This window comes from Chaetura pelagica, unplaced genomic scaffold (assembly GCF_000747805.2).
Source record: "Chaetura pelagica isolate M959 unplaced genomic scaffold, ChaPel_1.0 scaffold205, whole genome shotgun sequence".
NCBI classification, from domain to species: domain Eukaryota; kingdom Metazoa; phylum Chordata; class Aves; order Apodiformes; family Apodidae; genus Chaetura; species Chaetura pelagica.
Window position 1 is genome coordinate 408,417 of NW_009953318.1, and position 72,089 is coordinate 480,505.

Genomic DNA, 72,089 nt, shown 5'->3' on the forward strand with positions numbered 1-72,089 from the left:
ATTTGAACATTTTCAATTCTGTCTCTCAACTAAGTCATAAATAAAAAATATAATAAACTGAAATTTAAAAAAAGCAGCAGCTGGTATGGACCTCATTAGCAATTGCTGATAGAAAGTCTGCATTCTATTAAAAAAACAACTAACCAAACAATAATATACACATAAAACCCCAAGCCAACTCAACCAACAACAAAACAAACAAACAAACCAAAACAAAACCACAGACATCATACAGAACCTTGCTCCAAAACAATCTCAGAGTTGTCAGAGTTATGGAGATTGAGAACAGAACTGCCTAGTTAAAAAACAAACAAAAAAACCCCCAACAACCAAAAACTATACTATGACTGTATAACAATATGTATATAATCTTATAAAGAAACTGATGACACAGAGTTAAGAAATATGAGAATTGTCATGTTCCAACCTAGCCAGCAGTCTGTGCAGCCCACTATGCCTTCAGAAATTTCTGTAGAATATCAGAGTAATCTCTAGGCCAGCCATCATCACTAATTTGACTCATTATTTCCATTTTTGCATCATAAGCTTTTTTCTTTTTCTGAACTCTTCTTTTAACTACTCATTTTCTCTTCTGTATACACATTGGCTCTTCTCTTGAAACTGTCTAAATCTTGTTCTTGGTATTTTGTATGACAATGTTCAATGAATGTTCATTGTTAAAGAAAACTCAGACTATTGATTTAAATTTGTATTCTGTCTGATTTCAATTTCTTTTTTTGATGCACTATCCGGAAAAGTGCATTTAAGTTCCTAGACTAGCTTATCAGCACTAGCAAATATCTTACACATCTTCAGAGCAGGCCATATAGTTGTTCTTTTTTTTCACTTTAATTTCTGTTTTCTGTCTTCCTCTGCTATTATTACATTTTGTCTCTTGACTTGTATCTTTTATTTGTATCATATCACAGATCCATGATCATACATACTGCACAAAAGCAGAAAATGTAGGATAACATTAATGCAGACCCATATACTGGTAATAACTGTATATTATTTTTAATTTTGTTGCTTCTTAATTATTTTTTTTTCTGTTCCTAACATATTTTTGTTTTTTCACAGGTACTGCAAATTGAAAATGTTCCACAAAAAGAGAACATTAGTGGTGACTACACTGACCAGTATTCCTTAGTTTGAACGGGAAGGTGTGCAAGGAAAAATCTGATTATGACGTGAAAAATGTAATAGTAAAAAAAGTCCAGTCAGGTGTGATGCATTGTAGACATATCAGGAAACAAACTTACAGTGTGCACAGTAAGACAACGATATGCAACTTTATGTGAAACTTGCTATCACAACATACTACGGTTATTTGTCTCAAGTAATAACCATGTACAGTTCAAGACTTTCTAAATGCTTCACAGTTTTTCTGAATCATGCATGTACCTCTGCTGGAAAACAGGATGCCTGACTACACTGACGATTGCTCTAATCTAACATAATTGTATCATAATTTGTACTTAAGATCTGCTATTACATAATTTTCTCTGTTACAGGGATATTCCATTATAGCCATCCATAGTTATGTATAGATCTTGAACATGATTTGCATCTTATTGCCTAATCTTAACAATATTTTTTTCTTGTAATATGTACATTATATTCTGATCAGTAGTACCTCATGGGGTTTTTGGGCTTTTTCCTTTATTCTTTTAGTCTCAGCTTCTATTTAATTTTCCAGAGTCTTGAATTTTTCAAAGCTGGTTTATCTTTCTCTAGAAACTATAAAAGCTCCACCCTGGAATAGGTGCGTTTTTTTACATTCCCTTTATGTGTCACAGTAGGTTACATCTGTCACAACTCATTAGATTATAAAATTACATGTTTGAAGTAGACACCTGACGACAGGTTACAGATGCCACAAGGCAATTGCCAAAAGTTTACAAAAAGGACAATGCTTTTTAAGAATGACTACCCTTTATTTGCACTATGTCTGAAGCAAGAAACTAAATTAATCAGTTCCCGTTTTTATAAAAATAACCTATGTTCTTCTTGCTTTGCCCTGCAAGGCACCTATCTAGTCCTGAAAGCAGTGAGAGAATTTCTAGAGAGTACTTAAAAATGGCAGCAGATCATTGTACATCTTTGAATATTGCCCTCTAAAATTCCCCTTAGAAAAGAAGTATAAATTTTAAGAACAAGAAAAAACAATCCAAGTTTCCAAATTGCTTTTCTATAATAGATCTTCAATCTATTATTCTCATTACCATTAGATCTCTTAAGGCTTTCAATTATGTTAAAAGATACCAATGCTATTCCAACATGTCTGAAAGGACCTACAGTGTCCAAGGTATCTCCAAAAAGAAATGTTCTCACAAAATTTGTTAAAAAAATAATTTGTATGGACACTGCTTCTCTGAGGTCACACTTTTGCTATTTAAACAGCAGAGAAGCCAGCATATACCACATAGAAATGGAATAACATACTGTCAAGCTAAGTACTATCTCAATACAGCAATAGCAGTGTTATCTTTGTATAATTTGTTGTACCTAATTAGAACAGATTTCAAAACTTAACAGAGGTGGAATTTAAAAGCTTCTATTAGTACTACCATTCAGCTCCCTCTTCAAGTGTGACAGAAAATGTTTGGAGATTAAGTAGAGAGTAGGGAGAGTTCAGTTTAAAAATGTAGGAGCTACTAATGCGCTAAAAGAAATTAGTTCCTGAATATTCCTAAATTTATGCCAGAGGACTCCTTTACAAAGCATGATTCTGCTACTTGAGTATTGAAATTTAATATGCTTTTGTTTGTTCTAACTTCTGAAAATGATACATTAATACAAGTTGCCATGAACATTGAAAACATACAGAAAAATGCATATACACAGTGTGTCACCCTAAAATGTGATTTCAATGAAGCCAAGATCTATGAAAAGACTGAGATGCAGCAGCTGGAAGAAAAGCTGGGGAGGGTAAAGTGTCCTCTCTACCTTTCTGCACCTGTGTCACCTTAAGTCTCTTTTCCAAAACTTCGAGATCCATCTTACCTTCCACGGAGAGACTTTGGAGATAGTGAATGAATGTTATCCCATAGCTTTTGGAATCTTTTAGGTAGCAGACATTCTTTGGTGAGGTGACTCACTGGAAGCTCACAATAAACTCACAGTGGGCTTGAGATTACTCTCAGTTGTCCCTTATAAGCTTAGCACCCCCTGCCCAAGTCCCTAACAGGCCTCAGGTGATGTCTGGTTTAGTGTCTCATAAGCAAAATATATCAGACTCTAAGGACATTAAAAATATTAGAAAATAAAGGACTAATAAAAGGAGTGAGTTGGATCTGTGTCTTTCTCATGGTCATGATGCTAGATGACTTACTTCTTCTAACAAACACAACTGGCTTTGATTAGATTTTTCTTGGAAGTGCTATTTTTCAAAACAAGGCTTAGGCAGCTAGTATTGAACAGGACATTACATATGTAATATTGCAGATTTCTGTGAGTTTTTCTCAGCCTCCATCAAGCACACAGTATGCCAGTTTACAGGAAAAGAAGTTACAATTTTTGCAACTCAAGTAAATTGCATCATGTGACTCAAGCTTCTGAAAGAAGTTCATTTTGTTGCTCATTCTGAAACAAGATCCTGTAGCTATATCATTTGTATGCTTCATTGCAGTCTGCATTGTATGTTTTCAGAAACTCTCCAAATAACTCCTCAAAGACTACAAATCAGCCAGTCTTCGGTACATTAATTTATATTTTTGTATGCATGTTCTGAATGCCATTTCTTGCATATTTGGGAATGGTTTTATAAACAATTATTCATATTTTCCACGTTTTACCTCAACTGAGAGTACTCGTGTGTCACCAATTAGCCAGCCACTTAAAGAAAACTTTTGGTCCACTCACTGGTGGGAAAACAGCTACTCTGAATTACCATAGCAGTTCAAAATAAAAATAGTGTGACATTTTATATCACCAGTCAGACAGTGATTATTATCAACAGCTACCACACTTGCTAAATTAAGTGTACAGGCAATACAAATGAGCACAGCTACAGTTACATGAGACTTGAATAGGTCAGGTTTTGCTACTGGGGAGACCATGTTCATGTGCAGTTGCTTGTTTCCCTGTGTTGCTCCTTGGTGATGTTAGACCAGGAACTTCTTTGCTTTGTTAATGCCAGATGAGTACCTAATTTTTTACTTTCTCTAAACTCCTAGATCTTAAGCAGAACTATTTCCTTTTTTCCAGGTCTCATTACCTTTTCCTCAGACAGACAACGTAACACCTTCCATCCTACTTGCCATGGTCTTCAAATTGCCTTGACTTAGCTTACACTGCACTGACACAGAGCTAGAACGTATCAATCGCATTTGATCTTTGATCTTCAAGGCAAGAATAGAACTAGTGAAATGAACTCTCCTCTCTCTTTCCATGGCCATTGGCAACAGATAGATTGAAAGCTCATCATGTAGTGCCTGAAGCTCTATATTCATGTTTCAATTTTAGATGCAAATCTGAATATATTCATTCTATTCCTTCACTTGCAACTCTAAAGCTGACGATTCCTGTGTCTCACTTCTTTCACAATGTCTCAGTAATTTTTGATCAACTGATACTTTGTTTATTCTTTTTCTAAACGGTAATAGAGATATAACTATTTTTAAAGTTTAAATTTTTAGGAGAGAGTAAATACTTAGCATTTATTGAACAATAGATGTTATTTCCCCTTTTCACTGCCTACAGATAGACAGAAAAACATTAAGACTGACAGATGTGTGGTAAGGAATGAATCATCCTAGCTCATTTACAATCATTTCTCTTCTATTCTACATTTGTGTTTCAACTGTCAGAGCCTCTGTAATGTAAGCATTGCTCATTACCTCAACTGTCTGTAGGTGAAGAATGATGTACTTCAGTTATGTTCCTAATGGGATTTGTTTCTGGTTTCATTCATTTCACTATTAATTGGATGCCATTTTACACATCTTGTCCTATGACCTAGTAGACCAGATTGAAAGAAAAGATCCAAAAGGCTGCATGAATATTTTCTGTTGGTTTTTTTAACCCTCACTTCTACTGCATGCTATCTGACAGCATGACCCAAAGCATACAAGAATCAAGCAAAGAGACAGACATAGCTCAGAAACATGAGCGATTTTTAAATTTCTCCTTCTCTGCAGAAAGTAGTGAATTAGATGGTTAGAATATTTTTTCTCCTTCTGATCTTTTAACTGGATTACCACTGTCCTCCTTTGATTTTCTCAACAGCTTATTTTAAGAGGAAGGGATAATATTAATTCTAATGCATCTGTGTCCTTTGAAACAGAATTTTTTAAGCAGCGATATAAAAGGGTGAAAGGATTCAATTCACTGAAAAAGCAGCCAGAGGAGTGGGTTAGTCTCAAGACAAGCAGCATAGAGAAAATAAAATAGATCTAGACATTCTTAGTTCAACTAATGAGACAAGCAGTTAAAAGATGTTGATTGGGATAGAAAGAGGCTAGCAATTATTTGAAGATCAGAAGAATAAAAGCTAAAAAATGGACAGGAGAAAAGGAATGAGAAAGGAAAGAAATATAAATGTCATGAAACAGGGAAAAAATAAACCATATGACTTTTCAGAGTGTATTTCTATTGTGTATTGTGTATCTGTACAGGAAAAGGCTGCGTCCAGTACTTAAAAACTGTCTAACTCAGCTATATTTGCCACTTCAGGGAGAAATTTTAAGTGTAATTGGGCAAAATTTTCCTCTATTCTAAATAAGATGGAACCAGCCTGACATCATTACAAGGTCAGAAAGGAGACAGATAATTATCCTTCAGAGAATAAGAAAGCGCAAGGTATTCCATCTTTAAGTCACCTAATTAACCACAGGACAGATGTACAGATAGCCTTCATCATTGTCACACTAAGGCATCAAATTTTATTTTAGAGTTGATTTAGTATTTTTCTGGAAAAAAAAAAAAAAAAAAAAAAAGTATTGCAATGTAAAATTCTACCATATATTTTCCATATAGATCTTTTTTACACTAGATTTGTACTAAAATGTTAAATTGCTTGAGTTATGCCAAGTTCTAGAACTCAGTTCTGAAGTACACTTCATTGTTGTGGTTTTGACACTTAGCAGACTAGCATTACTTTTGTTTAATTGTAAAACTTTGGCACATGTCAGATTGCCTGCTTTGTGAACAATGTATATTTATATTGAATTACTTGGTTTCTAATTTGTTGTATGCAGACTGGAATTTTCAACATGTTTTAAGACTGTATTCTAAGTGTTCGAATATTAAGAAAAATGTGTTAAAAACTTAGGATGACTTATATCATAAATTTGCATAGACTTAGGAGAAAAAAGTTACTTACACATGGATAAAACTAGCAAACCACACCTAATAACTCTTGCCTTCTAACTTACTAAGAGTTTGGATCAACAGATACCTTAGTCAGCATATTTTTACTATAGGATATTTTTGTAATAGGTCTTTGTGAAATACTGAATTTTATTTTCAATATAATCTTGTTGCAAGCTTACAGAGCACATTGTACAGATCTCAGAAATGACATGGATCATGTAACAAGGACCTACAGACCCCCAGACAAAATCAAGGTTCAAAATGAAGAAGCCCTGCCTTTAAAGGACATAGATGAGATTTTTAAAACATACTCAAAAGTGGATTTTAATGTTTAAAAGTGAACTATATGTCTGCTAAAATTTTCCATAGCATCATGATGCTAACAAAGAGAGAATTTGATACACACCTAATTCCATAATTACTGGTGTACTTAATGGTTTTAGCAACCCATCTGTAAATTAATTTAGAGCTGCAGTGAGCAAGTGAGACTAAGGTTCTAAGCATGTAAACTATAAATTCATTATGATATTTTGAATATTTTCTTTCTTATGCTTTCTTTCACATTATTATATGAAAATAAAATGCAAGACTGGGTTACCAGCATATGAAAGCATCTGTTTATTTTTAGGCATCTAATCAGCTCCCTTCACATTAACTAATTGGCATTCCTAAAACTAAACATATGTTCAGTCTAGATAAGGGCCCTTATAACAGTCCCCCAAAAGCAAGCTTTTAAATGTAAATTTCTTCTATATAGTGGCACTATGGGCACTTACTTTACAATTAGTTTTAATGATTATTAGTCATCTAGTCTTCTCAACTACGTACACATTGGTTACAACATGCTTCTTAAATTTTTTTTTTGTTTTGTGGTTGAACATGGTCATCTGTACAGATTCTGTACTTATGGTGGTGCTTCATCTACAAGAAATACAAAACTATTTCTGGTTTTGAGCAACATTGTCACAAGTTTTTCACAGTCTTAAAACAGCAAGAATTGCTCAAAGTGCTTGATTCACTACCAGAAAATTGATGAAGTGCTGCCTAGTAGAATTGTTCCAGGAATTTGTAATCTCATGGCAGCATTCAATAGTGGTGCATTCACTGTTTGTTGGTGTGAGTAACCAAAAAAAACAACAGCCTTCATTTACACCCAGAGAATGGTTGGTATTTACTGGACCCGAAAATTTAGACATCCCAAATGATCCAAGACAGTAATTTTCCCTTTCTTCATGTCATAACAGACTGTTAGCTATTACCACTAGCAATTTCTTTACATTAAAGTTCTGCTTTGATGTAGAACAATTAAGATACTGTATTCTACCTTGAAAATACTGTAGTTAGACTAAAAATTATTCTGAAATCTGTCAAGTATCACTTCTTCATCAGTTGAGAATATCCCATAGTTCAAATAAAAGGAAAATAATTTCAAAACTCATAAGAATAGGTCTGTTAGGAGCAGGGCACTTTAATCTTTGTATGCAGATTGTTGACTAGGAATTACAAGGGAATTACAAGGGAGATCATATCACAATATTAGATGTGCCTCTGAAACATGAATATGGAATACAGGGAAGAAACTCAGTCTAGGCACTACGTATCAATTACTGATATGATGCCTGCAGGGAACTGCTTTCCATTAATTACAAGGTATTAGCTCTAATCTATAGTGTGAGAATATTGTTTTACATTGCTAATGGGCCCTAAAGGTATGGTTCATTCTTCCCTTCTCCACTGCTTAGTTTCTTAGCCAAAACACTGTAATTCTACAGAAAATCACCTCATCTAATTCCATGGCTAAATAAAAATCCCACTGAAACCACACATGGTGTTTCTCTAAGGAGAGCTCCAGAAGAAGCTTTACAGAGAAAATAAATAAATTCAAAAGACCCCAAGTATTTTTTTAAAAATTGGTAGTGTGAATCTTCTCTCTAGATGTCAAGTAATAAAATAAAGTTAAATGAGCAGACATAATCATCACTTCACAAATGTTTTCACCCACAGGTATCAAGAGGAATCACTGATAAACACTTTTCTCATTTGATTGCTTCCTGCTCAAATGCTGTTTTAATATAGAGTTTCAGACAAACAGGGGAAAAAAAACCTCTGGCAAAGTCCTGGAGGAATGCATGCCAATAACTTAATAATTAGTGCAAATAGTAAATAAAGGAGCATAGCTCAGACAACATGAAGGCTTCCTACTTATAACAAAGTGCTGTCAAATGTCATCCGCTTGCTTGCAGAGCAACTAAGCAACTATGGGTAAGAGTATTTTGCAAAATGATTGATGCTTTTACTGATGAGAATCGGAAAGCACTAGCTGTTGCTTTCTAGTTTCCATATACTGTCAACAACAAATAAGCAAACTGACAGCAACATTATTTAAAAATACCAATAAAAGAGACATTACACTAAAAAGAAGTTGACCACATGGACCATCACCACCTGGACTAATTGGATTCATATGAGTTCTCCAAGGTGCGTACTACTGTATATTCTCTGTGTCCGTAGAGAAATGGATCAAAGAAAATACAGGGATCCATGGCTCTGAAGTGATTTGCTATTGCCAGGCAACAAATAGACTGAATGCCTTAGGGCTGAGAGAAGAAAAAAGCTTATTTGGATACAGTTCCTTAGCATATACATTATACATTAAGCATAGAATCACAGAATTATAGAATGGATTGGTTTGGAAGAGACCTTAAACATAATCTAATTCCAACCCCCCTGCATGGGCAGGGACCCCTCCCAGCAGACCAGGTTGCCCAAAGCCCCATTCAGCCTGACCTTGAACACTTCCAGGGAGGGAGCAACCACTCATTTCTGAAATTCTGTGCATGGTTGATGAATGATTTAGATTTTGCTTCCATTATTACTTAAAGAACAGCTTAACAGGAGTAAAACCCACCTGAGATACTAATTTAGACTTTGAGCACATGTGTATCTCTATTTACTGTAATGATATTAAGCAGTAACTTATGGGTGCTTGTGCAGAATCCAGTCTGAAGATTCTGCTCTTTATGGAAAAGTTTAAAGAGAAAATATGTTGTTGTGGAGTTGTTTTCTGTCTTAGAATTTTCCAGAAAGAAATAAGTATTTTGACTGTGTTAATATTCAAATGAGAATTACTATGCACATTCTTCCATTTATTGAGATAGTATTTTAATTTTATTTTAATGACTGCAAAGCGCTCCGGGATGTTTGCCGAAATACTACTATATAAACATAAGTAGCTGATTATATTACAAATTTTTAGCATGTCCCTTTTAGCACAGAGGAAAAGAAGTTAGAGAAGTGCAGGTACCAGCAAACTAGAATTCTTTAGCACTACAGTGACCATAAGGCAATGCTAATAATTCTGTGCAACCCTGACTCCATTTTTAAATTCATATTTGCACAATGATGCTACTTTCTTTTGTGTTACATGCCACACCTTGAATGTACACAATGGAGGTACAGATATGTCCCTTAATTCAATTTTTGTTCTTTCCAAAGAAAATATCTAGCAGAAAGTGATGATCTTGAAAGTAAGAGGCTGGAGTATTGGCATCAACTCCACAGGAAGAGTAAAAAATTATCATACAAACTACTACATACAGCTAATGCTCCTCACAGCTGATTCCAAACATTATATAATCTGGATGTGTATTTACCAATTCAAACTATTCAAACTGTGAGATTACTGTTTTCAGTGCACACCATAGTAAATCTCTTCAGTATATGTGAGTTAGCACCTGCATGTATATTTGCACCTGAAGGAAAGAGGGTAGCAGCCTGCTAGACCTTGTCATACTTGAAGTAATAGCATTGCATTTAATAGTCTTTTATGTCACTATTGGAAAATTGCTAAAACAAACAGGCTTTAGAAACTGACTTATTCACTGTATCCTAAAATCCATTTTAATTACAGACATCACCTAAATAATGGAAGTGTGGAAATGGCTGTCACTATGTAGGACTGGTGAAGACTATCACTGTGGCAGCGTAACTTAATAAAATGATTGTAGATTTCCAGCACATCTCCACCTCACGACACCTCTGCCAAACTACTTGCCTATCACTATCCAGTTTTTCCTATGAGACTTCTTCAGGTCATCAATAAAGACAGTAACCTATCCTACATCAGAGTTACACTGATTTGTAACAGATGAGGTTGTTGTTCTTTACATAAACTGTAATCTATTGCATGCAGATTTCACAGACGCAGGAATATAACACCACAACTGGGCAGTTAATATTGAGCCACTGATAACCAGTTTCAAAGTGAAAAATCAAGGAGAGTTTTCTTACATGCTAGTGTATATTCAGTAAATCAAATATGGAGAAGCACATTTTAGATTCTGTCAGTGAAGTTGTTTTTTAAAGAATTATATATATATTTTCTAGCTATCAAAACATAATACATGTATTATCAATTTCATTGTGTCCTGTAGACTTGGAAGTATCATACTTCACATTGTTTTCCTTGCATGGTGTAGTGCAATAAATTGTAACAGCATTTAAGCCCAGTGAGACATAACCTGAAAATGCCTCTCCATCCTTAACTCTGCTGGTAATTACACGCTTGGAAGGATGCCAGGAGACAGTATAATATTTGTTATTTATATTTCCACTCCAAATATAAACTGTTTTCTGGTATTTTACCTGAGTCAAGGCCCATGGTTAACAGGCATTTCCTTCTCTTACATATGACAAAATCTTTGTTACTGGTACATCCAGAGGACAATTCTTACATAAAGTTCAATGACAATTATCACTTTGATTCAATTTTCAGTCTTATATTAACATGCACATGACCTCACATTGCATGATCTGATCATACAGGAGAATGATGTATCATCACAGTGCAGCTGTAACAGGCTCCAAGGTAAGGACATTCTCATCACAATACAATCCAGACTACTATATACTTTCAACTTACTCTGAGTAAGTAATCTGATTTGTATCCTTTTTTTCCTCAAAACAGAAAATAGTATTTTACTTGTTTTACATAGGAAAAATGAGGCAGTGCCTACACATGAGGCAGAATATATTCGAGTTCCTGCTAATTTAGGCCCTGCCCATAGTAATTAAATAACACTGGCTTCTTGTGAAGTGAAACTGGACGGAGTGGTTTATTATTCTGTCTCTTGGAACAGTACATGTACAGCATGAACAGTCCATATTCCTCCTAGCAAAAGAGCTTTTTCTCCTGAAGATGTATTTGGTGGCTTACCTGTGAAATGATTCTTTGTGTATATATGTCACTCATGATTTGACTGACTTGTTAATCTTTTGGAAAAATTTTATCATTTTTATCCCTACTGTTCCCCTTCTTAATAAATCCTATTATACATAAGCAGCCATATGTTCATTGTTCTTTTTGCTTCTTTAAGCAAGGATTAAAACAAAATATACATCCCCTGTTTTCAATTGTTGCTTTCCTGCCTTGTCTGTATATTACAAAGAATCCAAACTGGAGAGAGCTACAAAATACATCATTAGGTAGGGCACATCATACAATCAATCAAGATGTAAGAGTACACACAGAATTAACCTGAATCATCACAGAATCAGTGGCATACAGCATACGATGATACACACTGACTTATATTTCAATATGTGTTTAACTTCATTTAGGATTTGTAGTTTTTCACAGTGAACTTCTAAAAAATTAGTCAAAACTGCCCAATTCAGGCTATATTGCCAAAGCAGTGTGTAAACTATCAGTTAAGTGACTCAGGTTTAGCAGGAATCCTAAACAAAACCCACTTAACACTTCTGAAATACACTTCTGCACAAGAACAACTAGCCTGCCATTTTTGTTTTGTTGTGTTGTTTTTTTCCTTTAAAATTGCTGTATGGAACATAGACAGCTTGGCTAAATTTACATAAAGTTCTTAAGTTTAAAAAAAAGACCCAGCTTTCTGATATTAAATTTGTTTTCAGAAGTTGGTGTGTTCATTTGTTCGTGTAGCCTTTTACATTTTTTTTAGTTTTTTACTCCCTTTCCAGGAAAGAATCACAGGGATTGGGAATTTTGAATGTAGCTCTCACATATTACTCCTGTGCATTTTTGAAATTGTCTCAGACAAAGGGCTGAAACTAGATGCAAAAGAAAGGACTTCCACTTTCACTATTGCATACCACAGCCTGTTCTAGAATAATGACATAAAATAATGAAAGCCAATAACAAAACCAGTTAGTTGAAACAGGCCTGGTTGCCCTTGCAATCCTCTTAAGAGCAAGCAACAGCATCTACCCCACAGTGCCATGACTTACATTGCAGTGATTTAAACAATATTTTTCTGTATTTTTCTGTCTGCTCTCTGCAAGGAGGAGAATTGGCAAAGTGAGAATAAGTCAGAATATAAGCTGAACTGTTTGCTGTTCTTCCACTGCTGTAGAATCTAACAAGCTTTCTGAGGTGAAGAGGAGATGGTCAAACGCCTCATCAATTACTTTTATTAGAAGGTATTTAGTGAAAATTTGGTAATTGTTCTGTATTTCAGTCCTAAATGTTTCTGAACATACACTTAAACTCCAAGTTCTCTGGAGTATCTATGTATTAGGTTTGATACTTTTAGTAGGTTCAGAGTTATGTAAGAGATTCTTCTGCCTTTATAACTAAGCTTTTATTTTTTACTCAGTCATACAAGTTTGGGACTTATCCTGCTTTTCTGTGACCTCTAGTGAGTGTGTTTTCTTATTTCTGAAGAGCTTGTAACTTCCTTCTGAAGTAATCTGGGAGCAAAATGTAAATTTCTAGCCCTTACAACTATGAAAAAAAAGCCTGAAAATGTAAGCAGAATGCAGTATTAAGGATTAAAATATATAGAAAAAAATTTAGAAGCCCAAAGGTGTTATTAATTTTCAATCTCATAATTTTTAAGCCAATCATGATTTTTAGCCTTGAGGTTCACAGCATTATATACTTCATTGTGGTATTTATGTAAACATGTGGGTTTGCCAGTCTTTAACTTGAAACTATATTCTCAAAATTTTACTTTTTTTACGGAGGCTATGAGTTTACTAATGTTTTTAGTTTACAAGCTAAAGTTTAGTTTTCCCTTGGAGACTCCAATAATTTCCTAAGAACAAAGCAAATTGAAATAATTATGTGAAATATAGTTTCTACCTATTCACCATATCCAAAACGTAAATTGGCAGTTACTTGAAGATGTGTACTACCAAGCTAGGGGCACATTAATTCTCAGCATTTGATTTATCTATCGGAGTCAAATATGTCCTCAGACTGAGGGCCAAGAAATTTTTCTTTAATGGTAGACAGGTATAGTTAATCCTTTTCTCTTACACCTATTATTAAGCCACAGGGAAAAAAAAAATAAATAAAAAAATAATTACAAATGTAACTCTGTCATTTGTAAAGCATGTACCCTACTTGGAGAGTAGAGTGCACTTAAAATATTTCAAGGCATTTTTAATGTACAGCTTTAGGTCACATCCAGATTTCTGTGTGTCTTGGTCAGTAATTATAGCTAATGACAGAGACTGATAAAGGGGTAATGTAATAGATTGTCCCAATCCTTCACCCCCTGCACATATATAACTCTCATGCAGTGAGGCAAAATCCGTTTCTGGATTTGGGCTAAATGCCACTTGAACTTACATTGTTAGCTTTCTTTTAAAACTCTGAACTAGCATGATTCTTGCCACTGTAGTGAAGGCAGGAGTTTGCAGTATTGAGGTCCAGGTGAACTGCAAGCAGGTGTATCGTGTTTAATACTACATGCAGCCAGTTGTTTTTTCTAGTCTTTGTTATAATGTAATTTAGGAACAAATTAAAATATTTACCCAGGTAAACTACAAGAGTAAAGTAAAAAGTAAAAACAGAGCAGAAATAAAATGATAGGCTCCATATTTGGTTTATTACCCAAGGTGATAAAATAATAAATGTTTATGCTATTACCTACTTTACATATTTACATCACTTATCTATGTTTTTACAAATAAAAATATACTCTTTTCTAAAGCACACACTATCTGAAAATATTAGAATGTAAAACTTATCCTATGATTTTTGCTAATGACAATAGTCTTACACCATCTTGAGGACTATATATCATCGTCCTTACTACTAATGAGGACTTAGTCTCATGCCCAGACTGATGAGAAAGTGTTTTTTACAGGTGTTCAGGGATACCCAGTGTAATGATTCTCAGAACTGGCTCCAAGAGTAAAGCCTGAGATTGTTCATCTGTAAGGTGTTGTACCTATCCCCGCTACTCCAAGTTATATAAAAAATTGCTGCTGCTATCAGTGCATTTGCTCACATTTATCATTTTTCTAATGCAATAATCCAGACATCCATCTACACATTAACTGAAGATTGGTATATATATCTCTGGAAGTCCTGTAGCACAACATTGCTTCACCTAACAATCACTTGCAAAGTAATGTGTCTGCTGAATTAATTCCTCTGTCTCCTTTATACATGCTTGTACACCACTGAGCAAAGCAGAGTAAATAGCCCTTGGCCAGGACAGACAAAAAGCACAGACATACATCAACATCTGTAAAGTAAGAAGAGTCCGTGATGCCTGTGGCAGGGATGAAATCTGATAACAACCATGCTTCTGTTTCAGGCTTATTCTGTGTTTCCCAGGCCAAAGTACTCTGAGTCACAGAATCACAGAATCCTAGGGGTTGAAAAGGACCTTGAAAGATCATCTAGTCCTAACCCGTGCCAGAGCAGGGTCACCTAGAGTCAATGATTTATATTCCATTATATATGACAGCATGTGGGGAGGACAGTCCCAAAAGGCAGAAACACTACCTCAGGATACATGAATAGCCTTTGCTCCTTATTATAACTACATCCCTTCATTTGTTTCATCCTACAGTTAATTAAATATATGTACTAATGAGGATTCTTCCAGAGAACGTACTGCTTGTCATTTTACTTCCAGTGCTACTACATGACATAGCCAGCTCATGTGTTCTGTGGAACCTTTTAGTAAATTTCCCTAATAGTATTGTGTGGGTGTTCTCTGATAAAAGTAACCTTCATTTTTCTGTATCATATTCATCAGTGCACAGAATATACATCACATAATATTTACACAGGACTGTACCAAATATCAAATGCAAAGAGTCATACGTAAGCAACCTACAGAGAAAATGCAATATTATAGTATTATGTCAAGAAAAAAGTGAACTATTCAATTAAAAACAAAAACATTTAACAGTAATTTGTAAATGGAAAAATAAATTTAATTCAGGTGCTTCCAAACTCACTGTAGTCTCTGCTTTATATCATTCAACTGAGAACAGAATTAAACCTATATACTTGACACTTATCCATACTCCATCTTTACTTACGTGCATGAAAAAAAATAATGGTGAGAAGTCATATGCACTTCAATTTGTTATGTCAATTCTAGGGTGACCATCTTTGTATTTGTTAAAATAAAATGTAAATCTTCTGTTCCTGCAATAAGATCTCAAGATTACTTCCCAAATAAATATATTATGCATACTATTTTTTTGGCATGTATGGCAGCCAGGATCTTTTTTGAGCCTTCTTTCATGTCAGTATCCTGGTCTGTCCTTCATAGCAATGAACAATATTTTTTGCTCTTTATGCAAAAGCAAAGATTAGCTATCAAGCCACTAGACTAGAACTTTGAAAGAAAACTGCTTACCACAGTGACAGTCACTACGAAGTTAAATTTTTAAATGCACTTATTCTAGATAGTCATAACTCTCATGTAAATGAAATAACACAGTACATTTTGTGAATAGCAAATTCTAATAAGATAACCATATTTATCTACCTTATTACTGTTCTCTGCCAGGGTTACTTTTGCTTCATGCTATACCATGAGCCTATCAACTCCCAAAAGCATCGTAAAGGAGCAAAACCAAATTAATACATATAAACTTCTTAAACAGAGTAAAGGTTTGCAGATCCATTATCTTATTCTAGGACTTGGCTCCTATGCTGCCATTGTTTTGTGAATTAATGGGCTTTCCTTGCTGATTTTTACACCGATGGTCTATACCAGCTGTTTCAAGATATATCTCTTTTTCAGACAAAACAGTCAGCATTCTTTCAAAACAAGTATGCAGTATACAGCAAAGTCACAGGAAAAGACTGTGTTAGCAACAGAAATCTAATCAACTGTTCTCAACATTGGAAATTCAAATACCATCTTTTTGTGTTCTAAATGGGGAATTATCTTTGCTGAGAGCCTACTCAGTGATAGGAATAACCTTGTATTCAACAAAAACCTGTCACCACAAGGGATTCCAAAGCCATTTACACAATGAAAGGCAGATGCAGTCCTGCTTTAAAAATTTCTGACTTTATCCTGCTTGAATTGGAAGAAATTCAGACAATATGATGAGGTTCACCTACTGACACATTCTTGAATCATGAAGAGTATGAAGAAAAACAAAGTCGTCCAGAGAGCATGTAAGTGTTTCGAAAGAGCATCAAGTCTAAGCTAACATCCCTGTGTGTCATAATAAACACCCTTGCATGGCTTCTTGTTCCATGGTGCTGTATAAAATACCACCGAGAAAGCTCATTGAGATATTGACTTCCTTGAAAATGATGTTGAAAAGAAACCCAGAGTAACTGATTCACACAAGTTAACAGCACTGCACAGAATTTGTCAGTCTCAAAAGCAGTGAGAAACATGAGACAGGTCTCCATAACACATCATAAGAAAAAATTCTGAAGAAAATTGGATAGGTTGAACATTTTTGTTTGGGTCTATGCTGGTTCAAGTCTCCTTTGCACAATGCCCTATTTTGAAAAGCCCGCAAATCTCTTGTCATTTGGAACAGATCATATTCTTACATAGACCTTAATTCCTTTTTCCTGCTCTGAGCTACAATACTCTTGGCTTACCAGCAAGGGCTATTTTTTTGCACTATGCCCTGGTTTTGAAGCATCCTTTGTGGAGTGTATTCATAAGGGAAAGAAACCTTTTTTTTGTAAAATTCTTGGATTTTTAATAACTGCGTAGCTTGTATTATATATTCTTTTCAGAACATGAAAACAATAGTATTTGCATGGAAATATTTATCTTCACCTTTCAAATATGAAGGTTTATAATTCTTTTTTTCACTATAACAGAGAGTAAAACTACCTTTAAATACTGCTGGTAGACAGGCAATCACCTTGGAGTCAGCATAGTGACTGTATCACTACTGTGCATGACCCAAGCCTTGGGCTTATGAAAAATATGGAAGTCTTTTGGTCACTTTAGAGTGTGACTCCTATGCATGCAAGTTTCTGATTTATGTTCCCTTAATCCCCATTATTCAGCAATTCTGCTTCTCTCTATAAGTAGGGTGCAAGATAAATCACTTCTGTTTACACAGAAATTTACTGGCTTAGTTCCAGTAGTGTGACCCTCCTCCAAACACATGCTAGTCTTACCCATTGCTGGTTTGGCCAACTGACAATCAGAAAGCAGGTCACATCCCTCCTAGTTATGAAGGACAGGGGATGATTTTGGACTGAAAAGCTGATAGGCTGTGATCAGCTTAAAAACATCCCTCTTTCATCTCTTGCAATTACATTCTTTCATGAACCACAGTGACCAAGTGGTATTTAGAGGGTAAGTTACATGCCTTCACCTTCAGGACATGAAAAAACAGAAAACCTTCAGGGGACGGTTACTCTTGTTCCATTTTGTGGCTACTGGGAAAATAGTTCCCTTACAGTCACCCTTGAAAGCAGTCTGCTACCTCTTGGGAAATATCTTCCAAATAGTTTTTCTTCAATTTCATCAATTTCAAAACTTAACATGTCCAGTCAATGGATCATTGTCTTTTAACTCCTGTGCTGTATGTGGCCCTGAAACAGCAAAGGCACATTCCCAGAATCATTCCAGTCATAGGGAATGTAAAGCAAGCAGCACACTGTTTAAGAATTACAGTGTAATAACACTAATAAAAGCCCTGTTATCCCAACCTACTGCAATATTGCTTGTTTTGCAGCACATCATTTCAGTAACCTTGCAACACTGAACCACTTATGATTGATTGCCACCATAGACATTAGTACTGAAAGTGTCCCTCACACACTTGCATTTATGTTCTGTTCTCATCCATCTAACAAAAAGAAACACTTGCATATTTTTGACAATGATAAATTGTGAGCCATTGAGGAGAGCAAAGACTGAGTTACTTTTTTAGACAATCACATCCAGGACAAATATCTGCATGACACAGAGGATTTGATAGGGAACAGAGACAGTAGCAAATAAACAACAGCAAGGCTGGCAAGTAACCTCATTTCACTTTCCTTTCCAGCCACACTGAAGGTTATCACAGGTCTTGTGTTCAATCACAGGACAGTAGAAACAGTAATATCACCTACAGCATACCTGATAAGGATAGGCAGCAAGTGTCACTTCAAGAGTGATGCAAAACCTTGGTTTCTAGTCACCTTGGTTTTTAGTTACTGGTTTACAATTGAATTTAAATGGCCCAGTTATGAAGATGAGAAGCAGCTTGGCAATCTATTAAATTAAACTAATGACCTTCCAAAACAGTACTAGCCAGATATCGTCCAGTCAACATGTCCGTATGTTGATTTTCAATTATTATTTTTTTTTTCCCCCTAGAATATCTCAGTTTGATAACCTTTCCTCAAATGTAAGGAAGAAAAAATGCACAAAACCAGATCCAATTAGTCAGTCTTTTCCTTTCAGTCCATTGTTTCCAAAAGCTGTAATTTCACTTGAAATTTAGAACAGAAGAAACATTTGTCAAAAGAATTCCAGAGCACCCTGGTGTTCAGTATTGGTTCTTATGATTCCATATAACAAAACCAAAACATTGAAAAGGAATTCTAGAGAAACATGCAGTTACATTAGACACTACATTTACAAATAGTTTAATTCCCTATAACTGGATTACATGTTTTAGCTCTTCAGCTCCATACACTGGCCAATAATACTTTTTTCTTGTTATTTGTGTGTCACACATCCAGCATAAATAATGTACAGGCAATACTGAATATATCAATGACCTAGAAAGAAGTGTAGCAAATTTCCCTCTCAGGAGGATGCTGATTCTTGGGTGTCTCTCTTTGTGTTTGCACCACTAAGGACAAAATATGATGTTCACTGGAGAAACAAATATTTACATAAGCCTATACATCCCTCTGGTATACACAGTATCTCATAAATATGGCTTCCAGAACAGTAATAGCATCAATTTGCTATTTGACAGCTACCTTTCTGTAATGAAATATGCAACTATTAAGACTTTTGGTAGCAAGTGATAAGCAGCAATTTTACTCTATTGCAAGGAAAACTAGCTGATTTGGGGAAATTCCAAGATGAAGCTCATATGAATATTTGTTAACAGAAGCATTCTCAAACCATTACAGCAGATACTACTTCACTATCCCTTATAATAGTTGACATAATGGGGATTTCTTGACAGCACAGATGTTTTTGTATGCTGACTATTCTTCTGCTTGTACCAGATTTAACATGAGGTCAGTGGAGTTACATTGATACAAAAGAGAGGAGGGTAAGTTTAAGAATTTTCGTTGTGTCATTATCTGACACGTTTAGTCATATAGCTGGTTTCCTTTTTTTTTCTTAAAAAAAGAAAAAAAGACATTAACAATTGGAAAGCAAAGCTCTCCATCTAGCTGCTAAGCTATGTTTTATAGTTAAGCTTAAAATTGTATTTAAAAGCATGTAACTTATTAATGAGTACTAATAGTAACCTAAATCAAGAAGTAGATGTTGAACTCAGGCTTCCTAATTAGTCTCTCTCACTACCCATGGGCCCTAGAGATGACTAACTATTCTCTTCCACATTGCACTAAAGAAAATATCAAAATCATACTGGATTGCACAGCCTTTTTTCCAAGGTAAGAAATCATAGTAGACTGAATTTGCAATCTTTGATTTTTTCTTTAATTCAAAAGTTTGCCTTTTGATACTTTAATCAAGGGGGCAAATGATTGGGTTGTAACACAGAAGTGCTATCTTAAAATTTCTTTTCACACGTACACGTTTTAATTTCATGTTTTGTCTTAATTTACCTAAAATAACACAAAGTTTAGCATTTCCAAAACGCTACTTTATTGCATCCTTCCAATGCCATAGAAATAACAGTAGTTAGGAAAGGCTGAAGTAGAAAAATAACTGGTTAATAAATGGAGAATCTTCCTCTAAATAAGAAGAATGAAGTTCAAGATTTTTTGTGAATCACCAAATACTGTGAGCCTGTTAAAATGAGAAAGAAACCAACAAAGTGGAGAAAATACCATTATATGAAACTATTATAATCAGTTCTCAGGTTTGCCTGCTTTAACCCTGTCTAATCATAAGCATGTTAACCCTTCCATCAACCCTGAGATTTGTCTTTAAACACACTCAGAAGAGGTGGCAAGTAAGAGATAAAGTGGCATCATGAGTGGCCAAAGTGACAGCTACTGCTGCTGAAAGGAAAACTAACTAACCTCATATCATACAATTCAAGTTGTAGAAAATGACATTTCTGCCCTTGCTCAAAGACCACTTCCTTATACTACATCGTTAACTGTGAGCAAATCACTTCCCTAGCAAAACGGCAGTTTCTGAAGCTAGTAAAAGAAACTCACTGAGCTGTCTCCTGTAAACATGTATATTCTTTAGGATGTAACATTCTGAAAGACTAGGAAGGTGTATTTCTACTTAGTATTGTCCAGCCTACCAATGAAGAAACATCCTACATTAACATAAAGGATGTTGATTGGAATGGAGTTATTTGCAATCTGTTGTGTAAGAGAAGAAAGTGAAAGCAAAGCAGGATTTCCCAATCTAGTAATTCTTCCACTTTTCTATTAGAGCTTGTCTGTATCAGCAACAATATAGAGACAATCAGGAAAGTGAAGAGAGATTAAAGATATTAATATACATATTAAATTACATAACTTGGATGACAACAATCACAAAAAAAGGCTTCTGAATAAGAGCACCAGCAGTTGAATTGCACATTCTCTTTAATCATTCAGTTAATCAGTCTGAATATTCCAGATCCACTACATTATATGAACCCTTCAAGATCTAAAATGAGATAGAAATAGCATTTTCTATATATCTGCCTTTTTTTTTTTTTTCCACATGTCAATTACCCCAATTAAGGCAATGGAAATATTTGTAGCAATACATTTTTCATTCAGGCCTAATGAGTCTCTTAGACCATTTTAAGTTTCTTTACTTGAGCCTCAGCCAAACTACTATTTTATATGAAAACGGTCCTAAGAATCTGCTTATATTTACAATTCTATTTCCTGTCTCATCATCAGGATCCATTCCCTGAAAAATAGATCCCTATTTTTTAATCTTAGAAACCAACCACTTTACAGATTCCATTCCAGCAGTATATTTATTTTCTGGCTTTTATTCTCAATATTAAATGTAGATGTTTAGTATAGGTTGAGTGTACAGGGTAGGTTTCGGAAAGAAAAGGGATATTTTTTTTCAAAGAGATATAATTGCAATAATTCTGAAGCTGTTGCTCAGATGGAGACTGTTGGTCCTTCTCTTAAAAAATTAACCTTTCTATAAAATACACTTTCACAGAATCACAGCATATTAGGGGTTGAAAGACACCTCCAAAGATCACCGAGTCCAACACCCCTGCCAGAGCAGGACAAAAAAAAACCACAAAAACCACCCAATTTTTTTTAAAAAAGAACTAAACAGCAAACCAAACAAAAAAAAAACCAAACACCTGTTCTTGTTGGATCTCAGGTTCCTCTTTGCCCAGCTCTAAAGCCTGTCCAAATCTCGCTGAATGGCTGCATGGCTGCACAGCCTTCAGCTATTTTTTGGGGGGTGTTTTGAGGTTTTTTTGGGGGGACAAACTGCTCTGAGTGTAGTATAATGTATCAAGTATACAAAAGTCCCTAGCTGATCATGATGAATGCTTAGTGTCCCAAGGCTCGTTAAAATCTGAGCTTTGCGTTTGTGGTTCTTGGGACAGGAACATTTCATGGTACCAGAATATGCTCTGAAACAAAAGTATCACAGAGCTCTTTATTTTTGGAGAACAAGCTTTAAGACTCTTTTTGTACTAAAAATTGACTTTCGTATTTTCTACTCACATTGAAGTCTGTTGCCTTCTTAGTGGGTGTCGGCAAATGGTTCGTAGGAGAGAAACACCTCCCATATGTTCTCAATTTCAATTTAGTGGGAACATAATTTGTTCAGCTTTGGTAAGGTCTCAGCTGGAATATTACATCCAGCTTGGGAAGTAATGATAATGATAAATGACTAAATAAATTAGTTTCGATGAGTCTAAAAAAAGAAGACCGAACAGCTAACAGTCTTCAAAAATCTAAAAGAGCTGCGAAGAGGAAAAGAAGTACCTGTTCTACATGTTGGACCAGGCAAGAAGATTTAGGTTTAAAATACATGGAGAGATGTTAAGCAAAAAGCTTTTAACAGTGAAATCTTGTTTCATTGGCACTTTTTGAACATTTCAAAGGGAGAACAATGTTGTCTCAGAACTGTCTGGCAGGAGCGACACAGGTTGCCCCAAAGAGGAGTCATCCAGCTGTTATCTGCAACTCCCATCTCTTCTTAGCAGCAGCTGCCTCCCATATTCCTCAGAGGGGAATTACCCATCCTTTTACAATCCTCCCAGTTTGAAACTCTGATTCTAATGTTATATTTCTTCTGAATAATCTGATTAAATTTTCTGTACATTTTGCTTCTTTAGTATGAATAAAACTAAAATATGCATCAAGTGGCACCTGCAGTACTAAATAGACACATTTCATCACACAGCTATAAACTTCAGATATTCCTTTCAGCTTAGCAGATGCACAAACTCTTGCACATATACAGTTCATAACTTTTTGCTGAAATTTTCAGAGAGGACTAATAAAATTATGTATTGACATCCTTGTTTATCAGTTTCCTCTATTTCATACTGCTTTAAAACCAGAAGCCCAGTCTTTCAGTAAGCGAGCGGCAGATAGATCGTTTTTTTATTATACTTTGACCATGATAATCATAGAGCTGCTATTAATCTAGGCAATGTTTGGAGGGGACCAAGCAAAACAGAAATCCCCGAAACTTATTATCAGATTATTTATATATAAAATAATATGAAAAAGAAGAAAGATCCACTCGAGCAGGTTCTTAATGCTGTTTAGATATAGACCAAACTGACTACTATCTATGGTGTGAGTGTGAGCCAATACCTGCAAGAGCAAATAAAGTTTTGGCAATGAAACTAAAAAGTTGAAAAAATTACTAGGACAATATTGATTTCTGAAGCCACTTTGGATTCAATATATATTAGCATAAATCTCAGTCAACACAAATATCTATACATTAAAATATTAAAGTATAATGTAACCCATCTCTTCCAGATTGCACTGTGATCAGATATTCATCTATGAAAATAATTTTATTTCCATTGATTTCAGGGAAATTAGTCCATCTACATGAGTTGAAAGTTTGTGCCTTTAATTCTATTGAGCATGTGTTCTCACATCTCGAATAAGTGTTTTCAAGGTGTCAGCTAGAATTTTGCTGTGATGATCTATAAAGAGGAAAATATAAAAAACCTACCCATTCCAAACCATTCTTGAAAGGGTCAATGACTAAACTGTTTGTTATCTAATACTTTTTTTCAGCTTTTCTTTTTCTTGTTTTGTTTAATTGCCTTTCTCCTCCACTGTTTTCCCCCAAAACTGTTCTGTCCTCCAGACCAGTTTATCCTCAATGGAAAAAAAAAAAAAGGCCAAATTAATTTCAAGCAGAATTCTACCAAAGTAACTAACTTACCTAAGTAAGTTTTAACTGAAGAAAAATTTGGCCCATTTAGTTGAAAGAAGGCTTTGACTCTACATTCAATCTTTCATCTTCTAAAGATTTAACATTCTATTTCCAGTATACTCTGCTTTTTTGGTCCGGCCAAACTATTATTTGTATAATCACTACCTATCAAGAAAATCATGTCATAATTATAAGCCTCCTTTTCGACTTTATGTTTACTTATCCTTTGGCTCTCTCAGCCAGCAATATAGCTGGACAATTTAATTATCTTAATATGCATACTATGATCTAGATATCTAGTCCCCAAACTGTTTGAGGGTTGGTGCTTTGCAAATAACTAAGGAGCCAAAGCTTCTGACCGACAAAGATAATAACTGAAGAATTCTTTAATTTAAACCACCTAGCAGGCACTAAAAGCTTTCTGCCTCTATGTAATGCTATCGCGGAGACCACAAGCCCCTCCGTGAAAAAAAAATATCTCAAGGAGCAATAGGGAAGTCAGCAGTAATCCAGAATTCTTAAAGCAGCTGTGTTACCAGTTGTCTCAAGGAAAACTTCACAAGATTTTAGCTAGAACAAGTCATGATTAGAGGACAATGCCTTCCTACCAATGTCACTAGCTATCTACAGTGCTATGTGATAAAATTTCCTTCTCTACTCATGAAATCATTTGCATTTTACCTTGGTCCTTCACCTAGCTCCTAAATACAAATGTATTTTTTCTTAATTAGATATTTTATTTCATTTATGTTGTTTATCAGTTTACATAATATAAAAAAAAGTGTGCAACTTTCTCCTTGACAGTGAAAAGCTGCATTTTTCTAGATACTGATGTAATATCCTCTATAAATTGCAAAGCTTCTTTTGTACATAGCAATGTTAATGTTAATTATTGTCAAACTCACAAAAATCACTCATTGGCAAGTCTCAGATTTACTTCACTGATTAATATTTTCTAGCAGGGAAGCTTTACAAACTCCATGCCTGAAATATTTTAGAATGCTTAAGTTCTTTCCTAAGTATAGAAGACAACAAGAAGCTATAACTGTGAATATATATAATTGTGTATATATACATATATAGTATTTCCTCTTATATCCCCTTTCTTTGCAATGATTGCTTCATGTGGCCACTTTTGCTGACTTTTCACCCTTCAAAAGCTGAATAGCACTCAATAATTTTAGACATTCATTTGACTACCTCACTCTTTTTTATATTGGCCTAAATAATTTCTCCCTCCAGACTATGATCCTTAAAGATGTCTCCCCTAAATTCCTTCTGCTTCTTTTGTTTTACATAAATGAGAGGGTTTTTCATTAAGTATACATCAGCTGTGAAGAAGAAGAAGGAGGAAGAGATGCAGTGAACAATATAAACATTTCTGTCATGGGTATTTCTCTTTATATTTTATGTCATACTTGCTAGTCCTGCATATTCCCATATACTACCAAGATTTAAAACTTCTTTGTACTTGATCAATATTAATTCCTTAACTGTTAGTTCCATTGATTTGGAAAACATTTATAGGGATTAAGAATCTATTTGAAACTGCATGAAAATAGATCTAGAAATTATCCTACTGGCATATCCTATTTTCAATACAGGTGATGTGGGTTTGGGCTGATTCTCCTTTCTTCTCTTTCTCTTCTTTTGGAAACTTGTGAGAGGAAATATTTATAAATGTATTTGCTCTTTCTACTTAATCTGTATTTGAAAATCATAATGCTTTGTTAAAGATACCATAATCACCATCAGTAACTAGCAATGATGTTTCATAATCATCACTGTATTTTTGTTGTAACAATTCATTAAGGGTATAAGGAGATGGTTGATTAGTCATTCTGCTTCATCCCACTGGGAAGAGGGCTGGGTGAAATATCTTGCTGTGTACTGAGTTCAACTGAAAAAGGAGCAGAAGCACAAAGACAGTGGAAAATTGTGTGCTGACCCATTCTTACAGAATAGATGAGAAAGCACTTGTAATAACACAAATAAAAATACTGCAAAATTCCTCCAAGAATCTTTTTCAGCATTGGTAGGAAGATATGATCACATAAGAATACAGAGTCTCTTTCCTCTGCTTCTTACACGTCAAGACAGGCCTTTGTCAGAGCTTCCTTGCACTTGATAAATCTTAAAGTAGAAAAAATGGATGAGAAAGCAGCACAGTATAAGCAATGAACTTTCCATGAATATTTTCAATCTGTTGCATTACTTTTCAATCTTTAGTCACTGGTCAATTCCCAGAATAAAACAAAAAAAAATTAAAAAATCTTAATTGTGGGACTTTTGTATCTTGTACAAAAGAAAACCAGCCATATTTAATGCACTGCTAAATGCCACTAAAGGCATGTGGATAGGAAGAGATAAATTCTTCCTAATTTCAAACATAATCAAGGTCTCTTAATTTAAAATTAACGTGTGTTCAACTTGTGCTGACAGATTTTTGCGCTACTACACAAGTCACACACCTGCTTTGGAACAGGCATTTAACTCCATCCTAGATTTTTCAATGAGTTAATAGATTATATGCAAAAGAGATTTTTGAAGCCTGAAATTAAGTGAAATAGGGTTTGTCTTCAGAGATCAAGACAATTTTTTGAGAATGAAAGGTATCTCTCAACCAATTTTTTTAATAGAAAATAAGAGAGATCTGTGCAACAATAGCTAAAATAACAGACATTAAAAGTACCTACTACTGCTAAAGCCACCTCGACTTCATAAGGAATCATAGATTCCTTATACAAGAATTTCTCTCCCAGCTCATTTCATTTTTTTATACCCTGTAGGGTTCAGTAGTTCAGTAAAGCCATGAACTTTTATATTTCCCTAGTGGCTGGGTTCCTTGCATTAATATCCCAATGGGACGTAGTGTTACTGAAGTGCTTGTGCTGCATTCTACAGGTGAATTAGAAAAATATTCTATTTTCTGCTGGGGGAGAAGAAAGAATTTTAAGTACTTCAGCTGCTTAACTGCCTACATGCTCAACTGTGCTTCTGAAAAGCCTCACCTAGATACAACTCTGAAAGTCCTAAAATTTCTAAAAAGCTTTTTGATGCATCCTTGCAACTGTTCAATTTTGAAACACTCTCTCACAATCCTCCCTCAGGAGCCTCAAGCTAAGCACTCCTGCACTTGAGTTTCCATCATAGCCTGGTTTGGTAGACACTTGCACACCATGCCCAAAACAGATCAGCAAGGACTGGGTTTTCTATGAATTCTAGCTGTGGTCTTGAGTAATTATGCAGAACTACTTCTCCTGTCATTCTTTCATTATCTATTGTACTTAAATAGGTACTTTAATTAATGAAAGTAAATACACAGCAAGTCAGCCATAAACTCCTTAAACGCTTTTTGGTATATTGAGGCCTAGGTTTCTGGTGACTACTTCTACCTCAGAATGTTTTCAGATAAACCATATTAACCACCCATCACAGTAATCCTTAGAACCTCTGAAAATCTAATTCTCCACTAGTCTATAAAGTAGTAAGATGAAGTAGAGAAGGATGGATTATCTTGAACTGTTAACTGTAACATGGGACAAAAAGGACTGTAAACCTTCTAATATATCAGGCAGTAAGAGCTACATAGAAAGCATAAATTGAAAATGAAGAAGCAAATAATTATAAAGTAAACTTTAATTTTAGTAAATATATATTTATATATTATATATACATATATTAAGTAAAAATAAATCCCAATCTGTGTATTAAAAGTATAATTTGTGAATACACAAAGTTTCATTTATAAGGACTGATTTTAAGTATTGCTGATCAGCTATAACTCTAGAGGGTTTTAGTAGGTCTGCTAGAAACCTCTGAAATAGCAAGTTCATAAGTTTATGGTCTGTGCAATCTCTTATGATCTTAGTAGCAATTGATATCAATAACACAACATTCAACAATACTGCTGACTAAAAGACCATTAAAAAGTAGGTACAAGGAATACTTGAGCCATGGAGAAATACTCAAAAGGAAAACAAACTGTTCAAAGTAAAAGACAAAAGGTAATGAGTCTGAGTATTTTCATCAAAAAGATTTCCTAAAGTTTACGGGTAGCAAGCACCAGCACAACTTCCTATGCATTTAATTCATGGCTCAGTCACTCCACATGGTCCCAAGTAGGAACAACATAGTTCCAGAGGGGCTGTAGGGATACACAGTTGAGAGGGATTATTCAACAGCTTGATCCAGTACCAGCAATCATTAAACTTTTACATAGTCTGTTACTCTGTTCCAGAAGAGCTCACAATACATGTATATCTTGTGTATTCAGATCTCATAAGTTATAAATCAACATATTATGAAAAGTTTACAGTCCAGAAGAAAGGCAAACTGGAACACAGTAGAAAAAAAAAATCAAAGACCAATTTTAAAAAAATAATAAAAAAAAACCAACAACAACAACAAGATTATAAAAATTCTAGAACAATATGGGAAGAAGGAACTCAGTATGTCTGCCAGCCTTCTACAGCAAGGCTACAGAGATGGTGGATGGTGTCAGAGCAACTGATGGATTTGTGCAAGGCATTTGACACTGTCCCACATGACATCCTAGTCTCCAAATTGACAAGGCATGGATTTGACAGATGGACCACTCAATGGATAAGAGATTGGCTGGATGGCTGTACCCAGAGACTTGTGATCAATGGCTCAATGTCCAAATGGAGGCAGGGGATGAGTGGTGTCCCTCAGGGGTCAGTATTGGGACCACTACTGTTTAACATCTTTGTTGGACACATGGACAGTGGGATTGAGTGTATCCTCATCAAATTTGCTGATGATACCAAGCTGTGTGGTGTGGTTGACACCCAAGAGGGAAGGGACATCATCCAGAGGGACCTTGACAGCCTGGAGAGGTGGGCCAGTGCCAACCTCATGAAGTTCAACAAGGCCAAGTGCAGGGTCCTGCACCTGGGTTGGCACAACCCCAGGCACAAATACAGGCTTGGGGGAGAATGGCTGGAGAGCAGTGCTGAGGAGAAGGACTTGGGGTCGGTAGCAGATGAGAGGCTCGACATGATCCACCAGTGTGTGCTGGAGCCCAGAGGGCCAACCACATTCTGGGCTGCATCAAAGGAAGTGTGGCCAGCAGGGCCAGGGAGGGGACTCTGCCCCTCTACTCAGCTCTGGTGAGACCCCACCTGGAATACTGCATACAGTTCTAGTGCCCTCAGCACAAGAAAGATATAGACCTGTTGGAGAGGGTCCAGAGAAGGGCCACCAAGATGACCAAAGGCCTGGAGCACCTCTGCTTTGAAGACAGGCTAAGAGAAAGTTGGAGCCGTTCAGCCTGGAGAAGGTAAGACCTTATAGCAGCCTTCCAGTACTTGAAAGGGGCCTACAGAAAAGCTGGGGAGGAGCTTTTCATCAGAGAAGATAGTGATAGGATGAGGGGTAATGGTTTTAAACTGAGAGAGGGGAGATTTAGACTAGATATTAGGAAGAATTTCTTCACTATAAGGGTGGTGAGGAACTGGAATAGTTTGCCTAGGAAGGTTGTTAACGGCCCATCCCTGGAGGTTTTTAAGGCCAGGTTGGACGCAGGTTTGTGCAACTTGGTTTACTAGTGGGATTCCCTACTCATGGCAGGGGGGTTGGAACTTGATGATCTTTAAGGTCCCTTCCAACCTTAATGATTCTATGATATACATTTCATGAACTATATTAGGTCCAGAAGCAATAGCTCATGCTATATAATCTACACTAATTTGCAACAAACTACTTCTTTCTGTAAAATTTTCTCAATAATTAGTTTTAGCTTAGCCACTGAACATTTCCTTAGTGACAACAGAAACAGAATTAAGTTAATTCTTAAGAGCAATTTAAAATTCCTCATGATTGACTACTATCTCTAAAAATTATATAAGGAAAATATGGAGATGATGTAATAATATCCACGTAATTAAAATAAACCAAATAATTCATATAATAAAAGAGACATCAGACACACTTGGAAGGATCTACTACCTCCCTTGGAATTTACATCCCTTAGGAAAATAATATTTTGCAGACTATTTTAAAATTCCTGAGGATTTTGCAGATGTTGCAAACCCAGGGTAGTACAAATAGAGAGAATGGATTAACTTTACTATTAAAGTCAAATAAGTGGACAGAAAAATGGCTTAAAAAAGGAGAAGCTTGTCATATCTCCTTTTTGGAGAAAGGATAAATCCATTCTGTATCTTACTATACTTAGCAGAATCTTATGAAACATACATACCTTTCTGACCAGGTCTATTTTTTATTTTTTTTTATTTTTTTTTAAATTGCATTATATTGTAGGTGTGAAGGACCAGGTATATCCTTACACAAACATGAAATGCCCTTTAGGTCAGCAGTCATACCTGACTTAAGATGGCTACTCCATGTGGCGCTGAACCCCTTCTGAGGGGGGGGAAGGAAGCTGCTGCAGGGGAGGAGCCACGGCCGGAAGCAGGGGCGGGACAAGGTCCCATCTGACTGGCTGAAAAAGCCCAGAAATACAAAACCGGCCAATCAGGAGCGAAGAAAAACCTATAAAAGAGACAGCGCGGCTCCTTCTCTCTCTCTCGTTCTCCTCGTGTTCAGCGGCTGTTCTGCTCACACTGAAGGTGCCGCTTCTGCTGCTCCTCACTCGGCGCGGTCCCGAAGCCGCCCCTGCTGCCACATGCTGCCGCCGAAGCTGCTGGGCCGACCTGCGTTTGGAGTGTCCGCCAGCCTGAGGTCCCCGGCTGCAGCCCGAGTCCCGGCTCTCCTAGTCCCGGCTCTCGCCTGGTTCCGCTTCGCTCCAGCCAGACCCGGCTTGACCCAGCTCATCCTATCGTCACCGCAGCGTGGTGAGATTAATCCAGCTTACTTGCACACAAACCGTGACCCTATACGGGACCCGCATCGGGCATATCACTCCTCCTCCCTCCCTCATTAAGAAGTAAATAAGGTGTGTAACTAAGGTGTACCCATATATAAGTATTAAGACATAAGTTCTTGTTATTTTGATGCTTAGAAGATATTTCATGTGCTTTAATTACCCCTTTTGAACCTCCTGCCCCCAAATTGCTTTGTTTTCCCCACAATAAACCGTGCATTTCTAATTGGGGATTGGCTGCTGTTATTGGAAATATTAGTAAGCACTGAGCAAGTTACTCACTCGAAAAGCCACTGCCGAAGCCACTTCTCTTCTGTGAGAAGCGATCGCCACATGCAGACCTCTCAGCAGATCCTGACAAGCTAAATGCACTCCAAAAAGGAGATATAATAGGTCGCGGATCGCAACAGTAGGCTTGTCTAAATTCCCTAGATGACTTGTTTATTTTGGCAAAAATTTTGGGAGTTGTTTTACAGATACTTTAGTAACTCGATCCACTATTTTGATTGGTTGACACATACTTTACACTCCCCCCAGCCCATCTTCTTGAACTTAAAGAAGCTTGCAGTATTCAGAAAGAAAAAGCATCCATTTTGCAACACGCCATGAAAAAAATCTTGTGAATATTCTTATTTTCATTATCCTAATTTCCTAAAAATGTGTTAAAAAATATGTGATTGATAATGTATTTTTTTATTTACAAAAATACATTAGTATGTAATGTCTAAATTTTTTTACACAACAGAGTAGTTTCAGCATTGCTGGAGTGAATATAAGATTCCCCACAACACCCACAGCAACGTGCCTCAGTATAATTACAGAGACACCACTTGTAGTATCGAGAAGATATTCACTTGCTATGCCCACCTAACTGCTGGCTTGCAAACTATGGTTGTCAGCAGAGCTGCCAGATGGTGTGTGTCATTATGGCAAAAAGGTGACATCATAGTGTGGACAACTGAGGAACTGCCATCACTAACAGTAATTTCTATTAATTTAGTCTAGGTTTGAATTTGTTAGATAAAAAGCAATAATGTCAGTGTACTCTGGCAAAACATATACTTCTTTGTAAGTACTAGGCAGGCTGAAAAGCAACAGTGAAGTTTTAATGTTTTCAGGTTCTTCACTTTCCTTGCTTAAATTACATTTTCATGCTGCCTAAACATACAACACTTTATCACCTGTGAAAGCACATTCCTTTGTACGTATTTTTTTTACCACTTTACTTCTACATTAACTCTGTGATTCACAGGTTATGTCTACAATACAGCCTCAGTAGTTTTTGGAAGAAGTAAATAATTGTATCTTTTAGGCCTGTGTTTCCGTTACCAGTGCCTCCAAACCATACAGTATCATGTTCACATTCCTTATGGGACCCAGTACCTCTGTGGTGTGAATCATCATCTGAAGAAATTCTGTAATCTGCAAGAGACCATATGGATATGCCTTTGAGATGGATAAGTATTCAGTGTTGTGAAAAGGGAATCACTCAATAGCCAAGGAATGAGTAAGGCAAGCTTGCATGGATGAGAACTGGTAGGAGGGATTTAGCAGATAAAAGCCAAGTGGTACTTCAATTCTCTGTCTAAAAAAGCAGTGGAGAACTTAATTTAAAAAAAAAAAAAACAGATTTGGTAAATAAATTTCCTTAGTTCATTAGTATTGAGTCAATGAGTGAGCTGACTGAATTCTTAATTGAATAAGAGTTGAGTCACATATGAAAGAAAATTACCACTCACAACTAGTACCCTTAGGAGAAGTCCTCAGTTCCAGAACTGAGAATGGTATCTATGATTCTTTGCCCAGGCAAATGTAAACAAAGATATCAAAAAACACTGAAAAATATAGCAAAAATAGAATAACCTTCTAAAAATAGCCTTTTTTCTCTCTATCTCATCTCAACAGAGAAAAAGACATTTTACTCTACTGACCACTGCTTGCAAATTCAAACTCTGGTGTAACTAAAAATTTACAAAAGTGTTTTTTTCTTAGTCCTGCAATTTAGTGTGCTTACCCTTTCCTTGCTCAGTTCCACAGAATCTCATCTTTTACTTTCTTTCATATTGTCAAAGGTAGCACAGAATTTCAGTTTTCTGACTGCCTCTCTGATGCATACTGAGAATAGGACAGCTTTTAATTAAAGACAATTGTAGTCAGAAGCCTGACCTATAAGGTCAGCCCAGCAGATACATCACTCACACATCGTACCATGGCAGTTACGCTTCAGTATATGTTCAGCTTATGAAGTTCCATTTTGTAATGGCATTGAACATAGTAAATATTTGGATACAATAATTAGAAATAGCTGCAGCTAACTATAAATATGTATCTGTGAATCATGCAATGAATATCCAAAAAGGTATGACACACAGTGTTTGTAGCTGTGTGATGGCAGAGTTCCTAAGCATCTGAATATGGGGTAGGATGTGTGTGAAATTCTCGCCTCCCACTATCCTGTCTTACACGTTTGCTTCAGTCCTTACAGGAAAAGCAAGAGTCTAAGTATGGCAATAGTGAATTGATCAAAGCACATACAAGTCTATAAACATTTTTCAGAACAAAAGTGTTAGCAAATAGAAAAGCCATCATTCCAAAACAGGTTTCTCTAGCTCAGCGAAAACCTACCACTGGAAAAGCCTTTATCTGCAGTAATTTCCTTCCCCCAGGACAAACTTTGGAATTCTACAAGCAAAGAAAGTTTAAATTGTACATTAGTTACAATGCAAGTTGAGCTAGTTCAGCTGAAGGATGGAAGGTTTTAAAAAAAAAGAAAAAAATAAAAGAAAAAGCTTGTTTTCACTATGCACAAGGTAGCCCATTTCACTTACCTACTGAAAAATCTACCATTACTAAAATGAAGATACTTGCTCATCTTTCAGTCCAGGTCTTTTTGGAAAGAACAGAAGAGCGAGGAGGTCATGGGTCTCCTGAGAGACGCAGTTGCATTAGAGCTCCCGTTCACTGGGATGCTGGAGTGTTGAGTACTTTGCATTGGTCTGCTATGAGATACCACTCAACTCACTTCATCCCTCTCTTCCCCTTTCTAGTCTTTACTTGTTTACAGAGAAGAAGAGTGTATTCATCCATCTGTCCCTTCCAGTACAATCCACACAGGATCTATTTAGTCCCACAGGGGATGGATTTGGTAGGACCGCACAGCTGTGTGGATACAGACAATATCCCTCACTATTGTCTCCCTCATACTGGCTTGCTGCATATATTTCAGAGAAGCAGAAGTAATTTCTCTAATGCTAAATAATGCTAATACGTGTGAATAGCATATGGTTTTCTGTTTTCTTTGTTAAATAAACTCATCAACCCTGTGTGTCTAAATGCCTCCCTGTGAGACAGCACCAATTTACTTACTTTTATGCTAAAAAAGTACACTGCTGTGCTAATAACAAATTAGCATATGAATCCCAGTTAGATGATCAGATATTAACATAGAAATGAATTGCAAAAATCTGGAATGCACAAAAAATATGCATTGTGCTGTCAAATTTCAAGATTAAGTTAAAATCATAGAATCACAGAAGCACAGATTGGGTTGGAAAGGTCCTTTAAAGATCATCTTGTTCCAACCCCCATACATGGGCAGGGACACCTCTCACTAGACCAAGTTGCTCCAAGACCCATCCAGCCTCGCTTTGAACACTTCCAGGGAGCGGGCATCCACAACTCCCCTGGGCAACCTGCTCCAGTGTCTCACTGGAATCCTAAAATTAAAATGGTGCACAGTATCATTGTATATCAACTTTCTGTTTACCTTGCAGTATAATAACAGTGTCCAGTATTCCTGAATAGAACTCTATGGTGACTACAGGGATAGAAAGAGAAGGAAGTTCATGCACAACACACTTAACTAGAGCTGCTGTGAGACTGGTATTTTTTCTTTTTTTACAAAAGCAAGCAGAAACAAAGACTAAAAGAAAGGGATTACCCTGTCACAGTAAGAAGATAAGTTATTCACTTTCTGTCTCACTTTAATGTGCAAATCAATCCTCCTGCTGCTCTTTGCCAGTTTCTACCACGTTAGTCATCCTGGAACAGCTGGGAGCTCTCCTGCTGCTCCACCTGGCATTGGCTTAGGATCAAATGGGATCATCTGTCAAGTAATGTATGAGAAATAAATTGATGGAGGTCTTCTAAGGGGTGGAACCACTTGCTAGTCATGTAGGTAAATTACAATGAAATGATGCAAGGCTCATTAGTTTGTTAATGAAGATTATAAAATAAACAGCGTATACATTCAAGGTCATTTTTTTTACCCTTTTCTAGATGCTTGCTTCAATTCTCTTATAAGGTACACTTTTAGGAATAAAGAATTATTTTTTTTAGGTGGCTGAAAGTATCTGAGGTGGATTCTAGTTTTAAAGTTCACCCGACAGATCTCAGATTTAGACCAAAATAGTTTTGCATTTCAAATGGCTTCTGGCAAAGATACTTTTTTCCCTTCACAATTAAACATGCTATTTGGTTTTTCAAAATCATTACAGAGTTTTTTAGAATTCCACAGAAATCTTATCTGCACTCTGAAAAGAGATTTGTGCACATACCTGTAATAAAATTTCAATGCAAAGGAGAAGTTGCCCAATTACAAGCATCTTTTCAGCTTGTGCCCTATCTTGACTCAATTTGATAACTCTCCTTATAGCCTATACTATGAACTATTTTTTACCAATCTGTTATATTTTCAAATGCAAGTAGCCAGTCATCATCACTGAAATTCTGAGATATTTATATGGGAGTCCTCAATGCAAGCAATACAATATTCTTTGTTCATAGTAAATCAAGTGCAACTCAGCAAGTTTACATGCCAAATCTTTTGCTCTCATATTTCGGGACTGTCATCTAGTGTCCTCTCTGACATTTTAAAAATATGTACAGTATTATTTCAGTGATTTATCACAATAATCTTGAACAATTTAGCACGTCTCACCTAGAACATCAGTTTTGTCATGCTGAGCACTAATCTGTTTAGAAATTCTCTCATGCTAAATCAAATTACGCATAATATCAAATAACCTCACTGAATTCAATGACTCACCCACATCTCCTGTGGGAGACAATTAAAGCTACTTCCCTGATCACATAATTCCTCAGCAGCTTTGAAGGCTACTCACATTTATAGGAGGAATAAATCTAGGTTCTCACATGATATGCAGGAATACTGGATCTTTATGTCTGATCTATACATGGGATCCATCTTTAGGGCTAATTTAATAGCCCTTTGATTGACACAGAGAACTATTTAGTGAAATTATGCATGTAGAATTACTATAAGTGCAATCAACACTTTTGCAAAACAAGAGTCACTACAGGAATTAATGATAACAGTAAAGCATTTCACAGAAACAGAGAAATGGAGCAATCTCCTGTGGTTCAAGAATACATCATAGTACTTTTCACAGGTAGTCAACACATCTGACTTACTCCACAGGCTTACTTCTGTGGGTGATGAAAGAATTATGAAGAAAAGTTTTTACTCCATCCAGAACACAAACAGTAAATTACATGAGATCCATACTTATATATAGAGAGATAGAATAGATATTTCTTAGAGCATAAAGCTCTAATGTTTGTCATCAGCTGAGACTATGGATTCAAAATTTCTATTTTATTTTACTTCTGTGAGCTATGTCTTCCATTTATAGAAAAAAAAAGATATAGATGAAGACATCTTCACTTATGTAACAGAAATTTCTTGTTTTATTTTCAGCATTCAGTACACCAGAGAGTCTAAAGACTGATGCAACTTTCAGTTTTGTACTCTTCCAGCACATTATCATTAAGAACATTAAGACCTCTGGTGTAACCCTCCGTAGGTAAAAAGAAACAAACCAGGAATATCAGATCTTCCCCGAATTCCATTAGCATATGTGTTCAAATAAAGGTAAACTGTGCTGTCTTGAAGTTTCAGATCCTTGAATCATGGGCTTTGAAAAAGTGGCTGGTTTTTACTTCTATTTCACTTGATATTGTATGAAGTCATATGCACATTCACTCAGACTAGGCCAGTGCAGCTGTTGAGAATGAGGTCATTCGCATTTAATTTAAAATAAAAATGATCACTTATTGTTGTCCTACATATTTTTTTTAAAGTACCTCCTCCTACACATTTATCCTCTTCCAAGAATAAGAGAAAGTAAAAGCAAAGGAAGCAAAATACAAGAAAAGGAATATACTGACTAGTCTCAGATGTACAGTCTTCCTCTGAGAGAGAATTCTTCCTTTGAGAGGTAAACATGCCAGTACAACAATTGTCACTCAACAATTGTTAAAACACTGGTTCATGATCCAGCCCATCTCCTTTTTGAAAAAGCATGCAGAGTTTTTGTCCTTGTAAGGACTCTGGCATGCTTTGCTAATGTGGTAAAGTCACACTACCTTAGATCATATGTCTTGAGGCACTATTGTCTGCTGCAAGTCCTATAGATCCTGTTACAAAGAACTGAAGCTAGAAGAAATGAAATAAAACTGATATAGTAAGCTAAATAACACAGAAAAGTTCCTAGTAACGTGATTTGCTCTGATTATGAAACAACTTCCTGCAGAAAGTCACAATAATCTAGTTATTCAAAGAATGCAGAAACAGAGGCCCATGGAAAACAGAACCGTCTTTATTCAAGCAGACTGTGTTGAACTGCCTGTTTTATTTCCCTAGCAGTTCCAAGAACATAAAATTCCAAGAATACAATGAAAAATTACTCTTAACTACTAGCAGACTTGCAATATGCTTGGTGTTATAGCTAAATAATACAGATAGAAGGGTGCCTACAGACAGTCTTACAAGAAAGTAAAAGAGAGATGGCACTATTTGTTCAAGATCTATAGTCAACAGTAACACCAGAATTCCAATCCAATTCTGTCTTGACTACTTGCAGGAGTCTCTTCATTACCTTTTTCCATTGGAAGAAAATTAACAAGCACTATTTAACATGAAACTTTGAAAATTCAACAGAAACTATAATGCATGCAATAGTATGCTGCTTTGTAACCTATCTGAAAACACTATGCATGTTATCTAAGTTTCAGGGTAGGGTAAAATAAAAGAAAAAATAGTTAGTATGCTTAAATATTCATGGTTCATCAAAAATGTCCCAATATAGTAGAATAACACCCCAAATAGTATTATTAAAAAAAAAAAAAAAAGTGATTTAATAAACTTGTAGGTGAATTTTTCTGCATTGGATACAGTTAGCAACTGCTCAGGCCCAACCCACTAGAAGCTATAATCCATAAAGCTTAAAAAGTAATGGGAAGCTCACTTTCCTCAGATATGTGGGCAAACACACAATTTCTGAGAAAAGTGAAGGTATACGATGCCACAAGTAGAGTTCTATTTGCAATAAAGAGCATTCTCAAATCATTCAGGTAGCCTTTTTTTTCATAGAATGATTGGAGGGGACCTTAAAGATCACCAGATTCCAACCTCCCTGCTATGAGAATGGACACCTCACACTAGACCAGGCTGCACAAAGCCTCACCCAACCTGGTCATAAACAAGGGGGCTTCCACAACCTCCCTAGGCAACCTGTTCCAGCACCTCACTACCCTCATGGTGAAGAATTTCTCCCTGACATCTAACCTAAATCTACCCTCTTTCTTTTTACATTTTCAGCAAAGATTTTCATTACCTACTTAATCTTACGGTAAGGAACTTCATCCTGAATGTGATAACATCTGCAAACCCAAATGGACTATTTCTTTGTCTTTATCTTTTCTAACTATCACTTTTTTCTGTCATTGAAATACAGTGAGATTTTAGATGTCCAGAAAGTTACTTGAGAAATTCTGAAAAAAACAATTGCTCTCCAATATGGCAAAGCAGTATCAGAGAAAAAATATTCTTCAGGAGACAGTCATTAATGAGATCAGCTTTTCAATGTAAGAACTACAAAATCTTTGTCTTACCTCCTGTGGATCACCCAGAAAAGTGTTCACTATTTATACTCTAGAACACATAAGCAATAAAATACCTTCTCTTCTGATCTCAGCATGTTCTTGAAGAAGATACCTACCTATAAATGCATATAATCATGCTACTGATATTTCTGGTCCTTAAAGAATAAGCAAATTACTTTAGAAAGTTTACTCAGGGTGCTGAATTTTCTATTGCTTGAAATCTTTACAGAACATATTCTTCAAATGTAACACTCTACCACAAACAAAACTTACAGATTTTGACATAGAAACAGCAGGGTGAGAGTCTTTCTCCTATACCATCCAGGAAATTAAGTTACATGACATATATGGTCCCTTCTTAGCTTAAAATTTGACTCTCTATAACCTACTAAATGCTAAACAGTCTAGTTTTGTTACTTGTCGCATTGGATTACAAATGCTTCTCTTATAAGTATTGAGTGCTAAAATATGGGCACCTTTTTAAATTTATTTAGGATATTTGTGTTCAAGGATAAAGTGTTGAGTAACAAAATTACACTTACTGTGAAAAATAAGCATTTTTTATTCTGGTTTTGACATCCTTTCAGTAAGCAAAAGGCCCAGCTTTTCTTTGTTCATTCAAGCAGATAAAAGCAAAGCCTCTGTATCAAATTTTTTCTTGGAGTACGGGGAATTAGGTGTATTCTTTGTGTGGCATGTACACTTTAATCTGTCTCTAGAATTTATAGCTTTCATCCATGGAGGACTGAATTACAATGTTGAGAGCAAACGTGTACCCTGTATACAGTTACAGTCCAGTTTTAGATAACCAACTTCCAGTTTTTCATAGACTTTGTATTACCCAATATTAGGTTTGGTGTCTCTCAAGCACTTTTAATTGAAAGTATTTGCTCACTCCTCCTTATTCAGTAGGTGTGCAGATGTCATGTCCTTTGCTTTTTTCTATCACTCTACAGAAAATTAAACCAAATTAAACCAAATTATGAATTATGCAGTTCTAAAACATGCACACACATATATTTTAAACCAATGTGTCTGTGTAGATGATTTAATCTTCCTATTATATCTCTGTTTAATGACAGCATCAAAAGCTTGGTACTGGCTGTGATAGTCAAGTACTGTAGTGTAGAGGGCAGCCAGCATCATCTGAAGGCCTTAATCCCCTTTTTGGAGACTGAAATCTTGTAATTTCAGACTGCACGCAGCTTCACAGGGCAGATCAGTTTTAATAAAGGCACTGAGGACACTTCTGCATGGTCGTTGTGAGAAAACATTCTATTTATGTATCTTGCTTTTAAAGCAACTATGCAATGATGCATTCCTTTTACCACTTTCAACACTCCTTGCAATTTTCCCCAGTAAAGCCCTCTGATGGAAGGGAAATATATCACAGTGTCACCTCCAGTACATGAGTGTGTACACAGATGTTTCTCTGGGAAACAAGATCAACATCTCCCTCTCATCTCTCTCATATGTCATTCTAAAATCAAAACAGGCTGCCAAAAAAAAAAAACCAACAACAAACAACTATCTTCAACATCTGCTTTTTCAGCACTGAAAACTTTAGGCCAGTCACTTGAATGAAAGGAACCCATGGGCTTGAATTTCCAAATGCATTATTTGTTTTTACAGTGATGAACATATGAAATAGCTACCTGTTTTTAGCAATGTATAGCTTCCTCAGGCTGTCTTTGAAAAGCAGTGACCATGGCATACATTTTTTAAAAAACATTTATGGGTGGTTAATGGCACTTACTCACGTCCTTCAGTTTGGCTGGGCTTTTGGGGATAGATTAGAGGCCTTAACATTCTCATTCATTCAGTTACAAGGCATTCATGGGAAAGCTCCAAGTCACACAGTTTTAATAGTTTATACAAAATGCATCTATACAAGGAGACTTCATAAATTTAATTTTTCAGACAATTTTTTGTTGTTTCCCATCACTCCAAAACTAACATTAATTTCTCCTTCATGGCCAGACTTTGCTGAATATTTGTGATGCACTGAAGAGTTCTAAGGAGTCCTCTTTTCCTTCTAGCTAGGAAAGTTCAAGTTCAGGAAGTGCCTTTCTTTGACACCCTTTACTGTACAGAAACAATGTTGACTCTGCCAAGGTGCTGCCTTCTAATATTCTAGGGCAGATTGATGTGGGCACCAACAGAGCCCATGCACATGCCCTCTGAGATAATGAATTCTTCTGGCTACACTGCAGCACTCTGTGAGGCACATTTCTATTGCTTATCCTAGATATGGCGCATATACATGACTTTAAGCAGAATGGAACTGCATGAAATATATACGTGGGAAACTTTAAAAACAGGGAACAGGTGCCAAAGTTGCATTACTTTTAACATCTAGAATCTAATCATTTTCTTAGGATACAATCTCTTTTAACAAGCACCAACTATGAAACACCAAAAATGGATTTTAAGATTGAAAATTTATTTTTTGCCTGTTTTGTCAGTTTTCTAATAACTTGATCCATTAAATTCCTTGCAGAATTAATTAAGATACAGAATTTAAGCCTGATTAACAAATACCAACTTTATTAATTAAATCCTTGGTTGTAATTGTTAAGTAGGAAACAAATTAAAATTAAAACATGCAGAGAAGGAAACACAATCTCCTTTACTGTTCCAACCCATTTGTTTATTGCATTAAAGTGAATGTACTTGACTTTTGCTCTGATAGATACCCCAAAACTTGAAGAAATTAGTGTATTCCTACTGCTAAGACAAAGGACACTATTTATTTACTTATATAAATTAACCCCTTTGCTCCTGCCTTTGTCTTTTAACTCCTTTATTGTAGATATTTTAGATTCTTTCCTCATGGACAAAAGCTATAAATCCTAGAGACAGATCAAAGTATAAATGCCACACAAAGAATACACATAATTCCCCATACTCTAAGAAAAAAATTTACTTGATACATATAATTATTTTTTTATTCAGTATATAGTTGAAGAGTTGTATAGTACTGGACAAGAACAAAATTCTTATTAAAAAACGCATCCCCCATATTAAAATCAGCTTTCTTCATTGTTGAGGCTAAACACAGAATTATCTGGACAATCCTCACACATGTTTTTATTTGTGTGATGATAATGTTTATTCCTAGTAGGCATTCTTTTATTCTAGATGCAGACAGGGCATTGGAAATAGCTTTCCCTGCAGTGCTTGTGGAAGTTCCTCCTTAGACAGTGCAGTCTTGCACTCTTGTGATTTAGGAATGCAGATTAGGCAACAGAGCTAAGTACAGTTTCAATAGGCATGTCTGCTTGACTAGATTGGGGGATTTTGACACTAAGCTCCCAGCCTCAGCACTAGAGAAATGTAATCTAGCAACATTTGAGCAATTTGAGACCTCATGTGAACATTCTGGAGCTGATTTTTTACCAATACCCTGTAGGACTGGTGCAGCAGTACATGCGACGGAATAGGTGGCAGCAGGTTGGGCACAGTGGAGGAGTCCAGCCCTGCTCCTAGTAAGGACTTGATGTCACTCAAATATTTGCACTTCAGCATGACTCAGATTTCACCTGTAGGTTGCAGACACTGCGACCACAAGACAAGGCATTGCATAGCTAAAACACAATAGAGATCATATAAATCTGAGATTCAAGTGAACAGCTAGGACTGACAAGTAGACCCTGATGACTTTGCATCTCTGCTTTTGCATCTCAAAGTACAACAGACTGACTATCCAATACACTCATCTTGGTGCCTCAGAGCCAGCCTGTCTAGCAAAGCAGAATGGCTGGCCACCAGTAAAAATATAAAAGCGCTGCAAAGTGCCAAATCTGGCATAAAGAATAGAACTTTTCTAGGAGCTATATAAAACATATGCAGGCAAATAAAACTTACAAAAAATAAAGTTGTAACAAGATTGTTTGATCATCCTAATGTACTCTTCCAAGGAAAACCAAGAATAAACTTCCCCTCCTCCCATCTATCAAATGTACTCTCATCTTATTTCCCCTTATTTGTTTCAAGAATTAAGATGTGAGAATGTCTTGCTTCTCTCCCAGGGACATAGGATGCAGTGTTCCCTGAAGTTTCAGCAGCAGTGTTCTCTCCTATGCTAGCCAAAATTGATGTTCTTAGTTTACTGCAACTTCATTTGATTCAACAGAAAACATCTAACTCCTTTCATTACTGTTTTTAGCCTAAAATAAAGGCAGTAAATTCTCATTTTTAATGTGGAATATCTGGGGGTTATTGCACAGACACACAAAAAAGGTATGCCAATAATACACAGAAATCACAACTGCATTTTGGTTTGCAATAACTGATATCACCATGTATTTTACCTTAGTAGCAGGGATTTAGCTAAGCAGAATTTAGCATAGACTGTATTGAAACCAAATACTACCAAAATGCCATCAAATGCATTATCTGTTTCATGTCTAATGGGACCACAGTTTGCTCTACATCCATTTCCCACAGGAAACATGTTCGCTCACTTAATAGGCTTTATCTAGCTCTGAGTTCTATGACCTATTATTTACTAAATTACTGCTTGTCTCTTTTTTCCCCCTTTAAACAAAAACAACAACAAAAACACAATAAAAACAACCAACCAACCCACCCAACACCTAGTAATTATTCCTAAAGCTATTCTGCATGCTTAAAAAACTGAAAAGGAAGTACCACACTGCCATTTTTATTTGTTAAAATTAAAAATATCTCCTGGTTATCCTTTTGATGTGTCAGAGTTTGACTCAGGTCAGACAACAATGCTCTTGATCCCCCCTCCCCCCAACCCAGGTAGGGAAGGAGAGAGAGAAAAAGAGAGAGACTTGGCTGGATTGAAAACTAAACTACACAGCTTTAATTAAAACACTAATGAATGATACAAGAAAATATATACAATTATGTACAGATATGTTCAGGAATGGGCAAAAAGCCTCTCGCCTCCCCCCACCCCAGCAACTCCCACAGCACCTCCCTGAACTGGGAAGAGTCCCGAGGAATCCCGGAGCTGCTGCTGGAGAAAGCAGAGAGTTATGGGGGTCACGAGAGATCAAGCCTGAGGATCGACGGTGATGGATGAACAGAGTCCTCCCTGGACGCCGGCCATGGACCGAAGAGAAGGGAAGAAGAAGAAGGAAGGAAGTTGTCTTCTGTGATCTCTGACCTTCCTTTGAGCTTACGTAGATATATGGAATGGAATATCTTTGGCCAATTTTGCTGTCCGTCTAACTCAGCCTCCTACGGGGGGGTCACAGATCTCCCCACAGTGTCTGAGCCGGCAGAGTGCAGGTGCGGCCTTGAAGCCTCAGGAGTTAGAAAAACATTCCTCTGTCTTATCAGCCTAGCAGAACACACTGTTGCTAGTTACAAGAAAGCTTACTGAAGGAAAAAAAAATCAGTAAAAAGAAAAATTGGCTTCCTCCTGGCTCAAACCAGGACAGATGAACTCAGCTGTCAGAGAAATTTGCATGAAAGGCTAACTCATGGAAAGAGGAATGCATAAATTAACAATAAATTATATAACAAAATATATAATTTATATTATGAGCCTGATTATGGATAAATATATAAATAAAACCCATGCATATGGGGGAAAACAACTAGCGTGCACACAGCATTTATCACATATATGGCTGGTAGAGAACATGGACATACACACAGATGCAAGTAAATCTGGAACTACTTCAAATCGATCAATTTATTTGTAATTATCCTAATTTAGCAATCTCTAGATTACAATACAGAGACTTGTGTGGGGACTAAGCTTCAGTTACATTCTCAGGTAGCTATAACAAATTAGTATATGCTCTGGTTCAATATTCACCAAGGACATGAGCTAGCTGTTATGTGACTAAGTACCATATACCATTTATTCCCACATCATCCACACCTTGTTACCATGTTGTTTTGAGGCCTAATTCTGTCCATTGGCACAGTGCAACAGAGATTATTTTGAAATTCTGGGAACTGTTATACCTACACCTTAACTGTGTAGATGTACCATTCACTATATTTTGATCCTATCCTCATTAGTAAGCAGGATACAGCTACAAAATGTGCTGTTTATCCAGATAGAAATTGATCACTGAAATATGATGGTCTTAGATTATTGACCAATATCCAAAATGTACCTGATGAAAACTGAAGGAAAAGACTAATCAGGTAAAGAGCATAAGCTTAAGTGTAGAATGGAGTTGTCTGAGAATTCATTAAAATTGATGTTTTCCATGGTAAGGAAAGTGAGGAGAAAATCTTGCTGGCTAGCTTCATAAATGTTGGAAGAGAACTGATTTCTGGATTCCAGGGGTGTTATATCAATGTCAAGTGCCAGATTAATATTTATGCCTCTAGCTACAATTTTGTAGCATAGGAAATAGGAGTATCAGTTGATGAACTAGTTTAGCTTGGGTATTATCTACTAGGCTATACCACAAATTCTTCACTCAGTCTACTCAGAACCTCTACAGATTTTTGCTTTATAAACTTGCTCTGAGTAATTAATTCCTTCTTGGCCTAGTGCCAGTTGTCAAGCCTTTAGAGAATACCCAATATATCTATTTTTTAACTAGGTATTTCTAATATCCATCACTGTGGCAGGAGACAATTACTATGAGAGAAATTCCATTAATATTGTTTTTGCCTAGATTATTTTTTTGTAAATTTTTTTAATAATGAAGGAACATTTCAAAAAACAAATATTCTTCCTATGAGCTAATCTTTATCTTCTCAGCATTATGAATGCATATGTTTTAAAATTTCTTTTTCAATTTTGAAAGAAGTTTATGATTTTACAATCTGGCTACAGTTGGCTTCCTCAGCAGAGTAAAACTCAGGAATGTATTATTCTGACAGCAGGAGCAAACAAGCTGATGAAACCTCTGTTGGCATGGCAACGCAACACTCTGAAACTAAGTCAGATCTGTGGTAATGACAACAAAATATTCTCTTCGAAAAATGTAGTAGTGAAGCATGATTTCATTCCACCATTTCTTATTTGGCAATTGGCTTTTCTTTGGTTTTTGTTTGTTTTGCTTAGACAAATCATAATAAATAATCCTGTTTTCAAAGCAGTCTGATTTCTTTGGATCAATGTTGATACAATCTCTTAACACTGTTTCCTTTCATAACTTGAATGTAGTCCCACCTTTGTGTTTACCATTGTTCCTGAAAACTGCTATTACAGATGGGTCTCAGTGTGCAAAGTAATTAACACCCTCAGCTTCTATTCAGAGGCAGTCAGTGCTGTAGGGGATAAGACTTCTGGAAACGTGTATAAAAGCCCTAGGGATAGTGAGTTCCTTTTCCTTTAGTATATATCCATGTTAGAAAGAAAACCAGGTAAGGATAATATTTTAGAAATGTTCATGTACCAGTATAGCTGCTGAAATGACAGATAAGTTCAGAGCTCCAGCTAGAAATCATGAAGTCTGTTATTTCTATGAAACTGTGCAGAAAAATTCTATAGTCTAAACTTAGCCTAGTTACCCATACAGTCTAACTTAGGACTCTGAGAAAAAAAAAACAAAACAGAAAAGTCCTTACAACATTGTGGACAAGTAACAAGAAAACACTTTACAAAAATATAGCAGAATATAGTAACACCTCAACTACAAGATGGGGATCTTCTCTACATATCCATTCTTTAGATATGAAGGATCTTCTTTCCTGATTACAATTTATCAGTTCTGCCAATAAAGTTACAGAAAACAGACTTGTTTCACACTGTCCAAAAACTGCTTTATATTGTATCAGCCCTGCCAATTTCCTGGCCTAGAAAGCAAAGACACAAAGGCAGTCCTAACTTCAAAGAACTTACTGATTTTAACATTGGAGAAAAAGGAGAAGAAAAACAAAGTGCAGAAGAGCAGAGTGATTTATTCAAATTCAATCATCAAGTAAATGAGATAAGTTGAATTAGATGATAGAAAAACCAACGTAAGACATCAAAAAAGGTTTCAGCTCTGACTCTTTCTTTTGATTCAAGACAACCTGCAACTAAAAACCAAACCAAACCAAACACAAACACCACAGGTCTGCCCATTTCGTAGTTAATCATGGAAGCGTAACAAAATATTCTAGTGATTGAATGCGTTTCCAAAAGGCCCTTAAAGTAGAATACAATAAGCATTAATAGCCTTTTACTTATTTACAACTTTCCTGAAAGGAGTGCAATTGTTTGCATACATAAGCAGGAAACTGATTTTGGTTGGTTCTATGCCCAAGATATGGGTAGAATATTCCACTTTAATCATTTTTTAAAATGGCTTTGATACATTACAGTTTGACATGCTGATCTCTTTAATTTTGACCAATGATTCCTCTCAAAGTTAAACTCCATAAGGCTAGCATTGTATTGTGTTCATTAGAAATATGCTGAGGTTTTGTGTGAATAGTTTATATCTGTTGTTTTTTCCTCATACACACACCATTTTAGGAATTACTTCAGTAGGAGCTTTGGCAACTTAAGTACTGCAAATTTGGAGACCAAGTCATGCTGGGAGTACTGACATCTAGTTTAAGAAATGAGTTGCTTAACTACTCTTCTGGCTTCTCCTTGTGTTGGAGGCAGTTTTTCAGATGTAATCTTTTTATTTGGTGTTTTTAAGAATGTGCTTTCACACAGCTAACTTCCCATAATTTGTACTTATCCTGTGTTCTAAGTTGCTAAATGATATTCAGTTCAGAACCAAGGTTAGAAACAACACACACAGAGAAAGGCAGGCAGCAATAAAAAAGGATGGAAAAAGCCCACTCCCTGGAGCTCAAATCTCTCTCCTGCAAAGGCAAAACTGTATCCTTTTAAAAATGTCTTCTTACACAGGAATCTATTGCATTTTGAACACCGGATGCAATATGCTATTTATACTTAACTAGATCTGTGTTTGATCCCTTCCTTTTACAGGTCCTTTTAGTCTCTACGCATGTGCAAATATAATTCCACTTTTCTTAAAGGTTTTAGATCCCTGACATTATTGTGTAACAAGTAACTGCTTGATCTATCACCATTCCATCATGCTTTTGACTTAGACTGAATGACATTAAAATAATGAAGACTGGGTTCCAGTCAGATTTCTAATCACACCTTAACTTTTAAGTGAAACTACCACAATAATGGACAAGAAGGGAAGAACACGGAATTTAAATGAACTTTGAAATTAAAGATTATAAAAATTTGCAAAAATTCTTTCAGAAATGTAGAAGATGCAACCTTGTATTGTGGAGAAAATAAGTTGAGTCTCCAAAGCAATTATTTGTCCTTGTATTTCTTGCAGTCATTTTGTCTCATACTTATCACCACGTAAATATATCACACAACCTGCAATTATTTAGACCAATGCTACTGGGAATCCAGAAGAAAAATGCAAGTACTGGACAATTTCAAAATAATACCTTATAAGAGATATGCAGAAGGACTAAAGAAAAGAACATTCTTACCTGGTTCTGAAAAATAATTTTCTGCAAATGATATTAAATTATTGTTTTCTTACACTCCATTTTATTTGCATTTAATTCTAAAAATCAAGCCTGGTGGTGAAAAATGCCAAGGAGAAATTCTATACTTGTCAAATAGTGAATATATTTGTTTATGCATAAAAATTACAAGTCTATTCAGAGCTACCATAATTATATATTTTTCACTTCTTCAAATGGGGCTTTTTTATTTTGTTTTGTGTTGATGGTTGGAATCTCAGAGGTCTTTTCCAACCACGACAATTAAAAAAAATATAGGGAAGTATTTTTTAAAAGGCTTTGAAATACATAAACTGTGGACATTAACTTTAGCAGCTTCTACCTGGTATACATAAAAAAATTATTTTCCATTGGAGGAAAGAGATGACTGTAAAATTTCAGTCTCCTCAGAAGCTGTTGCTTCTCAGCATCAGAGATAAAATGCTGGAGCAGATGAATTACCAGTTAAATTTTTCTGCTTGCTTTTTCATGTCTAATTTGGGTTTGATGATTTGCAGCACTGATTTTCACACACTGATAAACTGGTGAGGTTTCTGTGTGAATATATGGATTTTTATTAAATTTTAGTATTTTTTTTAAACTTGAAATGGCTTCTGTAGTGCTGGGAGCTTGGCCACTTATAAACTCAGTAGGGAACTCTTCTATAGCCTTCTTTCACTGTATGTTAGGAAGAGACAGGCAGCATGCAAACATCTACAAAGTTACATCACTTCTGATACCATATGGGTGCTGTTTTCCTATGAAAACCTGGTTAAGGTAAACATCTTCAGCTTCAGCCCAGTTCAGCAAAGACAGACAACGAACACTAATCCCCATAAAGTTAGAGAAAACACAATGGGAAACCACAGGGGATGCACCATGCTGGAACCAGCCCAGGCAAAAAGAAGCAAACAGTAGTTTCATGATGAATGAGATACTGTAAATTGCACAGGGAATAAGGGACAAAATGATCACCCCTGGCAGGTATGGAAACTCCACTTCTGGTAATAAGAGACATACAAGCAAGGCAGAAAATATCCTAACAATAAAGAGAGAAAAGAGAAAAGAACACAGAAAGGTTTTTGAGAATGAGCTAAGAAAGATCTAAGCTGAGAAAGGCACAAAATCTTTATGAAACCTACTTATAATTCATTTCTTTCAACTCACATACGCTTGTTTTCTGGGGTTATAGGCTTGTTTAAAACAAGATCACATTTTAACAAGGCAAAGCAACTCTGGACTACTGAAAACCATTTTTCTGTATAACCACTGTTAATGCATACAAAGAACAGAATCCACTTCTAAACATTATTCTGAGAAGTGTGTTTTGAGCACTGCAGATAAACTCTATCAGCTTACAATATTCTTTAATGAACCATAAAATGAAAATGGTTTACCAATGTAAGGCACAAAAATAACTTTTTGAAACCTTCAATTAAATTTAGACTACTATTTTAACATCTAAGGTTGAGAACACAACAATATCACCTGGTACTCTAATACTACTGGAATTCCTAGAGTACGAAAATAGCAGCTGCCAGAGGCATGAATCTTTCTACCCAAGCAGAAACAGACTTTATAGTAGTGGGTGCATTGCTGTAGCAAAGCTGTTAATTCAGTGTTGTTAGTAACAGTGGGATACTTCTACAGCATTTCTCTAAAGCAGACAAGGCTTCACTGGAGTGGAATGGAGGCACAGCAATGGGGTAACTTAGTGTCCTGCAGATTATTATTATTATATAAACACAAATCTTAAAATTAACAATTTGGCTTCTGATTATCTTTGGCTGATCTTCTTAACACTTAATCAAGAAAGCATAGAGTATCTTTTATTGGAAGGAGACAAGAGACAGTTGGAAAAGGGAAGGTCACTAGTAGATAATCCTAAATTAAAATGGCAGAATGAAGAAACCATTCAAATTCCAAACTACACCTTAATTCTACTAAGTAAAATTACTTTATGTATCTAGGATATTAACTATCATTCTCAGCTATGCAATCAATGCAATTTTACTAAAAATTGTGCCAAAAATGGCATTAAAAAGACAAACAAGGATAAAGAATTGGTTTAGGAAAGTGCTTAGAAGGCCGAGCAGAATAGGATAATGTGGATTTAAATAGGGCGGGTAAGGGGAACCTTTGCATCCTAACGTTTACTTCTTTTATCACTGATTATTACTATACAAAGGACTAATCCCCATATGGATTTAGAGCATGGCTTCTAAGTGCATTGAAAGAAAATTAACTCTGTAGAAGCAATCTGCTAGTAATGGAAGATTTTGAACTTCATGAAAAGTAACAATACTTTGAGAGCTAATGGGATACCACCAGGGAATCTTCAGAACCCCAGGTAAGGCAATTTTTACTTCTCAGCATTTTTAAATACTCCGTAGCTAGAGGATAAATATATTCGCTTGGACTCAAATACCAAAATAAACTCCCCATTAACATCAGTCTTTTTTCCTCAGTACAGCCAACTGTTACTGTGCAGAAGTCAAGAATACCTCTTTGGAAACATTCTATTGAGGAATTTGCACACTTAGGTAATAGTAGAACTACAGTAACCGCAAACATTTAAACTTTTTAAGTGACATAGCATATTTTCTTAGCTGGCATCCTCAAAGACAGTTTTTTTCTGAAACATTAATAGAACTATTCTGTAAGATCTTTTTAAGACTTTCTTTTTGCTTATGCTTTGTAAAATTTCTCCCTCTGTTTTCCAGGAATTTTGTTGCTTCTTCCTAGGAATGTTCCCAATTCTTTCTAGTAATGCTCCTGATGTTTTCTGGTAAAGTCTTGCTACAGGTTTTCAGGTATATCCTCTGTGCTTTCCAGGAATTCTCCCATTACTTTATAAATTTTTTTCTCAGCACATTTGTCAGGGAATCTGCTTTCCAGGAACTTTTCCTATGCTCTCTAAAAATTTCCAGTGTGCTTTTTTGAATCCTCCTCATTGCTTTTTGGGAGTTTTGTCTCTATGGCTTTTAGGAATTTTGCATGCTTCCTAGGACATTTCCAACTGCTTCCTAGGAATCTCTGTAGATGCTTCCTAAGAATTTTTACTTTGCTTTCCACTAATATTCCCAGTACTCTCTCGGAATTTCCCCTAGGACTTTCTGGGAGTATTACTGATTCCTCCTAGGAATTTCTCAATGCTGTTTCATAGCAATTTCTCTTCTACTTCTTTCAGGAATCTACCTAATAGATTATAGACCTTCCAAACCTCACCTTGAAAATATTTTTAAAGAATGTTCCAGACACTTTCTAGGAAAATATAACTGTTAAGAAAAAGGAAAGAAATGGCAAATTAACATGGGTCAAAGTACAGAATTTCTGATGTCATTTTGATCCAAAGCAATTTTGACATCAGGGACGTAATTTTAGCAGAAAAGCAAATGCTTAAGAGAAGCCATTTGTCAGCTTAAGGTTGCAATGTACAACTACTTTTGTCCAGTGTCTTGTATCTTCTGACTGATTAGCTCTTTATTTTAATTGCAGTTATTTAGAGAAATGATAAAACTACATTACAGATTCTGAGCAGGAGTTGCAATCATTGGATGAAAAGAGTGGCAGCATCTTGCAGCTAGCTCTGTTATTACAGAGCCTAATAGATAAGACCTTGATTAAAGTCGTAAGAACAGGTTAGATGGTAAGCTGTTGGAATTTGTGTTAGGCATGCACGTGTGTTGTTCCAAACCAACTAATCCTTTGCTGGCATTTATAACCTGAAAACTTTTGGCCTCTACGTCATAAATCATAGGCTGCCTAAATAAATGTCAGAAGGATTAATAAATATTGATACCAATAAAAAAATGCATGCTGCTTTATTGGTGGAAAACACCTTTACATGCTTTTCAAATTTCTTCTAAACTCACAGCTAGCTTGCTTTGGGTTCTCATTGACCAAAAAAATGCAGATTATATAATCTGCTGAAATCTCTGACAGTCTCAAGAGTGGCAAAAGTGTTCTCTAAGTTAATTAATAGTTGCACACTTAAAACATGCTAATGTAAAACAGGAAAGAAATAAAGGTCTTTTACCCATGGACTCCTTCTGACAAAAGATCAGAGTTCACAAGGGCAAAATCTACTTAAAGTTTAAATAAAAAACAAACAAACACCAAAAAAACAAACAGAACAAAAAAACACTCAAAATCAACAAAACCTTTACTGTTAAGAGAATAAAATGGTTTCATGCCTGCAGGGTTTAGTAGGCTATTTTTTTGTTAAGCCAGTTTGTTAATATGAAATGCATTTCCAATGTCCTGTGAGAAATATCAGTATTCTGAGATACAGGGCTCTGTTTGAAGGGATGGAATATTGCAATCTGTAAATCGCATAATGGTTCTTGAAGCTTTCAAACTAGTGAGGTATGTAACTGGACTGCAGGACATTAAAAAATTAAACATCCAAGCATACTGCAGCTCTTCCAATTTATACTTCCTGGGATTCCACCCAGGAAATAAATTAAGGGAAATGAGAGATATTACTTTCTCACAGTGCCAGCTTCTGAGTAACTCAAATGCTCTGCTGTGCCTGTTTTCTTCATGGTTTTTCCTTCCGTATGATCAGGTGCCTTCATTACAGAAACTGCTTACTTAGTTGAAGAAAACCTTCGTAGAGAGTACTTCTCAAGTCAAGCTAGGTATGAACTGAATGCAGGTTTACCACCAAAATTATGAAAAAGTACCTCAAGTAGATATTTCTAAGTGGTGTTTTTTTTAAATACCATGTTTATTTTTCAGAGAAACTTATAAAGTGCCAAATTTTACTAGCATTTCATTAAAAGATAGTAATTTCTAGAAATACCTATTCTCTTCCTTGATTTATTATATTTATTTTCTACTTTGATCCAATGTGCAGGACCAGTATGAGTCTCACACTCTATTCCAAAGCTGAATAATAATAAAACTTTTTGACTTGCTAGGAGAGGTTTTTTTTTTAAATAGGTTCCTTTCTCATTCATTAATGTGCCTGTTGTGTTTTAACTGAAAATATGTAACTGGAGAGCTTGTATACAAGAACCCAGATAACAACAACTGGGTTGATTAATGCTATATGTGCACATCTAAAATTTTCATGATGAATCTCAATGTACTTGAACATTAATTGAACAATGTATTGCTAAAGTAATTTCTTCTTTCTTTGCTGGTCAAATGAAACTAAATTGCACACTCTGAGTTACCATACTTAAAAACAGTTATTAAATGCAAAGGGATGGAAAGCTGTTTGGAGTTAGCATGTTAAGCACATTTTGCTCTAGACATTATTTTAATTACATTGTATTGCATTAATAGTGTGTTTTATTTCTCCATTGTCTTGTGTGAGAGATCTGAATATACAGGAATGCAGCTCTCAAATTGTTTTGCTGTAAAAAAACAACTTTTCTATTCTCTACAGGTCTGAACTAAGAAAATAATTCTTATTTTAATGTTATTTTTACGCACATAGTCACTAAAAATAAGTCAGTGAAGAATCCAGCAGCATTCAGAAGTCAATTATGATAACAGGTTGAAAGTTTCATCATCTGCTGTCTACATAACTGAAAGAAAAATAGGATTTTCCATAGTGTTCTTTATGCTTTCTTCCCAGATTAAAGGGCATGTAAATACATTTACAGACATATTGAGGCCTCCTTCACATGGTCTGAGTATCAAGAATGCGTCCCAGTTTAAACTAAAATCATGTTGATGCTTTTTGGCAAGTATAGGTCACTCAATCACACAGTGATGCTTAGAAGTTCAAAACTGAGTGAAGGTGTACATGGAATGGATTCAGCTGTGATGGAATGCTTTCCCATGAACCTTGGTCATGGCTGCCAGCAAAGCCTGAACCATGTCCACAGGATCCACTAATTACCAGCTAAATGCTTGAGGCTTACTGATTACCTAAATATTTCAGAATATCTCTTTTCAGATCTGAACCAGCAGTGGAGTTTTAGGGATTTATTTATTTTTCTCTTTTCAACCAAATGAAACAAGTAAATTCAGTTAAAGCTCATCATACATGTGCAGCACATCCAGGCTAACAGAAGCATAGTACATGTTATGCAAAGAGATGCTGTATTGAAGTTTTGGATTTTATGACTATTTGTAAATAGCAAACATACTTCACTATCTGGAAATATAGAATCACAGAATCATAGAATCCTAGGGGTTGGAAGGGACCTCGAAAGATCATCTAGTCCAACCCCCCGTGCCAGAGCAGGATCACCTAGAGTACATCACACAGGAACACGTCCAGGTGGGTTTTGAATGTCTCCAGTGAAGGAGACTCCACAACCTCCCTGGGCAGCCTGTTCCAGTGCTCTGTCACTCTCACAGTAAAAAAAAAAAATGTTCTGATATTCACCTTGAACCTCCTATGTTCCAATTTGCACCCATTACCCCTTCTCCTATCACTGGTCATCACTGAAAAAAGCTTAACTCCATCTTCCTGACACCTTTTACATATTTGTAAACATGGATGAGGTCAACCCTTAGTCTCCTTTTCTCCAATCTAAAAAGAACCAGCTCCCTCCGCCTTTCCTCATAAGGGAGATGTTCCACTCCCTTCATCATCTTCGTAGCTCTGCGCTGGACTCTTTCAAGCAGTTCCCTGTCCTTCCTGAACTGTGGGGCCCAGAACTGGACACAATACTCCAGATGCGGCCTCACCAAGGCAGAATAGAGGGGGAGGAGAACCTCTCTTGACCTACTAACCACACCCTTTCTAATGCACCCCAGGCTGCCATTGGCCTTCTTAGCCACAAGGGCACATGGCTGGCTCATGCTCATCCTCCTGTCTACCAGGACCCCCAGGTCCCTTTCACCTACACTGCTCTCCAGCAGGTCAGCCCCCAACCTATACTGGTACATGGTACCAGTACACTTTCTTAAGATTTTTAAGCTCACTAACATAGAGGTAAGCACAAACAGAGCTGAAAATCCTTAGTACAGACATCAATATTCTCTCATCTCTTCTATTTTTCATTGAGAAGCGTGTAACAAACATCTAGAAACACAGAATAATACATTGTAACTAGATTCTGAGATCATCTACAGCTCTTCCAAGAAACCAATCATCATGGGACCAAATCTTGAAAGATCTGTCTAGCATCAAAAAGGCTGCTGTTCATAGTTCTGAAGCAATGATTGCCACTTCGACATAATGAGAAAAGTCACAGAAATTAATCTGTTCAAAGACTTTGTCAAATCTATAAATCTCCACAGAATAGAAAACAAACAAAAATCCCCCACCACATAGACATTCAATAGATTTAAAAGTATGTTCATTTTTTAAAAAGTGAAACTCAGAAACCTTTAACTCAACAAGTGTCATTTTCCATCTTATCAAATAGATTTAAGGTGGAAATCCAACAACATTACAGTCATACTTTTAAATATTTTCAAAAGGCAAATGCTCACAAAAAATACTACATTTCTATGGATTAGCAGTACAGCAAATGCCAACAAATGCCAAGATTTGTCAAACTGCTTGATGATTTTTTTTAATCTCTAAATTTACTCAGAAAAGAAGAAGGAAATATCTTGGACCTATGTCACAATCCGGTATTCGGATACGTGGCAATTTTAATAAATAAAGGTGATCCCAAATGGTGAAATTAAGACACAAACGAGGTCAGATGTCACGCACACAACAAACATTTATTGCAATAACACAACAAAAGTCCCTAGACCGGATAGGACAGGCAGGAAAACAGAGACAGGAAAGAGAGGAGAAAGCAGAGAGATAGAGGACAGAAAGCGAGAGCACAGTTACCACCCACAGTCCAGCGATGTCGTCAATGTCCTCGGTAGGGAAGTAGATCCAGGTGGAGAAGTGCTTCTCTGCACCCATAGAGTCCCAGATTTTTATACAGTACTTGCCCACTGCACCCCCACTTCTCTCCCTACATAGGGAAAAATCCTTCCGATCTTCTCTGTGATAGCGGGGGCAGGTATGATGCCAGGGGCTATGTAGTCTTTGTTTGGCTAATTGATCGAGATCAGCCATTACAAAGGAGGAGGTTGAGTCAGCTGCCACCACAGGATTAGTTCCTTGCTGTGGAGTTTCTGTCCTAGGAAGTAGCTTGAGACTGGCACTCCTTGTCTTGTCCTGCAAAGTCGATGGTTTCCATATCAAGGCCTGGTTATCACTGGATGTTCTGCTCCCAGTGCCAGCTGTAGAACTCCTTTGTCTCCAGTCTCAGCATGTCCCACAGGAAACTCCCCAGTTCTCAGGTACTCCTTGCAGGATTGGGTTGGGTGGGTTGCTGAGACATCTCTTTAGTTCATCAGCAGATGTAGTTCAACTCTCAGATGCCACAAGACAGACAACAGATATCCTGAGTGCCAAAGTCCAAGCTTATCTCTTGGATTGTTCGAGACAACATCCTGAATGCCACAACATATATGAAGAATTAAGTCAAAGCATCCATTATACCAGACAAGTACAAATGTATAAACTGGAACACACTGCCTAGTCTCCTAGTTCTCATGCACTGACTTTCTAAACTATTGTTACTGCCTCTACATCTTCCTTTATCTATTACTTGTTATCCTAACATGCATCTCAGTTCAACAGAGTGCTTCCTCTAACTAGGGGGAAAAAAAACCAAAACCATAATTAATTCCAAACTTGGCATAATCTTGAATAGTTTTGTTCTTCATTGTTCTCTGCTTTCCTTTATTTTGTGAGGTTGCTCCCACACTGTTCAGGTTATAACTCATCTAGTTCCCTTTCCACAGTATCGATGTCATTCAGTGACCACTGCCTCATTAAATTAACCCCTATATTGGCTTCTAATTATTTTTTTAAAGTATAGAAACAAAATTATCATTTATTGTGCCCTGCTTTCCTTTGTGACACATCAATGCTAACGTTCAAAGACTTATGGCTTTTATATAGCATATGGATTTTGCTACCATCTTTTTGTTTGTTTTCATCTCTATCAAGTTTAAGGCCTAAAATAGATAATACATCTAATACAATGTTAATATTTGTATTCAACATAGAAATTATCTTCATGCTGTCTGCTGATATAATTGTATTAATTCACAGACTGCTGCTCAATAAGCTTTTGTTGTTGAAAGTTCTTCATATACTTAAACCTTCACTTTAGACTTATTCTGCATAGAGGCTATACACTCAAACTCTCCCATATCATGCCTAAATGAACATCTCAGTCACACAGTCTTGTTAATTCTCTGCTAAAAATCTTGACAATGTTCTAACCCAGTGAACCAAAATTAAATATTGTAAGCTATTTCCATGAATAATCTCACAATTTTCAAGTTTTTGGAGAAAAAAATAAAGGGAAGGAAAAAAACATACCAACACCCACTAATTTGTTGGCAAGAATGTCTGTAGAGATCCAAAAGGGGAAAAAAGATTTTTTATACCTGTGAAGTATTTTTTTATGTATGAGTTAATTTTAAATATTTCTTTTCCCCAGTACTTGTCATGGGAAAAAAAAAAAATCTTATTCAAGTTATCAGAAAGTATTATTTGTAAAAATAAAATTAGACAACCAGCTGTGTAAAAATAAAAGCCCAAATATTTCTATTTGTCCCAAATGGCAGTTTTACATAGAGAATTCATTTGTTACATAACAGTGAGGATAAAGTCTAGCATAGTAGCAGGACATGCTACACAGGTTGGGAGATGTAGAGGTGATTGAAGAAACATGCTTAACATTTCTGATCTTCATAAAGCTATGTCACATGTAGGAGTTCTTTCCAACATTGGCAATAGGCTGGAAAACTCACTAATCTCTTCTAGTGCAGGCACACTAGTGAATACTTAGTAAAGACCACCCTCAAATACTCATTAGGGACCCTAATTAGTTCTACAAAGTATCAATATGCTCTGCTTGCATGGGTATTTTTACTTAGATGGCATATTGAGGTGCCTACTCTCTATATTTTTGTATAGATAAAAACATATATATAAAAATTTAATCTTAGCTCGGCTTCTCAGTACTGCTTCTATAGCAGGACAAATGCATGACTTGCAGACCCTACAAACTGGATTTTTGTCTGCAGTGACAAACTGCAGGGAAATTGATGATTTTTAGAAGCAGATTTTAGAGGCTACACTGTTGGAGAGACTGAAATGTTATCTCATTATCCCAGTTCTTCTGCTCTCTTCTAAGCAACGTTCAAAGATTCCTGCAGGAACAGAAGCTGCCATTTAGTGATTATTTCAGTTCCTACCTAGTTATTTTTATTTTTTCAGATAAAAGGTTTTGGGGTTGAGATGGTGGTGGTGGTTGGTTGGTTGTTTTTTTTCCAAATGAAATCTTTAAAATTGCAAGAAAAACAGGAAAGTGGGTAGAACATCAAAGCAAGGAAGAGCAGAATGACAACCATGACAACTAACCTGTAAACATAGTGGGATCTTTCGTTGTCCATAATTTGTTATAGATTTAGCACTTCTTTGATGAGTGACTCATTCACAATATTTCACTACTCCTATTGGCTGGTGATTTATCTAAGGCTATGGTTTGACAATAGAACAAGTCTGACTTTGATATTCCTAGCACCAGATTGAAAATGATGCAGTCACAGAATAGTAAGTGGCCATCTGCTGTGAACTCCTTCTCTTGCTTTAGAGGGAGTTGTTCTGAGACTTTATGGAGATTTTTGTTTCTACTGTGATACACAGGGGTTGAGACAGGCCCAATTTTTTTAGTCAACACCACTCTAAACTTATGTGGGTTAGTTTGGTTTCCTTTAGTAAAAGTACAGGCTGCTTTCTAACAGCGTACTGGCTGTTCCCACAGAAAACAGATCATATGCTTGGAGTTATCTAGGTCATATCTGTACTATTTTGAGATCTGAATGTACATTAGAGCAGCAGTGACGGTCTTGGAGCCTAAAGTGCAGGCTGCTGTGCCCATTTCCTGAGCTCTTTACTTACAGAATTCGGACCAGCAAGCAGTGATTAGTGTTTTGCCAATACAAATTTTTGCATCATTGTACATGGATACCTAACATAGACTTTCCAAGTTCATAGACCACTGCAATTCTCATGAATATGCAGTTACCCAAATTCTTGGAGGGAACAGTAGGTAAAGATACAAAAAGCAAACCAGGTATTTTTCTCTCCTTCCAAAACATAGGTGTTTGTCTTCTACTTTTATTGAAGCTATTATATATGGTGGGTTGTTTTTTTTACTTTTGAAATTTCCCCGTTTTGTCCTATGCTTAGGAAGGAATACAGGTGTTATGAGTAAGATAAAACTAGTAAGTAAGTTACGGTTAAAGAACAGTTTCTGAGCAAAAATAAAGGGGACAAAAAAGAGCAGACTGAAGAGCAGACTCAAAGAAACAGGCAAGGTTGAAAAAAGCACAGACACAAGAAAAAGGACAAAGTAGTGCAAAGAAGAGCCAGAGGGAAGGAAAGTAAGTTGATAAAAGGGAAGTGGCAGAACAGACAAATGAAAGTGACAGAAGAAAAGTTGATGGAGCAATTAAAAACAAAGCCCTTAATATTCAGCATTTACAAAAAGATCTTTCCAGAAAATGTTTGCAGATCGTTTCCATTTCCTTGCTTCACTGTATTTGGTGGTTTCCATACAATCTTGTTAACAGTGACAGGCTTTGTATTCATTATGTAGGTCCTCTCTTATTTACATGATCTCTCTAAAATGTGTATTTGCTCAAGCCTTTGGTCCAACACCCATATTTAGGCTCCTTTAGATTTTCTTCTTCGCTAGAGATAGATTTAAGTCCCAGACTTATCATTTCTCAATTACTGTTAACAATATTTCTATCTATAAAATGCTGCATTTAAATAGTTGGCAGACAGAAGGCATCACATATGCCTAAGTCTAGCCCTAAGGATAGAGAGAGTACGTGCTCAGATATGAGATTCGAAAAATGATGCTATGCCTTACAAATGCATTTAATTTGACTGCAGAAACCTTACTAAAGCAGATATTTGGAACATGTACATATATAAATACAATGTATTATACACACACTATTTTTTATCAAGATACTCTTCAATTTGTATATAAAGTCTAAAAAACTTTTAGACATATTTGTATTTGCAAAACCACTTACTTAAGGTTGAAGTCCCAGATCCTTTCAATCTGGTTTTCTTCAGCATGATGTTGGACAGCTACAAGTATTCTCAAAATCAATAGAATTAGAGTGATTTTTAAACAACAAAAATGTACAGAGAATAACAGCTACATAGACCATTGCACATAGTTTCCTTTCTTGATTTCTTCAATGAATAGAAATCAACTAGCTAACTACCACACAGACTTCTTTCTGAATTGTGTTGCTTTCAGTTATTTTAACCATCACTTTGATTTTCAAAAGATATATTTGAATTAAGTTATCTTATTTTAATTTTTTTTAAAGGAGGTTTCATCCTGTGAGGTAAACTTAACTATAAATCCTTTGCAATTCACTTTTAAAAGATGAACACAATTAATATTCTCTTATGGTAGCAACTCCCCACCAGACTTCTCCTACAAATGCCTTGGTAGATGACTGGGAATCATATTTCTGAGAATGGCTTTACAGTGACTAACGTTGGTTATTTTACTTATTCTACTTATGAGCAGAAGGCGTCTAATTCTTAGCTTATCGAGTGAGAAAATACAGAATCCAAATCAAAGGAACTAAAGCACTTGCCACATGATTAAGATTTACATTAATTCACTCCATTGTCACGTGTGCCACCACCCTAGAACTACTCATTGCTCATTTGAAAACCTGCTGCTTAAACAGTCGATGTGGATCTGCTTTCACCAGCCAGCTTATATTTGCAATTTCCAGCCCAGATGTGAAACAGCAATCAGTTTTGAGGCAAGCACTGAGATTCTTAGCAATTTTAATTTAGAAAGATTTTGTTCTACTGCACCAGCCACCACACTTGTGACTGCCAAAGCATAAGCTCTCTGATCACAGAAATTAACTTCTGCAGCTTGTAATAGCAAATATACCTTGAAATTATTCTGACTCTCAGTGCAAGTAATCTCCCCAAGACAACCTACGTTTCAAGGCACCAGATGTATATACTTCCTGAGAATTTTCTCCTGGTCTTTTTTAACAGAGAAAATTTTTTTTGTTGTTCAGATCTCCTAGGCATTTAATTTTTTATCAGAAAAAGGACGACTTTGACAGAAAATCCCAAGCCTATGTGATACTAGTTGAAATAAATCTGAAATTACATTTTGATCATGCAGTGCTGCTGTTGGAGGGGAAGTGCCATCATACCAAGGGTTATTATTCCCAACTGTCATATGTCAGGAATCTTATTAGAAAGCCTTGGTTTACTTCTGGTTATTTATTTGAACTTAATAAAAAACAAACTAAAACAAAACAAACATGCAAAGCACAACTATTACACAAAAACTAGTCATGTTAAAAAGAAAAAACTTTCAAGAAAATGAAAAGACTTCAAAATGTTGTCACTTCTATCTAGCCGATTTCCAGCTGTGACAAAATTTAACCTATGGGATTACTTATCACAGGGAAATCGCCTCCTCTCTTTCTGTAGTACACAGCGTGACAGATGCAATGTTAGACTCTGACCTGAACCAGAGGCCTCTAAGCTTTGTCATTATTAGTATGGCTAAAACTGTAAGTCAAAGATGAGTTGGGTCTCCAGATGGTACAGTTGCATTTCTTGAATAAAATAGCTATGTAACATTCGAAATTACAAAACTACTGTTGATGGGAAAAATTCAGTAAACTTGTAAGCACACCAGTAGTTACTGCTTGACAGGAACTGTCATCAGTTACAGTATGTAAGGCAACCGCAGTAAATTAAAATGTTTGCGGATTTACAAAAAAGTTGGTCTTCTTAGTCAGAGTAAGACAATTTTTTTAGATGCCTCATTGCATTATGAATTAATGGTCTACAGCTGATTTGTACTTATTTTAATGAACAACAAAAAAATGTACTTCTATGTATTCTTCTATACTACCATTATCACTATATACAACATGGTACATGTCAGAATTTTACCCCTCTTAGTGTTCAGGATTTATTATTAAATAGATTTAAAAAATAAAACTTCAGTCATTAATTAAAATTATTCACAAGCATGATTCATTATTATGTTTCTCATTCACAAGCAGTTAATTGCTAATTTGAATATAAGCTATGGTCATTAAACTCTACAGTGACTCTACAGAAAAAACCCCAAACAAATGTCAAATCAGTATGAATAAATTAAGTTAACATTTCAGCTGGATGTGCATGGAGTCTACTCACTGAACATTCTGGCATATAGTTGTAACTGCTAAATGTAAGTGATAGATCTAGCTGTTTTTTGGGAAAGAACAGAAACAAAAAGTCCCATAAACGTAAAAAAAAAAAAAATTGAAATGAAGAGTCAGTGGCAATTTCTAGCTATGCACATATCTGAATGACAGTATTTTAAATGCTGAATGTCTCTGCTGTCCACTGGTACCTCACTTCACTGAGTACAAAAGGGGATGGTTTAAATTTGTCATGGCAAATACATCTCTGAAATCTAGTCTCTTAGTCAAATAATGAAACTAAGAACCAATCTTAGACTTAAATAAATACTAGAAGTTGTTCAGATCTGCCTGATTTTATCATACATGCTGTGTTCCCTTCCTAATGCAGTACCTCTGACTCAGAATAATGGGCTTTTTAATAGCACTTTGAATTAATCTTGATTGCACCTTTATATCCTCTATACTAAAAAGAATGTTCTAAGGTTAGAACACATTATGATGTTTTAAAAAAATTTGAACTACTGATAACATTTCAGATCTATTTTAAATAAGTTCCACAATATATGCATTAAAGTCTCTGGTGAGGTACTATTAGATCTGTGAAACAGTACTATGAAATAGTTATATTATTACTCATGAACTAATATTAAATCTTGCAATTAGAATACAGAGGAATTATCCTTTCTCCTCTGTACTAAAATTCTTTTTCACATTCTATTTATGGCACATCACAATAATTCAATGCTAGAACTGAAGTTACCTTTCCATACAGGCAATAGTCAGTGTTTTTACTTAACCACCAAGAATAAAGGACATAACAAAATGCCCTTCTTTGACAAAATACTTGCAAATTTATGACATATCACATTTTTGTTGACAAATGAAAGCTACCTAAGAGGATTTTTTCTCATAATTACATAGTGCAATCAAATTACCCTTGCAGTGATTATAACAACTCAGTCAAATTGGGTTTTGTGGATAAATCTTATCCGCATCTTAAATGTGGTCAGTCATATGCCTCCTGGTTTGCTGCAGGCTTCACCCTGACAGTGTGCATGTGCACACCCTGTTATCCTATTAGCACCATAAAGATCAAAGTTTTGAATGCCTGGACTGTGATAGAAAGTGCATCTCTCTTACAAAGACCATTTGAGGTCAAGAACAACAGCGGTTCAGAGACAAAATATTTGGAGATTGAAAGACTACTCAAGGGTGGCAAAACTGTCCTTATGTCCCTCCTTCCCAAGTCAAAACAAGACACCAGTTTCTTGGTATTAAACCTTAATCTACCTATTTTCAGAAAATCGATGAATGTTAGATTTATTTTAAGGTGCTGTTTTACTTTGATGTATGGATGAAGAGAGATACAAATAGCAATGCTATATTGGTAAAATGATCACACTTCCACAAAAAACACCATTTTCTAGCAGAACATAACACGAGACATAGCCTCTTCTCACAAAGCATTAAAAGGTGATGTATCCAAAGCTATAGTGATTATTCCTTTTTTCCATTGTCATTCCCAAGAATTCACAAACTATCTACACTTCTCAAATGCCTCAGAAATTTGAAGTATTTTTAAGAAATTAACTTTATAGGGATGCAGACTATTTTTCAAGCAAACTGCTGATCTCTAAAATACACATTAAGCAATCAGAGGTACAGTGTGGAACAACTTATAAAACACTATCTCCTGCTACGACATTGAAGGCTCATATTGTGCCTTATGTATGTAACCAGAGCTCTAGCTTATCTTAAACTGTTTCCAATACCTATAGTACTCAGAGTGGTGTGTTGCAATGGCAAAACTACTAATCAAGTAAGCTATCTCAGCATTATTATGTTTGTGGATGTTGTCCTTACAAATAATTAGACATGGAGCAGTAATTGAAGCTCTGCTTCATTTTCTTTAATAAATTTCTAACTCTAGAAGCCACAGCCATACCAATTCCCTTCTATCTCATGTCCTTTTTTTCCTTTCAGTAGTAACTAATTCTGTATGTAATGGAGGCTCTTTTTCCCAGCATGCGTCAAGACCTTAATACAAGCAATTGGCCAGATCTTCAGTATAACTTTACTGACTCTTACTGATTAGCAAAAGATGAGAATCTGTCTTCAAAAAGTGTAGTATTTATCAACTTACAAAGAGTTGGCTGCTTGCAGCATTTAATAAAATTCTCGAATGTTCCCATGTGTGCTTCTGAATTTCAATTAAACTTATACCAATAGATAGATATTGACATTCTCATGAATACCAAATGAGTACATTAGTGATCGCCCTGTGATAGTGAATACCTTCTGAATTTATAACTAAGTGGCCTTCAAATGAAACTGCTGGTCCCATATCTTTGGCTCCAACTCTTCCTCAAATTTGAAATTTTTCCATCTTTTCCAATTTCTGTGTGTGAAATGGACTTACAAAATTGGATGGGGAAAAAACAGAACTAGTGGAGAGAGAGAAGAGAGGCAGGAATGTCATAAACCACAGACTTGCTTACTGCACTGAGAATTTGACCGAATTAAGAATAGAGTACATAAGGGGACGTGACTCAAGTCTGTGAAAGGTCTATCAAAAAAGACTAATGTTTTGTACTTTGCCAAATAAAGCCATTTACTTAATAATTAGAAGAGAACTGGAATGACTTTTGCCAAAGGGCAAAGGCTGGAAGTACACTTCAGTCTTTAAAAAATGCGTCACTTGTGCAGCACTGACTTTGTAGGCTTCGGCAATATACCTTAAACTCTTCTCTGCTTACTATCTCATACCACCACCTCTCATACTTGTGCAGCACTGACTTTGTAGGCTTTGGCAATATACCTTAAACTCTGCTTACTATCTCATACCACCACCTCTCACAGAATCCTTTAGTCATGTTTGGCAGCTGGTTTACATCTATTACCCACACATAACTACCCCTTAGCTTAAAATGGGTCATAGCCAGATCATCTTCAATACTCCTGCTAACATTTACACTGCTTTCAAAATGGCAATAAGGAGACATGAAAGGTAAGATAGAAGCCAAAGGGGAAATACAGAAAAGCAGCAACAAAGAGCTGTTCTTCTCAGCTAAATATTCATGCATCTGAAAGCACACAATAGCAATTTGAAGAAACCAAAGAGTTGGGAGAATGAAGGACAAAGACAGGAGGCTACAGGAGTTAAATGTAATCAGACCCTGAATTCGAACTTCAGTTACAGCAGTGAGAGCCAGAGAGTAAAAAGGATTGTAAAGATACTGGAGAACAATATTCTTTGTTCTTTTCAGACAAATGTCATCTGATTTAAAAGAAAAAAGTAGGCAGCGTGCAAGAGTATGAAAGGATCAAATAAAGTCTAGATTTCTACTGATGATTGAATTTTCTGATGTCAAACACAGACAAACCCTAGAAATAAAATTCTTAGCTATGCCATTGACTATGATTCGTTATATGGAAAATATCCCAAATCTAGTAAGGCAAAATTGTTTTCATGGGAGTCTTATAATGTGTTTTCCCTCATCCACAGTTTCAGTATGTTTGAGTTCCATTGGTACCAGCTAGACTAGAACACCATTCTATGAATTTTAAAAAAAAATTTACAAAAAATTTGGGATGTAGAAAGAGACATACAAACTGATCACTGCAGTATACATGCGACTAAAACTATTTTCAGATATAAACATCCTTATTACTGTGTTTCCATACATAAATGCATATATATAATAAATCTATGTAGAAATTATATTACTGAGGGATGTGTAACTTATTTGTGATCAAGCTTCTGAGACTAATAAAATTCACTTTCTTGAAACAGCATGACCTTAAAACCTATGTGCTGGTAGAGAATCTTCTGCTTGGACAGTGAGAAAATAGATTGAAACCAACAACTCTCTACATTAGATGAAATCTGTTTTTGTAAAGACAGTGGGATGAAACAGTAACGTAAGGATGGGAAAAGTATGAGATTTACTCTAGCTTTCCTCTAGAAGGAAAGAAAGAATTTTCAAATGCAATTTCTTTTTCCATGTGTGTGGAGCTAGACTGGATTGCCCAGGGAGGTTGTTGATGTCCCATCCCTGGATGCTTTTTAAGGCCAGGTTGGACAAGGTTTTGTGCAAGCTGGTCTAGTGGTAGGGGGCCCTGCTCATGGAAGGGGGATTGGAACTAGATGATCTTTAAGGTCCCTTCAGAATTTAATTATTCTATGATTCTATGAATGTCAGCTTCGTGTATTGGCATCATATAAACAAACACCCATCTGAATTCAGGCAAAAAATTTGCTTAGAACAGCTGCTCATTGAGGGCAGAAGTATTTGAAAAAAGGACAATATTTCCATGCTGAAAGACACACCACTTTTAAACGGATGGTTCTAACAGGAAAGCAGCCTGGGTGCTAGCTGATTTGTGTATGATTCATACACTTCAAACAGTCCTGAATAAACAGACAGTTATTGAAGAATAGCTGCATAATATTTCCATTCATACAGCTTTTTTAATTTGCTTTCGTTTTTTTCCTTTGAGGAAGAAAATTTCTCAGTCAAGAATTATTCTGTTCTTTCATGTGCAATACCACAAAATTAGTTTTCTCTATTTTGGATCCTCAATACAAAGCCTAACTCAGCAGCATCATTAAAGTAGCCCCATTTTAAATGTTTCTTATTTGTATTGAATTTTTTAAGACTAAAGGGACTTATTTCTGTTTAAACTAGTGTTGTTGGAGACCTGGTTCATATTAGCTTTGTTTTTAATACTCCTGATGCTGTCAAAACACAGGCCTCATGCCAAAATATTAATTCCTATAAAGACATACAATGTAATTATATGACACAAGTAGACCAAATCACAGAAGTTGGAAAAGAATGTTCTAGTAAAAACAAGCTGAAGAATTTCAATTGGCCCTTTTAAATTTTCTTTTATAAATAAGAGGAAATTGTTCTGTCAGACTTTACAGTGTCAGGGCTTTGCAAATTGTAATGTTTCTACGAGAAGTTTCATTCCATTTAAATATGGACTTTAGTGCTTCTGATTTATTGTAAAAAACATAAATTACTGTATGAGGAGCAGTGAACAACTGGGTCATTATACTGGCACTACACTTGAGTCATTTATAGAGTAGATGCCTGGACTACACCTCGCCCTGAACCCAGAAAGACACTGAGCTCTAATTTAAAAATACAAGTATGAATTTAGTCAGCACTAGATGGACATCACTACTAACTTTTAAGTTGTCCATATGTTTAATTTCTCCAGTTGCTTACAACCAGAATCCAGAGCAGTTCAGAGCACCAAGGCATAAGCCTCATGCAGAAAAAGTCAGAATTTCACTCGGTCATTTCACAGAATCAGAGAATGGTAGGAGTTAGAAGGGACTTCTGGAGATCATCTAGTCCAACTCCCCTGCTAGAGGAGGATCCCCTAGAGAAAATTACACAGGAACACATCCAGATGGGTTTTTAATTTCTCCAGGGATTGAGACTACACTACTTCCCTGGGCAGTTTGTTCCACTGCTCTGTTACTCTCACAATAAAGAAGTATTTTTCCATACTTAGGTTAAACCTCCTGTGTACCAGTGTGTGACGATTGCCCCTTGTTCTGTCACTGGACATCTGACCTCATCCTCCTAACACCCGCCCTTTAGATATTTATAAGTGTTAATGAGCTCCCCTCCTCAGTCTTCTGTTCTCTGAGCTAAACAGACCTATCTCACTCAGCCTCTACTCATTGGGCAGATGCTCCAGTCCCTCAGTCATCGTAGTGGCCCTGTGCTGGACTCCTTCCATTAGTTCCTCGTCCTTCTTGTAATGGGGAGCCCAGAACTGCATTCAGTACTCCAGATGAGGCCTCACCAGGGCAGAGAAGAGGTGGAGGAGAACCTGTTGGCCACATTCTTCTTAATAAATCCCAGGATGTCAATGGCCCTGTTGGCTGCAAGGGCACATTGTTGGCTCATGCTAAGGGTACATTCTGTCCCTTCGTCTAGGTTGTCAAGGAGTATATTAAACAGGACTGGACCCACTACTGATCCCTGGGGGACACCACTACTCACAGGCCTCCAGCTAGACTCAGAACCACTGATCACAACTCTCTAAGTCTAATCTAAGTCTAGTCTTCGGCCAGTTCCCAATCCATTTCACTACCCAGTTGTTCAGTCTACACTTCTCAAGTTTGGCTGTAAGTTTGCCACATATTCAGTTATCTTGGCTTTGAGAACAAGATATTGAGACAGTGGAGAAAGGAAATAGCCATTTTTTGTCATTGGATCTTTGACAGTTACCAGTCTTCTCATAGGGAGCAGACAAAGATAGGTGTTTATTAGAATATGTGCATGCATCTTTTTATTTAACTGTTGGAGCCTAACGTGTTGGTATCTGTATCTAAGCTGGTCACCCCAGACTCCTTTACTCTGAGAGCAATCTAGACAATAAAAAGGTTCCAAGGGTTCAATCCTAATCCTTCATAAAATAGGTATTAACTTCTGATCATATGATTTGCCCCACTGATTACACAGGTTGCCTAGGGTGACTTTCCTAGATATGCATACATCTTTCTTGTGATACACATTCATATTTACTCCGATTAATCCCACACAAATTATTTACAAACAATTTATAAACATCATGGATTAGCCTTTTCAACATCTACTTTACTGCAAATCAGTTTATTCACTCCTCTTGTATTTATTGCCTGCAAACTAACTGCAACTGTTAATGCAAACAACAAGAAGTCTCTTCTCCCCTGTGGGAAGCCATGCTCTTTTTAGACTTATCTTTCCTTCTTCATATTAATCTTTTTTCATCTCTTGTCACTTCTTGCATACATCTAGATCAGATTCTTTTGAAAACCAAGAATTTTTGTACAGCATAGAGTTCTGAAATACAAAAAATAGTATAGTGTGTTCAATTAAACAGTCTAAATAATTTTTAAGAAACTATTAAATCAGCAAACAAAATTAAATTTAAAAATCAATTGACAAATGCTAATAGACATTAACTAGATTAATAGATGGCTTTAAAAAAAATAAAACAAACCAACTTCTTTATCTAATTAAAGACCAGTAGCCTCTTTGAAACCAATCCTTTTGCAGACTGGTTTTATTTAAGAGATAGAACAATAAAAAGGATGCAAACCAAATGAAACGAACATATGAAAGTGTTGCTAACACACATTTCCTTCACAAGACTAAAAATTTGCTAGATAAACTTTTCTATAATTTTCCAAGCAGCCAAAATGCCTTCAAATGGCTTTCATACTCAAGAAAGAACGTTGCACTCCTACCAATTCAGCAAATATGAGACAGAGCTGATATACTGTGTCCAAATACTAAAAATCAGTCACTTACAGAAGTCCAAAATCCACTGCTCAGCTGCAAGTGCAAGGGTTTTGTACCTGCCAGTCCAATAAAACCAGTCACTCAGTAAGAGAAAGTGATTTACAGAACTTTAAAAAAGGTTCCAAGCTATGTATACATATTCCCTGTATCCTACTTCCACTTAAGGTACATGCTTCCAGTGCTACAGGCTGCTACTTTATAATCTTTGCCTTCAACATACCTACTTTTCTCTAAGACCACCAGTAAAAACCAATGAAACAAGGAATGCACCTTGACATGAGTTTCCGTGCTGCTCTCTGTCCCATTGCACAGGGTTTTTTCCTACTTTTTCATTCCACATCTGTGCCATGTGTAACAATAGATTTGGGTCAACTCAGCCACTGTGCTCAATTCAGGTCACAGCTAAGCTTCATACTTTTGCTACCTTCTGTGAAAGAGACTTAATTTTTTCATCACCTTTCATGATGAATAATTGGTACTAATTATCTGGAAACCTTCTCACTTGCATTCAAACTTGCAGCTTCAGTTCATCAATAATACTAATTCACACTTACATAGCACATTTCATCTGAAGAACATAAAGCACTAAATAATTGCCAAATCATTAAGTTTTAAAAGACCTCTCAAAGGTAAAAAGTATTTCATTCATTGAGGGCTTGGTCTCTATTGCAGAAGGTTACCATGTTTGCATGCTGTTTGTTGTGAGCAACCAAGAGAGCTGGCATAAATCTTAACATCAAACTGTACATATATATCTATACAAATATTCATATGTTGCGTTCAGCACCACACTGTAGAAAGATTTCAGCCTGTTAAGGTATCACTGTGCTAAATGTAACATGTCAGTTTGCCCTGACAGCAATAACGCATTTAATGCAGCAGTTCTCAGTCAGTACAATTGTTAACACAACTGTAATAACAGAAGAGTAAAATGAGGCTGACACTGGTTCAAAGGAAGAATCATAAGCAGATGTCAGTTTTGCTATCACTCTTTTTTTGTTTTTTTCCTCAGTCATAAAACCTGCTGAGTTAGGTGGCTACAAGTTTGTTTAGATCTGTTGTCTTTATCTGTAATTATTTTGAGGTTTTATGAGTTGGTGAGAAAACTGAATTAGAATTAGTTTTTCCACATATGTAACATCAATAATTTTACTTTCCCTTTTCAAGACCAAGTATAACATGCAACCCGTCTTTGGGACACGTGACACTTTAATTAACAGTTTCTCAGAGCACACTCTCTTTTCCTTGGAAATGGAGATGGACAAACAGGAAGTGGGGAAGCAGGAAAATGCCACCTAAGAATTATGTCTTCACTAGAAAATGTCTAGATCCAGGCACTACCATCATTCATCTACAGAAGAAAAAAAAGGTAAAACACTGAGGGACACTCTAAAAAAGTGGAAAGCATCAATAGAAGGAATCAAAAGTAAAGGAAAGCATTCAGCTGAACTCTGATAAATGCAGCCCCAGTAGATCCTCCATCAGGCACTCATGTCCAGTGCTGGGTATTGAGTCATATCACAAATGAAATCACTACATTGGGCTCCAGCTAGGCACCTCTGTATCTAGTTGTGGGGTACTTCCCAGCTCTGCAGCCTCTTTGCTCTGCCAAGGATTCACCCTCTGGACAGACCTGACCTGGCACAAGGTATGGAAGAGATAAGGGGTATCAATAAATGATGGAAGTTCCCTGTGGAAGCAAGATTCTATATCACATTCCCAAAATCTATACCTGATTAAAATTAAAAGGAGAATTATTTCATTGGAAATGGACAGCATTTCTTTCCAAAAGTGACTGCAAGAGCTGTTCACTTTCATTACACTAAAAACATTGTCCATAATCTTATTTTCACCCTGCATGCAATACTTTTGACACTATGGTTTTTTGTACAGCATGGATGATTCCCCAAAGGAGCCACAGGCAAACACCATAGCAGTTGGTGAGAGCAACATTTAAGATTGTATAACGGTCTTTATAATTAAATTATCTTCTTACTTTCTGTAATACCTCATTTTAAAAAATGAATACAAATAATGTTCTTTGCATCTAGTTTTTTCCTGGACAATTGTTGGTTTAACAAAGTAAACATCTACTTGTGCTATACACAATTAAACTGTTTCCTACTCATCTGTGAAATAGCTAGTGTTTTCTGTACATGTTCATGTCACAAAATATATGGCAGCCATAGCAACCTAAAACCAAAGATACAATTGCAAGATCTAGAAATATCACAAAGGGTCAGACACCAAACTGTTCCTAATAATGTCTAATGCTAATAATTTCCAAGTTGGCATCCGCATAACTTGGCTAGGATTACTTTT